This window comes from Euphorbia lathyris, chromosome 3 (genome assembly GCF_963576675.1).
Source record: "Euphorbia lathyris chromosome 3, ddEupLath1.1, whole genome shotgun sequence".
NCBI classification, from domain to species: Eukaryota; Viridiplantae; Streptophyta; class Magnoliopsida; order Malpighiales; family Euphorbiaceae; genus Euphorbia; species Euphorbia lathyris.
This window is the reverse complement of record NC_088912.1, coordinates 15,366,910-15,438,998: the sequence shown is the minus strand read 5'-3', so window position 1 is coordinate 15,438,998 and position 72,089 is coordinate 15,366,910. Positions and strand designations below refer to the sequence as shown.

The window sequence follows — 72,089 nt, the reverse complement described above, 5'->3', positions numbered from 1 at the left end:
TTTTTTAGAAAAATATTTTTTTCTCAAAAATTCCAAATTTCCTAAGTTCAATTTTTACTAAATTTTTATTAAAATCGGGAGCTCGCGGTTCGTGGAATCAATCGGCTTCGACTGTCAGATACCGAATCAAAGGTATTATCCGAGGACTAGACTCTTTATTTTATTTAATTTATTCTCTCATTCTATTTATTTTTTTTATGCTATAGTTTTTATTCCTTTAGTTATTTATTTATTTTGTCACGTTTTATTTAATTAACGTATTTATTTAATTTTCGTTTCGTGTTAAATAATATTCGGTTTTGTTTTAAAATAAAAACCTCATTTTGGATATCCCAATACGAACCATGATCCGATTAAAAGGTAGTTCGGGTACCGAAAATGTTGTAATTATAATTTTTTCTGAAAAGAGGTTTCCAAATAACGTTTTAAAATAAAAACTTCGTTTTAGGAACTTCCGTGTTCGGCTATGATCCATCTTTGGTAGTTCGGAAGTCCAAAACGATTGAATTAGATTTAATTTAAAGCTTTTGAATAAATCTGGAAAATATTGGAGTGCTGCTGTAATTTGCCAATTCTGTCACTAAATAGTGTTTACCGACGGATTTTCCGTCGGTAAATCTGCCAAAATGTAAAAAATGCCATTTCGGTCCCTTTTTCTTAACTTTTAGACTTTTAATCCTTAGTATATATATATATCATTAGGTAATATATTCTTTTCAAATTGTTTTAAAATTTTAACATATATAATTATTTTAGGAGATTGGTATTCCATTTTTATTCTAATTTTTTATATATGTACATATTACTTTCTTTTTATTATTATTCATTTAAATTACATTAAATTCTATTTTAAATGTTATTTACTTGGGCATTTTGGGAGATAATTAGTAGATATTGGGGGATGAACATATAGTCTTTTTGACATTAGGATTATATTAGTTATGTATATATATAATTTTGGGGTATATTTGGGTCGTCTTAATTATTGTTAAATAAAATTATTTTGAGTAATAAATGCTATTTTCTTATTTATGAATTTCATTCACTATTTTCTTATGTTTAAAGTATAAATATATTATTTTCATTATTCTTTCTTATATATGTATTAGATAGTATATTTTCTTTTACTCTTATTTTATGTCTTTTGGGCTAAAATGTGTAAATATATATCTATATTATTTTCTTTATTTCTTTTGGTCATTTATAAGTCCATGTTTCAAATAGGCTTCACTTGGAAAAATTAATTTTTGGGCCTAAATGTGTTTATTGATGTAATTATAATAGTTAGAGAGTCCATTAAATAAGTGGGAAAATAAATCACAAAAAAGAGAGTTTTCAATTAAATTATTTAAGCTAATGAGCTTTCTTAGATTTCTAATGTAGATAAATAGAGTCATTTTTGTTGATATTTTAAATCGTCTTCAAAACACCACGCTTTAAAACCTTGGTCCGTTCCAACGACGGATTAAGCGAACATTGTAATTAAAGTCGTTTTCGTTGTAAATAAGGAGTTTTGAATCGTTTTCTTAAAGAATTTGTACAAAGTAAAATTGACTTGTATGTTTAACCATGTTTTCTCATTAAAAGGTTTTCATCTCAAACGTTTTCAAATACTCGAGTCGTTCCAACGGCGATTCGGGTAAGCATCATCAAACGGGGTTTTAAAACGCGCCCTAATCGTTCCAACGGCGATTAAGGTGCGAACCATGTAAATAAATCCGTTTTGGGGAAATAAGTTAATGTAGAATAAGCACACGACATAACATTTAACACGGTTGTAAATAAACCACTTCTTTCTTCCCCCTCTCTGTGTATGTATAAACATAAATGGGTGATTCTTTACTGGTGTGGCTTTTCAATATCATATGCTCAAACGGTTTCTAAAAAGAGAAAAAAAAGGGTTTCAAATGAATTTTAAACTTAAAGAAGTATACGATTAGTCCGTTATCGCCTACCATGCTGAGTAGGAGGCCGGTGGTTCATAACCGGGCGATGTCGGGGTGCCTAGTAGCCTTTCTCCGGAAAGGAGCTAGCCTTCTCGGCTCGTACCTAAGTTTCCCGAACCCACACCGGTCTCCCGCAAGGGATCGGTGTTCATTTTCCCATTCGTGGGTGGCGACTCTTCCATATCTCCGAGCTCCGGTCCTGCCGAGCAGCTTGATTCCGTGATTGGTTGCTTTCGGCGCCAATCACCGCTTACGCCGCCAATCACCGCCGCGGCACCTCGTCTAACACCCGCGTATGGTGGTATACGCCCTGCGTATATGCCCATTCCGTCAGAAATCTCCTGCATGTGGACCAATTCCAGATTCTGTTGTCTCAAACACACCCTGCGTGGAATGGTATGCACCTTGCGTGTTTGAGACTCTGACTTTTTATTGCTTGATTTGGTCCTTTTACGCCGTGCGTCGCTTGAGGCACGCCCAGCGTAAACGAGTATCTGAACTTTTATGTTGAAGAATTCCCTTATACGCCCCTCGTGTAAGGTAATACGCCCTGTGTAGAGATGGTTGACTCAGGGAGACCATGCAGTCTTACTTTCAGGATTAGGCTAATCATTTCTGACATGTGTCATACGCCTCGCGTAGGTTGGCATACGCCTCGCGTATGCTGACTAGATTCTGCGTGGTGCCTATGGATAGGGCAATCATTTCTGACTTTATGTTTCACGCCCCGTGTATGGGATGATGCGCCTCGCGTATTTGAGTGGATTTTCAATCCTTGCTCATACCTGAAATACAAATCTCGGGGTCGAGTTAGCTTGATGTTTTTATTTCCTAAATTACTCAAAAACAAGGGAAATTAACTGAAAGCATGGAATTTATTTTTATTTCGTTATTTTATCAAAACACTCTATTTTTGTAATTAAACTTATTTATTTCTTCTAAAATTAACCCATAAATCACGCTAAAAGATAGGGGTAAAATACCCCTACCAAACCTCCTCGGACTTTAAAGTTTTACTTGTCCTTAAGTAAAAGAAATCGAAAGACAAGGGATTGAGATTATTAAGAAAAAAACCGACGGTTGGTTTTACCAAGTGCATGATTTCAAAGTTAAAGTGTTATGCAAAGTTTTCGGCGAGTACCTACGCAAACAATCGAGCGACCAAAAACCTGTTTGAAACCTCCATAATTAAAATTAATAGGCAATAATAACGGGGGTTGATTATCTTTTGAGAACCCGATAATACCTCACCAAGGGATTTCACTCTAACGCTCAAACTTTGGTGGGTCGGTGTTTTAGCACTCTTCTTTGCACTTACCCGATATCACTTTTGAGTTTGCATTTTCATCCGGGTTTTTCCTCCTATGTCATGGTTTAGACAATATTAAAAATGAACCTGGAGGGGGTTGTAATGTGGGTGGCTTTTTAGTGGTTAATTTTTGAAAACTCGAGTTCAAATACCATTTTGATGACTGCACCATGTTTTATTTAGGCATTGGTAGGTTTGTAAAATAATACTCGAAATTGCTCGGGTGGAGCTTGAGAATGCCTTTTTGCTCTTTCTTACGTTTTTCTTTTTCTTTTTGTTTTGGGAGCGGCACAAAAACGATCTCGAGAACTTATGGTGCTCACTTATTAAGGCCTTGACTTATTTCGGGTGCAAATTGATTTCGTTGGTATTTAAACAAGAGGAAAAAGAGGGTTAATTGTTAAAAGGGTGTTGACAAGAAAAGTCGGTTAGTAGGCTCAAGGGGGTTTCCTAGAGGTTGATAAAAACGAGAAAAATAAATTAAGAAAAGAATTAGACTAAGTGGGCTCGTTTTATCATCTATTGCCATTTTAACCAAAATAGGTGTACTTAACCCGGTATTAGGTGCAAACTCTATGAGTCGAGTGAAGTCAAAGCTCTCGAAGAATTGTGAAAGAAATAGAGTTCTCGTACGAACTCCTTTAGGCTCAAAATTACCTCACAAAATTTTGGGTTTAAATTGTGTACTATCGAATCTTCGCTAAACTTTCAAACATCCCGTTTTTATTGCCTTTTGAAATTTCGTTATGGAGATGACTTATGGGTTACGACTCAATGCTTTTGTTTAGTATCACCTAGCCTTTACATAAATTCTATAACTTAAAAATTAAGACTAAAATTTCTCAATAGAATCGATCCTTTGTGGTCCGATAGTATTTACATTTAAGGACAAACAACGGAACATTTAATTAATTCCGAGGGAGGTTAGTGTGTCGGGAAAAATCTTAAGAATCAACAAATTGGTTTAATTATTTTGTTGTTTATTTGATTTTTATTTATTTTTGTTTTTGTTTTTTGTTAGTGCAAGACAAACTGAAAGTGCGGGGTTGCACGACCCTCCGCGTTATTAAAATGACGTCTATTCCAAGGGCGTCGCAAAAGAAAAGAAAAACAAAAACAAAAAACAAATGGTGAATTAAAAGGGAGACCCTTGGGGGTCAGATCCTACGCGAGGCGTGCCGAGGGGGCGCCTCGCGTGGACAGTGCGTTTTATGTTGTTTTTGGGCAGAGACTCAAATACGCGGGGCGCAAAAGGGGGGCGCTCCGCGTGTTTGAGTTTCTGATTATTTTGTGCAAGAAAATAAAGGGCACGCGGGGCGTACAAGGGGGTATGCCCTATGTGGGTTTTATTGAAGTTGCAAAAATAAACAACCATGAAAATAAACCGACTAAACACGAAACATAAGGAAAGTTAAAAAATATATTAAAAGAAAAGGAAATTACAAGAAAAAAAGAAGATAATGAAAACAACTTAACAACACAAACTAAAACAAACACGAAGAAAGAAAATACAAAATAAAGAAAAAGGGGACTATGGTTGTGGTGGAGGAGGGTTTCCGTGGATGTTGAAGTGGGTGTAGAAGGCGTTGGTGAATGCGTCAAAGCTAGCCCTATCTGCTTGCCTTTGGGCCTCGGAGGCATCGAGGCGAGCATCTAGGGAGTCGAAGCGGGAGTCAAAATGGGCCTGATCACGACGTTGGTTATCCTCCAAGATATCCAACCGAGCATAAAGAGAGTTGAAGTCATGGAGGGCTGAAGTTGAGGACCATGCTCGAGTCCGAGTCTCCTTCCTCATTGGAGTGGGCCGCCCCCGAAGTCTCACTCGGGCCGGAAGTTAGACGCTTAAGAGATTTAAATGCGTTCTTGTCCAAGGGCCGAGGTAAGAGGCTTGGGAGGCGATCAAGGGCAGCGTCTCCGAGAGTGGCGAGGGCGTAGACAGTGATGAGGTGTCCAAACCCAAGCTTGGCCCGCTTCCTGATGGGAGTGGAGTGGAGGTGGATGGCCACATGGTAGGAGAGGTCATAAGTGAGCCCGTTGGCACAACAGTAGAGGGCCAACAGTTCATGCTTGTTGACCTTGGTAGACTCGGACTTCCCCGAGAAGTAGAATGAGATGAAGCGGTGGAGAAGTTGGAGGATGGGGTCGCGGATGCAAGCCGGACGGAGGTTGGAGATATCGTAGTCTTCGAACCCGATGATGGAGGTCCAAAACTCTCGGGCGGAGACACCGTCGGGCCAATGGGCGGTGCCCGCCCCCGCTTGGTGAGTGAAGTGGTTGCGGAGCCATTGAGTGTCAATGGAGAAGGGACGGTTGTGAAGGCGGAAGTTGAAGAGGGTGGCTCCGGGGACCCCATTGGAGGTGAGGGTGGTGTAGAACTCCATCGCGAGGGAAGGGTAGACGTGTGTGCAGGTACAAAAATTCTCGTACCACCCGAGGGCACGGAGGCGAGCCTCAAAGGAGCTGCCGAGATCATAGTGGTCAAGTGTGCTGTGCTGGATATAGGGAAGCTCCTTGATAGTGGCAGCACAAAGTGTTTGATAGTTTTCGGCCTCCTCCTCGGTTAGGAGATGAAAAGGAGCCCGGTGTTGGCGGGTGAGTGGTGGAGTCTCTTCCCGTTCGGGAGGTGGAGGTGATTGGTTATGGGCGGAATGGGAAGAACGGGCCCGAGTGGACCGTGGGGGACGCATGTCGGCGGTTTGCTTTCGCCTAACCATGGTGTGATTTGAGGGGTTGAGAGAGTGTGGAGGAAGGTTGTGAGAAGGGTGAGGGAGTGGTGAGGAAGAAGGAGGAGAAAAGGAGGGGTTTATATAGGGGAAAAGTGGGGAATCCAAGCAAAGTTTGGATTCCCAGAGGGGTACGCGGGGTGTGAAGGGGCCACGCCACGCGTATCCCTCCCCTTGAATTTATTTTGTGCAAGAATGGTGTGATACGCGGGGCGTGAAAGGGGGCACGCCTCGCGTATCACATCTCCTGCCCCTTTTTGATGAAAAAAAGGGCGAGGACACGGGGCGTATATGGGGTTACGCCCCGCGTAGAAGACAGAAGATGAAGAAGTTTTTCGGTTTTAGCAGTTTTCTGATTTTTTTGATTTATGAGTTTTTAATTGATTTTATGATTTTTATGTTTATTTATTAACTCTTTTTAATATTTATGTGTTATTAAATTGTAATTAAGGGGGTAGTTAATGCAAAATTTATGGTGGAGGGAAGTTGAAAATTTGAATTTGAAAAGATGGAGGTTGATTGGATGGAAGAGGAGGTGGAGTGTGGAAGTGGGACAGGTGTATAGGGAAGAGGAGTGATGGGAAGTTTGAGAGAAGGAGAGTTGCCATGGGGAGTTGTGATTCACAACTCCCCGAACGTACACGAGGCGTGCCCTGGGGCACGTCCCGCGTGTCCTCCCACGTGGCGTTTATTTAAGAGTGTCAAAAATTAAAGTGTACGCGGGGCGTGGTAGGAGGGGCGTCCCGCGTACCGTGTCTTTTTATTAGGAATTAGGATCAGACACGTAGATACACGGGACGTATAGGTGTGTACGCTCCGCGTGTCGTAAAAATTTTTTGGATTTACATGGGATCTATTTTTCTTTTGATTTTATAAAGATAATAGAAAGTACGATACAAATAAAATAAAATAAAAATGAAGAGCAGAAAGATGAGAAATAAAGCAAAAATAGAAATGAAAATAAAATTTAACACAACACCAATTCAAAAAGGGGAAAAATAAATAAATAAAAGAGAAAGAAAGAAAAAATAAGTTTATAATACATATAAACAAAGGGTTTGAGAAATTCAAACCGATGCTACGTTTAAAGTCGAAGTAGCTCGACTTTCTCGCGTGGTGGCTCAATGTAAGTTGCCCGAGTTGGAACTTGACGGGTCCGAACCTCCATTATTCATGAGCGTTATCGCCTGTCCGGATTCCCGATTTTTGCCCCGCGGATTTTGTTCGGTGTTCGTCGGTAGGGTTCCTAGTGGCCTTTCTTGTTGCTGACGGTTCAGATGGGCTACTTGGCGGCTAAGATCCCTGCAAAACACCTCGCTATCGGAAAGACGGGTTAATATATCCTTCAACAGAGACGTGACCGATTGGTCGTGTACATTGTCGGGAGGTGGAGCGTTCCGATTACCGGTTATGGCTTGTGATTGCCCGAGCCCGTTTTCCCGATATTCTTGCTCAAAGCCAGATGGGGGCCTCAACACGTTATTATTATTGCCATATGACAAGTTCGGGTGTTGGTATCAAGGCCGCCAACCGTTGTTATTATTATTGTGGTGGTGATAGGAGTTCGGATTAGGATTATACCTTGGATTTCCTCCTACGTAACTTACACTCTCGATGTCGCCGGCGAAAGGGCTACCGGCTTGGCAATTGAGTCCGTTGTGGTCTCCACCACAGTGATTGCACATCAGGACCTGTGCACTTTTGTTGAGGCTTAGCTGGGCAATTAACGAGTCATGTTTCTTATGCATCTCTGCTATGGAGCTTTCTAGAGCCTCTTTCTCCATAGCGAACATTTGGTGTCGCGACGGGCTGGGTAGCCGATCCTCTTTCCATTGCATGCTTTTTCTCGCGAGCTCATGAATGAGCTCGTAGGCCTCACTAGCTGACTTCTGAAATAGATCCCCACCGGTTAGTGGGGGTTAACCCGTGGTAAAAAGTTCTTACCAAGTCGTGCTTCGGGATGTCATGGTGGGGGCAGTTTCGGAGGAACTTCCGGAACCTAGCCCAAGCTGCATGAAGGGCCTCGTATTCCATCTGCCTAAAGGACGTGATATCGGTTCATAACTTGACTGTTTTGGACGGCGGAAAATAGTAGGAAAGGAACTCCTTCTCGAGCTCCTCCCATGACGTGATGGATCCCGCCTCCAAAGAGTGTAACCACTCCAACGCTTGCCCTGTCAAATAAAAAGGAAACAACTTTAGTCTAACAGCCTGAACGGGAACACCATTTTACCGAGAGGTGTTGGCACACATAAGGAATTTATCGAGATGTTCGTTAGGGTTCTCGTGGAGTTCCCCTCCGAATTGACCGCATTGTTGTATCAGCTGGATCATGCATGTCTTCATCTCGTACGTGTTGGTCGGTATCGTGGGGGAGACAATTCCGTTACGGTTTTGGGGACGGTGCATACCAAGGATCTCCATCATGGAACGTGTGTCATTGCCCCCGCGAATGTTGTTCACGTGTGGCCTTTGGTTTCCTTCGGGTTGGTTGACCTCAGCGTTGGGGTTTGCCATTTTCTCTTTTCGAATCCTACAAAGAGTACGTTCAATTTCGAGATCAATAGGAATAAGAGAATCACTCCGAGATCGGGTATGCATAAAATAAGTGAAATAAAATATAGTATCGATAAGAAAGAATGACGTTAGTAAAAGTATATATAAACAATTTATACAAAAAGAATGCTTAAACTAACAATAAAACATTTTTGTCTAATATTGCAAGAAATTATAAATCCCCGACAACGGCGCCAAAAACTTGATACGCGTTTCTAGTAGTGTTCTTTTTAATGACGAAATATATATGTATGATAAGTGCGCTATGACTATGGATATGATCTTTATAAATGCTTTAACTCTACTAGACGCCACTACTTAGGGGCAAGTGTACCCCATCGTATCAAGTAATAATCCGGTTAAGACCGGGTATCGAATCCACGGGATTTATAACTACAAGTATTAGACGACTCGGTTTTATACGTTATCTAAGCGGTGAATACTTTGGGGTTGATGTGGTAACCAATTACAAACTACTCCTAACTACGGGTGAGGCGAATTTATATAACAAACTCTATGAAGTGATATGGATACAATAAGTTATAACTATGACAAATAACGACTTATAATGGTTATACGGTTGATGGTTTGCTCTTGCAAAGACGACTATGTGTAGTGTAACCGACCCGTGAAGTACTTAGACTACGTGGTTCCTAGTCAAGGCGTGTCTAATGCTTGGGACCAGAAATTAGGGCCCGTAAGTTCTGTGGCTTGTCAATTCCTACGGTTTCCGGAGCGTCACTTCTGGTAAGGCAACACCTATGTGAATCCTTAAAGATAGCCCAAATGGAGTCGGAAATCGCGTTCTTCCTACACAATAATCAATTACAAATATCAAAACAAGTAGCAAACATCAACACATATATATATAAGAAGATTATGAATCATAAATTATAAATATGGAGAATGTAAATATGAATTACAACCAAGCCTAATACATAGGATGAGTTCAAGCTAATTAGCAAGTAAAAAGGGAAGAATCCACCCTCGGAACTAGCTAAGCGGACTCAAAAGCCGTCTTTTAGGACTTGGATGGTGGAGCTTTCGAGCTTGGTGCATGGAAGTGGAGCGGGACTTTGATGGAATGCCGGAATCAACGAACAAGCTCTCAAGATGGAAGAGTTTGGCTATACAAAGCCTAAAAACAAAATCTAAACTACAAATAGCAAGAACTACAAGATGTAAGGTGTATGGTCTAAGGTCTAAGTGTCTAGGGATATCTAAATGAGTGCTAGTCACTCTTATTTATAGATCAAGCTAGGGGCAAGATTGTAATTCCACAAGGTGCAAGCATGGAGGAACATAATTTTGTGCAGAAATCCCATAATACCCCCCGTGTATGGTGGTATACGCCCTGCGTGTATGCCCATTCCGTTAGAAATCTCCTGTATGTGGACCAATTCCAGATTCTGTTGTCTCAAACACGCCTTGCATGGAATGGCATGCGCCTTGCGTGTTTGAGACTCTGACTTTTATTGCTTGATTTGGTCCTTTTACGCCATGCGTAGCTTGAGGCACGCCCTGCGTAAACGAGTCTCTAAACTTTTATGTTGAAGAATTCCCTTATACGCCCCGCGTGTAAGGTAATACGCCCTGCGTAGAGATGGTTGACTCAGGGAGATCATGCAGTCTGACTTTCAGGATTAGGCTAATCATTTCTGACATATGTCATACGCCTCGCGTAGGTTGGCATACGCCTCGCGTATGCTGACTAGATTCCGCGTGGTGCCTGTGGATAGGGCAATCATTTCTGACTTTATGTTTCACGCCCCGTGTATGGGATGATGCGCCTCGCGTATTTGAGTGGATTTTCACTCATTGCTCGTACCTGAAATACAAATCTCGGGGTCGAGTTAGCTTGATGTTTTTATTTCCTAAATTACTCAAAAACAAGGGAAATTAACTGAAAGCATGTAATTTATTTTTATTCCGTTATTTTATTAAAACACTCTATTTTTGTAATTAAACTTATTTATTTCTTCTAAAATTAACCCATAAATCATGCTAAAAGATAGGGGTAAAATACCCCTATCAGTAATGAAATAATTAGGACAAAAGTAGGGGTTACATCAATTGAGAATAAAATGAGGGAAAACCGATTAAGGTGGTTTGGCCATGTAAGACAAAGAGCGCTTGATGTGCCGGTTAGGAGGACTAAAGAGTGGTAAAGGGATGTAGTGGTGAGGGGTAGGGGAAGACCTAAGAAAACTTGGAGGAGGGTGATCGAGAGTGATATGAGTTTATTGGTGTCGTAATGCCTTGAATCAGTATATCTCGTTTCCTATTCGGAGTATGATTGGGTTTCGGATTCCTAGTTGGATTAGGATCATGGGTTCCTAGTTGGATTGGGGATTATGGGTTCCTAGTTGGATTGGGATTGGGATCATGGGTTCCTAGTGGGATTAGGATCATGGGTTCCTAGTGGGATTAGGTTAGATTGGGTATTATAAATACCCCATTATGTAACCTAATCATCGTAATCTGATTTTTCGCCTCCTAATAATACTATTCTCCTTCTGCCCGTGGACTAGCGAGCACAACGTTGGTGAACCACGTAAATCTGTGTTTTTCGATTGCTTGTTTATTTATCTTTCATTAATTCCGCATAACAAACTGGTATTAGAGCTTTCGATTTCCGATCGGGGATTTGTTTTCTAGAGAGAAAGATGTCTGCGATGAACGTGAAAATCAAAAAGTTTACTGGGAGAAATAGTTTCAGTCTATGGCAGATCAAGATGCGAGCTTTGTTAAAACACCAAGGTCTGTGGACGCCGTTGAAGAAGGCAACGGGAGAAGTCACTGCTGAGATGACGATTCTGGAAGAAAAGGCACATTCAACAATTATGTTGTGCCTCGCAGATGACGTCATCACTGAAGTCTCAGACAAATAGACTGCTGCTGGTCTGTGGATGAAGTTAGAGAGCTTATACATGACGAAATCTCTAACGAACAAACTTCTTCTGAAACAATGTATGTTTGGTCTGCGAATGCAGGAAGGTATGCAACTCAGGGATCATTTAGATCAATTGAACACATTATTATTAGAATTACGTAATATTGATGTGAAAATTGAAGATGAAGATGCTGCTTTGATTCTGTTGGTGTCTTTACCGCTTTCATATGAGAATTTTGTTCAATCATTTATTGTTGGTAAAGATTCTGTGACTCTGGAAGAAGTTAGGTCATCTCTTCATAGCAGGGAGTTGCATCATAAGGCGAGCAATATAGGTGCAGATAATCAGGCCTCTGGATTGGTTGCCAGTGGCAGTAAGGGAAAAGGAAACAGTGGAAAGAAGAAGTCTAAGAAGCCGTTCTCAAAGGATCCCAAGCCAGACGACACCTGTAATTACTGTAAGGAGAAAGGACATTGGAAAACTGATTGTCCAAAGAAGAAGAAATCAGAAAATCAATCAGGTTCTGCTGCTGTAGCAGATGGCAACAGCAGCTCTAAAAATGATATTGCTCTAGTTGCTAATGGACACACTCATCACTCTGATGTGTGGGTTCTTGATTCTGGAGCATCTTACCATATTTGTCCAAGGAGAGAGTGGTTTTCAACTTATAAGCAGGTAGATGGAGGTAGCATTTCAATGGCTAATAGTCATGTCTGCAAAGCAGTTGGAATAGGCTCGATCAAGTTGAGGACACATGATGGTAAGTTCTGCATGTTGAACGAAGTCAGGCATGTTCCATTGATGATGAAGAATCTAATATCTCTGAGTCTGTTAGACAGCAGGGGTCTCAGCTGGTCAGGAAAAGATGGAGTTCTACATGTCTATAAAGGTTCGGATGTGATTCTGAAAGGTGTGAAGCATGGTACTTTGTATTTCTTGCAAGGTTCCACTGTTACAGGTTCAGCTAATGCTGCATCGTCAGAGATTGACCAGGAGGATATGACAAAGATATGGCATATGAGACTTGGTCATATGGGCGAAAGAGGGATGGTCATAAGGTCAAGAGTCTGGAGCTTTGTGAACACTGTGTCTTTGGGAAACTACATCGCAACAAGTTTCCCAAACCTATTCACATAATAAAAGACACACTTGATTACATCCACTCTGATTGTTGGGGTCCATCTCGAGTTGAGTCTTTGGGAGGTCACATATATTTTATGTCTCTGATTGATGATTATTCAAGGATGACTTGGGTCATCATGATGAAGCATAAAAGTGAAGCTTTCAAGAATTTCAAGCAGTGGAAAGCATTGGTGGAAAACCAAACAGGAAAGAAGATAAAGAGGCTGCGAACTGATAATGGTCTGGAATTCTGTTCGTTTGAGTTTCAATATCCGTAGATCGGGTTCTTCGCGGAATCCGCATCAAGTTTTTGGCGCCGTTGCCGGGGATTTATTTCTTCTGCAATATCGAACCAAAGGTCGATTTGTTAGTTTAGGCATTCCTTGTTATTATCCTTTGCTTATAATCGTTTATACTTGTTTATATATAATCCGTTATACTTTTCTTTTTGTGAATATTTGTTTTTAATTTTTATTGTTATTTCTAACGATTCTTCTTTTTTGAGAAAATGGCTAGAAACAATGGAAATAAGGAGTCTATTATGCATTTGCTTAACTTTCTATCTACTCACGGAGATCAAACTGACGATTTGTATGCCTCAATTAAAAATTTATGCATACAAAAAGGGATCCTAGTTGATTCAACCGCGGACGAATCAAATAAAGAACCCAATTTGGTAGGTCAGGTTGATAAGGTAATATCTCCTCTCATTAATAATGAAGAACTGATCCCTAATTATGAGAAACCTAAAGTTTCAATATTAATTGAGGAATCAGTTGAAATTGAGCCTCTAGAGAAGAATCCAAAGATAGAAGAGTTCAGTTTTGCTCCAAGTCCAAAAACTTTCATTTCCTTTGATCTACCTAGAGAATCAAAAAGGGAGCAAACTAAACGTTTTCATAATTTATTTAAATTTGATCATTTGTTTTAAATAAAAATCTTTGAAACTGATAATCCGTTTTGCAGGTACGGATTATTTAATCAGGAATTTGAATTCCTAACCCGAGTAGAAGCATACACCTAGGCGGGAATTCTATGTCGAGCTCACCGACTATAACGTAGCGCTTCTTGGGAGGCAACCCAAGTTTTAATAAAACTTTTCAGGTTTATTTTATTTATACATTGATCTTTTAGTTTAGTCTTTTTAGTTTTCTTTTACGTTTTTTTAAAGTGTTCGTTTAAAAAAAATAATAATAAATATACAAATAAATATTTTTTTAGTTGTTTAGTTTTCATTTATATTATTTTATTTTATTTTTATTTTTTTTAGTTTTCAGGTTTAAAATAAAATTTAAAAAAAATATAATATTTTTTGGCCCAGGAGGCCCAGCTCGCCGAGCTGGGCACTGCCGCCCAGCTTGGCGAGCAGGGCCCTGCTTGCCGCGAGCTGGGCGCTGCGCCCAGCCCGCCGCTGGGCGCTGGCGCCCAGCACGCCGCTGGGCACTGCGCCCAGCCCGCCGCTCGGCCAAGATAAGCAACGGTTCGGGATTTTTTCCCGAACGAAGCTGAAATAAATAAATAAATAATAATAATAATAATAAAAAATTGCCACCGCAAATCGTCAAGCTTTTGGCGATTGTGCTAAAATCAGTAATTTGTCTTCTCCATCCTAACTTTTTGCACTTGTACTTTATGGTTTGTGATGCAATGTTGGAACTTATTGCATATTTTTAGTGTGAGGAGGAGGGGTAGACAAACTTACAAAAATTGTATAAATTTTTAAATTTTGGTTGCGTCGTGTCTAGTTTAGTTTAGCGTTTTCGGTTTTTGTTTATGTTTTTGCATGTTTAGGACGTAAAACCGTGAACCTCCTTCGAATCTAAACTTCGTTATCTGTCTTTAAGGGCTGAGAACCGAATCTAAAATTGCATGACAACTAGTTTAGGCGTAGGACACAACTCTTGTATCTGTAAAAGCATGAGCTACAGTTTGCATTTAGACCCTACTTTTGAAGAAATGCTAAAATCATTACTTAGGTAGATAACTTAAGAATTGAAGGCATGTGATATTAAACTTGAGTTTGGGGAAAACTAGTAAACACAAAATTGAAACCCAAAGAATTGTGAGCTGAATTTGAGCCTAAGAGCGAACATCAAAAAGCTCTTTTTCTTGACATTTTTGTGTGAATGCTTTGACTTGTGGAAGATTACAGATTTTGCACCTAATACTGTGTTGAACCTACATGCAATGATTTGAGATGATAAACGATGAATCAGCCTCATTAGAATTAACCCTTTTCTTTACCTTATTTTCTCTTTTTCATCCACTCTAGGAAGCCCCTTTGAGCCTACATTTTTTGTAGTTTATAGTTTTTCTTTCATTCTAACCTGTTTTTGCAAACCACAACTTGGTTTGCTATTTAACCCAATTTCTTTTTGCAAAGCTCAATTAGAGCCTTTATTTTCTTCTAGCGCTTTACCTTTGTTTATGGCATTTCAGTAGCAAGCCAAAAGGCTAAAAAGTGAATGAGCATCACTATCCCAAAAAGAAAAAAAAAGGGGGGAAAAGAAAGAGAAAAACAGAAAAAGAAAAAAGAAAAGAAAAGAGACGAACAAAAGGGAAGAACTCCATTCTCCAGTTCTTAGAAAAATCAAAAAACCGTCTCAAAGAAAACATCCCAAAAAGAAAATGATAAGGGATGAATAAAAAGCTCAGTCACTTCATATTTGCTAAAGCCATTTAAACTTTGTTTTTGTAGCGCTAGAACTAATAACCCTTGTTGTACCTTTAACCCTCTAACCACATTACAACCCCAATTAGAGGCTGTTTTTTATATCATCGGAGTCATATAGCATAGTAGAGGAACTCGGATGAACGTGCAAAATCAACGTAATCCTAAGCAAGAACATAAGCCGAGAGTAAACACTTTAGCCACCAAAATTGTGTGAATGAGTGAACTACCTATGGTGGGGTGTTTTACTTAGCGATCCCCTTAAACTCGTTTAATTGAACATGTGTCCATTTGCTTAAAACTATGACCCATGATAATTGAAATGCGGCTTTCGGATATCGTGTCTCTACTTTGTAGTTCCGAATGCATGTAATTACAGATGCTCGAAATTGTGTCAAGCACCTAGTCAAACCGGGAGGTTTTCTAGCTTGCTTGTAATGGCGGGTTTAGTTTTTTAGTTTACTTGGGGACAAGTAAAGTTTTAAGTGCGGGGAGGTTTGATAGGGGTCAAAAACCCCTATCTTTGGGTACGGTTTTAGGACGGGTTTTAGAGTTATTTAGTTAATAAGCGAGCAATTCTCGCATTTAAATGCTTTTATGTGAGTTAGTTAGGAATTGGAAACATGCTATTTACTTTTCGTCGTTTAGGCTCATTTTGTGATCAATTTAGGCAAATACGGCCGAAATAGCACGCATAGTAGAATTCCGTTATCTTTTGAAGCTAATTGGTCCGTCAAAAGTCGCACCAAACGAAGCGTTTGCTCAAAATAAGCGTTTGGCGGATCAATTTAGCTTTTGGACTAATGTTATCTGGAGTTTTTGTACGTGTGCAGGTGTAAGTTCGGGCGAAAAAAGGACTTAGAGGCCTGCTCGGCGAGCAGGCCACCAGGCGCCTGCTCGGCGAGCAGCCCTGCGGGAATTGGTCAAAAAAACCAATTCCGCCCCCACGAAGCCACGTTCGGCCCCACGTCTTCCTACACGAACAAGGACACGAAATTAGGTCAAAACGAGGCCCGAGACGCGTCTATAAATAGGAATTTTTCCATTGTAATTAGATATCTTTCGTTTTTGTAAATTATCTTAGCTTTCCCCTTGTAATTCCTCTCCATCTCCTCCATCTTCTTCGACTTCCATTGAAGCTCCTTCAAAGCTTTTTCTCGAGGAATTATCAAGGTCCGTCCTTAAGATTAAGTCGCCGGCTGCAGAGTAAACAGGTTCCCTGAAAGGGATTTTTATATCTCCTTTTATCTTTCCTTGTTTGTACTCTTTGATACAGTTGCCGAACTTAGCTTATTGTATCCTGTGACAATTATCTTCGCCTTTAATAATAATTTAGCTCTTGTTTTGTCATATGATTATTTGTCTAATCTTTGTCTTACGCTTTATTCAATTGGTTTAACTCATTCAAAAGCCCCAAAATCTAGTAGGCACATATTGCGAGCTGAATCTGACCTAGTCAGAGCCTAGGAGATTGACGACCTCTTAGTTGATTAAGCGCCAATTTACTGAGCCTTAGACCTAGTTTCGGCCTTAGGGAATCACGCGCTAGGAACCTCAGGAGGGTAAGTAGGGTTAATCGCCTTGAATACAAGTGACTCATATTAGGTTTTTATTCAATAGACTTGATAATCTATCTTCATTATTATCGTTCATACCATGTTCCTTCGAATAGTTTCATTAATGAAAGATCAATTAGGGGTAGAGTAACTTAGTTAGGCATAGAATTAGATAACTTAGCTAGGATTAGCATAAATCAACCTAGGAGTAGATTAATTAAACAAACCAAACTCAAAACCCCCTAAGCCTAGATAACATCCGAGACCGAGTAGCTTGATACTTGCAGAAATAAATCCTGTGGACGATAACCTGGACTTAACCAGAAATTTATTACTTGATAACGACGGGGTAAACTTATCCCTTAGTGAGGATTCCTCGGAATCCGCATCAAGTTTTTGGGTTTGATAGGGGTCAAAAACCCCTATCTTTAGGTACGGTTTTTGGACGGGTTTTAGAGTTATTTAGTTAATAAGCGAGCAATTCTCGCATTTAAATGCTTTTGTGTGAGTTAGTTAGGAATTGGAAACATTCTATTTACTTTTCGTCGTTTAGGCTCGTTTTGTGATCAATTTAGGCAAATACGGCCGAAATAGCATGCATAGTAGAATTCCGTTATCTTTTGAAGCTAATTGGTCCGTCAAAAGTCGCACCAAAAGAAGCGTTTGCTCAAAATAAGCGTTTGGAGGATCAATTTAGCTTTTGTACTAATGTTATATGGAGTTTTTGTACGTGTGCATGTGTAAGTTCGGGCGAAAAAGGGACTTAGAGGCCTGCTTGGCGAGCAGGAGCCTGCTCGCCGAGCAGGCCACCAGGCGCCTGCTCGGCGAGCAGGGGGCTGCTCGTCGCGAGCAGCCTGCCCTGCTCGGCGAGCAGCCTTGCGGGAATTGGTCAAAAAGACCAATTCCGCCCCCACGAAGCCACGTTCGGCCCCACGTCTTCCTACACCAACAAGGACACGAAAATAGGTCAAAACGAGGCCCAAGACGCGTCTATAAATAGGATTTTTTCCATTGTAACTAGATATCTTTCGTTTTTGTAAATTATCTTAGCTTTCCCCTTGTAATTCCTCTCCATCTCCTCCATCTTCTTCGACTTCCATTGAAAGTCCTTCAAAGCTTTTTCTCGAGGAATTATCAAGGTCCGTAATTAAGATTAAGTCGCCGGCTGCATAGTAACCAGGTTCCCTGAAAGGGATTTTTATATCTCCTTTTATCTTTCCTTGTTTGTACTCTTTGATACAGTTGCCGAACTTAGCTTATTGTATCATGTGACAATTATCTTTGCCTTTAATAATAATTTAGCTCTTGTTTTGTTCTATGATTATTTGTCTAATCTCTGTCTTACGCTTTATTCAATTGGTTTAACTCATTCAAAAGCCCCAAAATCTAGTAGGCACATATTGCGAGCTGAATTTGACCTAGTCAGAGCCTAGGAGATTGACGACCTCTTAGTTGATTAAGCGCCAATTTACTGAGCCTTAGACCTAGTTTCGACCTTAGGGAATCACGCGCTAGGAACCTCATGAGGGTAAGTAGGGTTAATCGCCTTGAATACAAGTGACTCAGATTAGGTTTTTATTCAATAGACTTGATAATCTATCTTCATTATTATCGTTCATACCATGTTCCTTCGAATAGTTTCATTAATGAAAGATCAATTAGGGGTAGAGTAACTTAGTTAGGCATAGAATTAGATAACTTAGCTAGGATTAGCATAAATCAACCTAGGAGTAGATTAATTAAACATACCAAACTCAAAACCCCCTAAGCCTAGATAACATCCGAGACCGAGTAGCTTGATACTTGCAGAAATAAATCTTGTGGACGATAACCTGGACTTAACCAGAAATTTATTACTTGATAACGACGGGGTACACTTATCCCTTCGTGAGGATTCCTCGGAATCTGCATCAAGTTTATGGCGCCGTTGTCGGGGATCAAACCCGGGTCACCCGCGTGACAGGCGGGAATACTTACCACTATTCGCGGAATCCGCATCAAGTTTTTGGCGCCGTTGCCGGGGATTTATTTCTTGTGCAATATCGAACCCAAGGTTGATTTGTTAGTTTAGGCATTCATTGTGAATATCTTTGTTTATATCGTTTATACTTGTTGATATATGATTTCTTTATACTTTTCTATACTTGTTCATATCTGTATACTGTTACTTATCAACTTTTGTGCTAGAACTTCACTTTTTCTCAGCATTCTCTGATCAATGAATTGGCAAGAAAAAGTCGAGTGGCAAGCTCAAAAGTTTACTATCCCATCAAGACAATACATTCATACCCTGGCGAATGAGGCTCCCAATCCCTCCATGGTCGACTTAAATAAGAAAATGGATATCTTGATGGCAAATCTGAGCCTCAACACCAATGAAAGTGTAAGTTTTGTGGGTAGTCACCAAAGGTATAATTCTAACCTCAATTCTTACAGCTTTTATGGTAGTGATTGGAGGAGACCTCAACACTCAAATCTGTCCTACAGGAACCCTAACATGTTGAGGCCTCCAAATAGGTTTGTTAATGAGCACAGGGACAACGAATTGGGAATGTTCCCTTACGAACAAACAAGCCAAATTCCTCCACAACCCTCTAGCTCACGAGATTAGGTGCTGTCCCTTTTGAAAGGAATATCAGCCCGACTTACAATCAACGAGGAGGTTTGCAAGGACTTGAGCAACCAATTGGCTCAAATAAACCATGAGATGCAAGAGCAATCCCGAGATGCTCTCCCAGGCATAAAGGAAAACATAGAAATCCCACAAAGGGAATCAGCTCAAGCCGTCTCCTTGAGGAATGACAAAAAGGTAGAACCAAGTCCACTATCACATGCATCACTCGAGGTAAGTGAGGAACCGGAAGCGGTAAGCAACCCCGGTTCAAAATATGAAATTCTAAATCATGTGATAGAGATAAAAGATCAAATCAAAACTTGTGTATCTCACTACCTTTTCCTCAAAAATTAGAAAAGTTTAGGTTTGCTTCATGCTCAGAAATTTTCATTCTCTTCGACCTACCACGAGAATCCAAAAGGGAGCAAACCAAACTTTTTCATAATATGTTTAAATTCGACCTCCTACTTTCATTAAACTTATTAGAGGCTCTTAATCCGTTTTGTAGGTATGGGTTATTTCTCAAGGAGTTCGAGTTCCTAACGCGAGTAGAAGCTTACACCTAGGAAGGAACTCCATGTCGAGCTAACCGACTATAAAGTAGCGCTTCTTGGGAGGGAAACCAAGTTTGGATTAAACTTTTTCTAGGTTTGTTTTTCTTTTTAATTCAATTATAGATTTCTTTCTTGAACTTTGGTTAGTAAGTTGTCTTCTTCACCCTAACTTTTTGCACATGCGCTTGATGGTTTTAGATGCAATGTTGGAACTTATTGCATATTTTAAGTGTGAGGAGGAGGGGTAGACAAACTTACAAAAATTTGTATAATTTTTAAATTTTTGTTGCGTCGTGTCTAGTTTAGTTTTGCGTTTTTCGGGTTTTATTTAGGTTTTGCATGTTTAGGACCTAAAACCGTGAACCTCCTTTGAATCTAAACTTCGTTATTTGTCCTTGAGGGCTGAGAACCGAATCTAAGATTACATGACAACTAGTTTAGGTGTAGGACACAATCCTTGTATCTGTAAAAGCATGAGCTAAAGTTTGCTTTTAGACCCTACTTTTGAAGAAATGCTAAAATCATTACTTAGGTAGTTAACTTAAGAATTGAAGGCATGTGATGTTAAACTTGAGTTTGGGGAGAACTAGTAAACACAAAATTGAAACCCAAAGAATTATGAGTTGAATTTGAGCCCAAGAGCGAACATCAAGAAGCTGTTTTTCTTGACATTTTTGTGTGAATGCTTTGACTTGTGGGAAGATTACAGATTTTGCACCTAATACTGTGTTGAACCTATATGCAATGATTTAAGATGATAGACGATGAATCAGCCTCATTAGAATTAACCCTTTTCTTTACCTTATTTTCTCTTTTTCATCCACTCTAGGAAGCCCCTTTGAGCCTACATTTTTGTAGTTTATAGATTTTTCTTTCGTTCTAACCTATTTTTGCAAGCCACAACTTGGCTTGCTACCTAACCCAAAGTTTTTGCAAAGCTCGCATCGAGTCTTTGTCATTTCTAGCACTTTATCTTTGTTTATGGCATCAAAGTAGCAAGCCAAAAGGCTAAGAAGTGAATGAGCACCAATATCCCAAAAAGAAAAAAAAAGAAAAACAGAAAAAGAAAAGAAAAGAAAAGAGACGAGCAAAAAGGGGAGAACTTCGTTCCCCAGTTCTTAAAATCAAAACGTCTCAAAGAAAAAAAAATTGAATAAAAAAGCTCAGTCACTTCATAATTGCTAAAGCCATTTGAACTTTGTTTTTCTAACGCTAGAACTATTAACCCTTGTTGTACCTTTAACCCTCTAACCATATTACAACCCAAATTCGAGGCTGTTTTTGATATCATCGGAGTCATATAGCATAGTAGAGGAACTCGGATGAACGTGCAAAATCAACGTAATCCTAAGCAAGAACATAAGCCGAGAGTAAACACATTAGCCACCAAAAATTGTGTGAAATGAGTGAACTACCTATGGTGAGGTGTTTTACTTAGCGATCCCCTCAAGCTCGTTTAATTGAACATGTGTCCATTTGCTTAAAACTATGACCCATGATAATTGAAATGCGGCTTTTGGATATCGTGTCTCTACTTTGTATTTCCGAATGCATGTAATTACAGATGCTCAAAATTGTGTCAAGCACCTAGTCAAACCAGGAGGTTTTCTAGCTTGCTTGTGATGGCGGGTTTAGTTTTTTAGTTTACTTGGGGACAAGTAAAGTTTTAAGTGCGAGGAGGTTCCAAAAACTTGATGCGCCCTCACCTAAGGTTAGATGAGGACTCACTAAGGGATAAGTGTACCCCGTCGTTATCAAGTAATAAATTTCTAGTTTAAGTCCAGGTTATCGTCCACAAGATTTATTTCTGCAAGTACCGAGCTACTCGATTTCAGGTGTTATCTAGGCTTAGGGGGTTTTGAGTTTGTTTTGCTAAGTTAATCTACTCCTAGGTTGAATTATACTAATCCTAGCTAAGCTATCTGATTCTAACTAAGTTATTCTATTCCTAATTAAGTTACTCTACCCCTAATTAAGTTAAACTACTCCTAATTGATATTTCACTAATGTAATTATCCGAAGGAACATGGTATGAACGATGATAATGAGATAGATTATTAGGTCTATTGAATAGAAACCTAATCTGAGTCACTTGTATTCAAGGCGATTAACCCTACTTACCCTCCTGAAGTTCCTAGCGCGTGATTCCGTAAGGCCGAAACTAGGTCTAAGGCTCAGTAAATTGGCGCTTAATCAACTAAGAGGTCGTCAATCTCCTAGGCTCTGACTAGGTCAGATTCAGCTCGCAATATGTGCCTACTAGATTTTGGGGCTTTTGAATGAGTTAAACCAATTGAATAAAGCGTAAGACATAGATTAGACAAATAATCATAGAACAAAACAAGAGCTAAATTATTATTAAAGGCGAAGATAATTGTCACAAGATACAATAAGCTAAGTTCGGCAACTGTATCAAAGAGTACAAACAAGGAAAGATAAAAGGAGATACAAAAATCCCTTTCAGGGAACCTGTTTACTCTGCAGGACGGACCTTGATAATTCCTCGAGAAAAAGCTTTGAAGGAGCTTCAATGGAGGTCGAAGAAGATGGAGGAGATGGAGAGGAATTACAAGGGGAAAGCTAAGATAATTTACAAAAATGAAAGATGATGAATTACAATGGAAAAATCCTATTTATAGACGCGGCTCAGACCTCGTTTTGACCTATTTTCGTGTCCTTGTTGGTGTAGGAAGACGTGGGGTCAATCGTGGCTTCGTGGGGGCGGAATTGGTCTTTTTGACCAATTCCCGCAGGGCTGCTCGCCGAGCAGGGCTGCTCGCGACGAGCAGCCCCCTGCTCGCCGAGCAGGCGCCTGGCGCCCTGCTCGGCGAGCAGGCCTCTAGCGGCCTGCTCGGCGAGCAGAAATGGCCCACGGGGCCCTGCTCGTCGAGCGTTTTCGCCCGGTATGCTCCCGAAGCGTGCCGAACAACCTCGATGTCCTTTTTCGCCTGAACTTACACCTGCGCACGTATAGAATATCCAGATAACATTAGTCCAAAAGCTAAATTGATTCGTCAATCGCTTATTTTGAGCAAACGCTTCGTTTGTTGCGACTTTTGGCGGACCAATTAGCTTCAAAAGATAACGGAATTATACTATGCATGCTATTTTGGCCGTAATTGCCTAAATTGGTCATAAAACGAGCCTAAACAATGAAAAATAAATAAAACGTTTCCAATTCCTAACTAACTCACACAAAAGCATTTAAATGCGAGAATTGCTCGCTTATTAACTAAATAACGCTAAAACCCGTCCTAAAACCGTACCCAAAGATAGGGTTTTTTTTACCCCTATCAGGGTCCATCTCGAGTTGAATCTTTGAGAGGTCACATATATTTTATGTCTCTGATTGATGATAATTCAAGGATGACTTGGGTCATCATGATGAAGCATAAAAGTGAAGCTTTCAAGAATTTCAAGCAGTGGAAAGCATTGGTGGAAAACCAAACAGGAAAGAAGATAAAGAGGCTGCGGACTGATAATGGTCTAGAATTCTGTTCGTTTGAGTTTGATTAGTTTTGTAAGGATGAAGGGATTGCTCGACATCACACAGTCAGGAATACACCGCAACAGAATGGTGTAGCTGAACGAATGAACCAGACATTACTAGAGAGGGTGAGGTGCATGCTCTCTAACGCTGGGTTAGAAAGACGATTCTGGGTTGAAGTGGTGAACACAACATGTTGTTTGATTAACCGCGGACCACACACCGGCACACAACTCAAGACGCCTACAGAAATGTGGTCAGGAAAGGTTGCTGATTACTCAAATTTGAAAGCTTTTGGGTGCACAGTTTACTATCATGTTAATGAGGGTAAGCTAGAGCCAAGAGCAAAGAAGGGAGTGTTCGTAGGCTATGGAGATGGAGTTAAAGGCTTCAGGATCTGGTCTCCATCAGAGAAAAGGGTCATTTTGAACAGAAATGTAGTCTTTGATGAAAAATCTGTGCTTAGACCTATTGTGAAGCCTACAACTACAATAGAAACTGATAACATTGATAAACAAGTGGAGTTTCAGGTCATACAGAGTGAGAGTGGCTTGAAGGAACAAGAGTTAGAAGCAGAAATAGAGCTACCAGAGTCTACACCATCAGTTTCTCAACCATCTGAAGCTAGACATTGTAGCTTAGCTCAAGATCGACCAAGGAGGGTTGGAGTTAGGCCACCTAAGAGGTATGAGGACATGGTGGGCTATGCACTACAGGTTGCTGAAGAGGTGGACAATCATGAACCATCAACTTACCAAGAAGCTGTTTCAGGCACCGATTCTGAAAAATGGCTTGCTGCTATGGGAGATGAGATGGAATCCCTTCATAAGAATCAAACATGGGATTTAGTCATACCACCTCCAGGGAGAAAGATTATTACTTGCAAGTGGGTTCTCAAGATGAAGGAAGGGATATCACCTGTAGAGGGAGTCAAGTATAAGGCTAGAGTTGTTGCTAGAGGTTTCAATCAAAGAGAGGGAGTGGATTATAATAAGATATTCTCACCAGTAATCAGACACACCTCTATTAGAGTGTTGCTAGCTATAGTTGCACATCAGGATTTGGAGCTTGAGCAACTTGATGTAAAGACAGCTTTTCTGCATGGAGATTTGGAGGAAGAGATCTACATGACCCAACCAGATGGTTTCCAGATTCCTGGGAAGGAAAATTATGTTCGCAAGTTGAAGAAGTCCTTGTATGGACTTAAGCAGTCTCCTAGGCAGTGGTATAAGAGGTTTGACAGCTACATGATGCAGCTGGGCTACACCAGGAGCCCATATGATTGTTGTGTCTATTATAATAAATTGGAAGATGATTCTTTTATCTATCTGGTGTTGTATGTAGATGACATGTTGATAGCTGCAAGGAAGAAGCACGACATTCAGAAGTTGAAGGGTCTTCTTGCGCAGAGTTCGAGATGAAGGATTTGGGTGCAGCTCGGAAAATTCTAGGAATAGAGATTTACAGGGACAGAAGCAAAAGGAAACTTTTTCTGTCACAGAAGGGCTATATTCAGAAGATCTTGTCAAGATTTGGCATGTCTACCACAAAGCCCATAATACTCCTCAAGTGCACATCTGTCTATTGCTTTTGCACCTAAGTCTGCTGAAGAGAAGGAGTACATGTCTCGAGTTCCCTATGCTAGTGCAGTAGGAAGCTTGATGTATGCAATGGTCTGCACTAGACCTGATCTTGCATAGTCTATTAGTGTTGTTAGCAGGTTTATGGGTGAACCTAGCAAGGAGCATTGGCAAGCTGTGAAGAGGATCTTTCGGTACCTAAAAGGTACATCTGACGTTGGTCTCATTTATGGAGGTGATACAGAGTGTTTGGTGACAGGTTTTTCAGACTCTGATTATGCTGGAGATGTTGACAGTAGAAGATCTATGACTGGTTATGTTTTCACTCTTGGCGGTTCAGTTGTCAGTTAGAAAGCTACTTTGCAGCCTATAGTGACTTTGTCTACTACGGAAGCAGAGTATATGGCACTGACCGAAGCTGCTAAGGAGGGGATTTGGCTTAAAGGACTGGTTAGTGATCTTGGTCTACATCATGATCAGGCTACAGTGTATTGTGACAGCTTGAGTGCAATCTGTTTAGCCAAAGATCAAGTTCATCATGAGAGGACCAACCATATAGATGTGAGGTATCATTTTTTGAGAAGTGAAAAGAGGGTCAAGGTGAAGAAGGTAGGCACTGCTGACAATCCGGCTGACATGTTTACCAAGCCTGTTCCACAGAGCAAGTTTCAACATTGTTTGGACTTGCTAAACGTCAGAGATTATTAGTTGCCCTGTGGGGGCGAGTCTGAGGCAGATGGAGAAGTCTGTTCATCTAGCACTGTCATGGGTGCATCTGTTATGTTTTCAGGAGGATTCAAGTCAATGTGGAGATTTTACGTAATGCCTTGAATCAGTATATCCCGTTTCCTATTCGGAGTAGGATTGGGTTTCAGATTCCTAGTTGGATTAGGATCACGAGTTCCTAGTTGGATTGGGATCATGAGTTCCTAGTTGGATTGGGATTGGGATCATGGGTTCCTAGTGAGATTAGGATCATGGGTTCCTAGTGGGATTAGGTTAGATTGGGTATTATAAATACCCCATTATGTAACCTAATCATTGTAATCTGATTTTTCGCCTCCTAATAATACTATTCTCCTTCTGCCCGTGGACTAGCCAACACAACTTTGGTGAATCACGTAAATCTGTGTTTTTCGATTGCTTGTTTATTTATCTTTCATTAATTCCGCACAACAATTGGGGATTGCGGAAAATATGGTAGTGGATAGGAAAGAGCGGAGAGAGAGAATTTGTATCGTTGACACGACTTGATTTCACGGTTTTATATGATGGTTCGTGTTAGCCGACCCCGAATCATTTCGGGACTAAGGCTTTGTTGTTGTTGTTGAGACCTATCTAAGAGGTGCGTAACGGTAAACGTTGTTATCGTGTGATCAAAAGGTCACGGGTTTGACCAAATAAATTGGCAGGGGAAGGCGGCTTGCCTCTAGTACACCTTGTGGTGGGATCTCTCTCCGAACTCGTAGTATACCGGACCGCCCTTTTTAGAGACCTATCTAAATTTTCATCATGAAAATTTAACTTGATAACGATTTAAAATTTTGACAAATCATTAATTTAGTGATAGTAGCATATATCTGTTAGCCTTTATTTTAATCTATGAGCCTGTTTAAATTTTTATCATGAATAATTAACTTGATAACGATTTAAATTTTGACAAATCATTAATTTAATGATACTAGCATATATGTGTTAGCCTTTATTTTAATCTACAAGCCTATCTAATTTGGGAAAATTATAAAATTGAGTAAAATTGGATACCCATGTACATATTTAGTCCATTTACTCAACCTATTACCTATATAAAATTTCTTAGTCTTTTTCTTTCTCCTTCCGTCTGACTTCGCATATATGACTTTTACTTCGCAAATTCGCAATATGCTAATTAGCAGAAAGACTTTTACTTCGCAAATTCGTAAGATGCTAATTCGCATACTTCGCATATTGCATAATATGCGAAGTGAGATGTAACAATCTACCTTCCGGTTAAACTTCCAAAATATCCTTCCTCCTACACCTTCCTCCGTCGCCTCTCTCACACTCATACTCCCAACTTATTAGTTAACTCTTTCTCTCTACTTTTGTTTGCCTCCTTGAATCGCTCTCTCATGTCTTCATTCCCCCTCTTCCTTAATCCTCACATTTACGCGAGGAGCAGCGGTGGCTACGGGAAGAACAGCGATGACTCCGCGAGTGAGACTCATTAATTAGCGAGATTCAATAGTTAAAACTCCAAATTCAATCCTTAGAGAATTGAATTTGGTGTGGGAAAAGAGGAAGATGGGAAGGGGAAGGGAAATGGTGCATTTGGAAAGGAAAGGGGAAGGGAAACATGAAAGATTGAGATATTTTAGAAAAGTCACAAAAATAAAGTCTATATATGTAATAGATTGAATAAATGGGTTAAATATGTAAATGAGCCTCCCATTTGATCCAATTTTGTAATTTTTCCATCTAAATTTTCATCATAAATAATTAACTTGTTAACGATTTAAAATTTTGACAAATCATTAATTTAGTGATACTAGCATATATGTGTTAGCCTTTATTTTAATCTATGTGCCTATTAAATTTTCATCATGAATAATTAACTTGATAACGATTTAAAATTTTGACAAATCATTATTTAGTGATACTAACATATCTATGTTAGCCTTTATTTTAATTTATGAGATTGTTTAACATATATTCCAACATATATTTATTTATATTTTGGATAACTATTTAAATTTGAATCATAAAAATTTAACTTGTCGACATTGTTTAGCTTGTTGAGACATCTTTAAATTTAATGACATTAGAAGATATGTCTTAACATTTAATTAGGGACACTAATAAATGTTTTATTCTAAGGGCTAATTACAAATCTAGCCCAATTAAGAGGGGCCATTTACATATCTAACCCACTTTGCTTTCATCTTACCAAATTAGATCATTTCATCCACTCCTCCTCCTCCTCCTACTACTACTACTACTACTACTACTACTACTACTACTTCTTCTTCTTCTTCTTCTTTTGAGATTTTTGAAGTATTATGTTCAATTTCCCGTAGAAATTGTATGTATTTAGTTTATACGCCTGGTTTTCTCACTGGTCTTGCCTCTTTCTTCATCTGTAATGTTATCGTTTCAATTTTCTATATTTTCCTCCATTTTTCTCCATTGTTGTCGTATTTGTGACGAAATTTGTCGCAATTCGTCACAAATGCGACAACACTTGTCGCAGTTGCGGCAACAATTGTAGCATTTGTGACGAAATGCGATAAATTTCGTCACAAATGCGACAACAATGGAGAAAAATGGTGGAAAATTAAGAAAATTAAAACGATACCATTATAGATGAAGAAAGAGGCAAGACCAACGAGAAAAGCAAACGTATAAGTTAAAAACATATCATTTCTACGAGAAATTGAACATAATACTTCAAAAATCGCTAACGAGTGATATCAGAAATCAATCCATCGATCAATAGTACTAAGGGTAATTTTATCTAAAGTGGATGAAAAGGTCCAATTTGGTAAAATGGAAGCAAAGTGGGTTAGATATGTAAATGACCCCTTTCAATTGGTCTAAATTTGTAGTTAGCCCTTATTTTAATTGATGCCCTGGGAGTTTTAATACAGACACTCTTTTATGTGTCTGATTAAGATCGGGTAACGGGCGATAGTTTTCAATCGTAAACTACCAAAGATATTCTCAAGCTAAACTTGAAGGAGCCGTGAAACCCCCAGATTTACAAGCTAAACTTGAAGGAATTAGAATTCCACATTGTTAAGAGGGATGAACCCTAAAAACACTCTCAAAGAGAAGATATAATTTTGATTGATAAAAAAAGTTGTATATCCTTACAAATATGGGGTTTAAATACCTCCCCTAAAGAAAACTAAAGACGTAATTACCCCTACTAGGGTTACAACTAAAGAAAGAAAATAAAGGGTAAAATAGGTAAGTGTATATTCTTCCTTGTGAAGGAAAGAAAACTTAAATAGGCAGAATGTATATCCTTCCTTGTTTAAGGAAGGAAAGCTTGCAACTATCCTTCCTTAAACAAGGAAGGAAAGTTCACTCCTTGTAAAGGAAGTAATCTCTAGGACCCGCCTCAGTTATTCATCTGGTATATGTCATTAGGTGCGCATGTTGTTCGTATTGCCCATATCTGAATATGATCTGCCAGGATTCAATGTAGAGTGAGATCCGCCAATCTGGATCGAAGTAGATACAATAGGTAGATCCATCGGAGTAGATATACATCGACAGAAATACAAGGAATAGATAGGCCAAGGTAGATCCACTCAGGTAGATAATGGAAGTAGATACGTCGATGAGTAGATACGCCAATGTAGATATGTCGAAGTAGGTCCGCTCAACTAGATACCTAAAGGGGATACATCAACATAGACACATCGAAGTAGATCCGCCCAAGTAGACACCTGGAGGAGATACATCAACGTAGACACATCGAAGTAGATCCGTCTAAGTAGATACTTGAAAGAGATACATCAACATAGACACATCGAAGTAGATCCATCCAAGTAGATACCTGAAGGAGATAGGTTGAAGTAGATCTGCCTAAGGAGATACTTGAGGAGGATACGTCGAAGTAGATCAGCCTAGGTGGATACTTAAAGGAGATACGTTGTAGATACACTGAAGTAGATACGTTGAGTAGATCCATCGAAGAGATCCGTAGAGTAGATCCGTCAAAGAGATCCGTTGATGAGATCCGTCAAAGGAGATCCGTCAAAGGAGATCCATCGGAGAGATCCATCAAAGGAGATCCGTCGAAGAGATCCATCGAAGAGATCCTTCAAAGGAGACCCGCCGAAGAGATCTATCAAAGGGGATCCGTCAAAGGAGATCCGTTAAAGGAGATCCGTCTAAGAGATCCGCCCAGGTAGATACAGTTAAAAGAAAAAGATATACTAGAACTTTAAGTGTGTCTTCCTCCTCTTCTGAATCACTTTCCCCCACATACCTGACGAAATTTGTTACCTTGCTACTTCCCTAACCTGGACTTGGAATTTGTTGAAAAGATGTCCGCATCATACTCTCTTTCTTAAAAAAAAAAAGAAATAGGATCACACTTGCGTTTAAACACCAGCAGACCATATGCTCTTTATCACTCGAACTGCCCATCCCATTCGTCAGGTGTTCCATGAAGCTCTTGGTCGTCGTCATCATAGGTGTACTCATTTTGGCTACATCCAACGTCCTCCAGCTCATCATCACAATAGAACCTATCTTCATTATCTTCATAATTAGGAGTTTCGCTTTGGTTCCACTCAATGTTCATTGACTCATCTTCATAAAACCTATCTTCATCAGCTTCATAAGTATATTCATTTTGGTTCCACTCACCATGCTCCAACTTATCATCACAATGAAATTTGTTCTCCTCATCTTCATATGTGGCCTCACTTTGGTTCCACTCAGTGATTTGATGTTCACCATCAAAATCACTCTCTTCCCCTTCAGTCACATTCCGAGACCCATTATCATCATACTCAAGCTCATTGTTGCTATCCAACTCGCTTTCATAATGGTCCTCCTCTTTATAAATCTTCCACTCGAGTTCATCTCCTTCACGATTATTTTCAAATTTGTACAGCTCCTCTTCCTCCACCCAATCTTTCCCACGACCTCTCGCTTCCATCCGCTCCTTCTTATAGTTCAAGCCGACCACTCCATTTATCGAGTCGTCCGACGTAAACGACATTCTACATGTGAGCATCGTTGATCCACCAACATCTCTCCCATCACCATAGCCATCAACCTCCACACATAAAATGAATTCATCATCCGTCTTAAAGAGATTCGCCAGCCCAAAGTGACCATCCACTTCTTTAGGATTAAGGTTACCACCCTCATTAAGCATACAAGTGAAGTTTTTCCTATGGGGCATTTCATCAAACACATAGTACTCACCCTTTTCTATTTGAACTTCTTCAAAGTTCCTACATATTATCCCCTCTTCCTCCTCATTTACAGATACATTTAAGTCCTCATTCACAAAGTCATTATCAACAACTCCACAATGAGAAATTAAATCTCTCACAACATCACAAACAACCAAATCCTCACTAGTAATAGGCGTACCCATAACTTCCACATCAAGAACTGAAAGTTTTGGATTTACCTCTCCCTTGCGCAACAGAGGACATAGTTGGTATGAATCTTTAGGAGGTGAGATGGTGTTTTCTCCTTCTTGCTTTTGTTGGGCTCGACGTTGTCGTCTCCAGCTATTTCGGCTGCTTCTGGTTCCTCTTTGCAGGTTCTCCATCCTTTCTTGCTCCATATTTTCTATTGTCTTTCTCCTTGCTTCCGCAAGCTTGAAATCTATCTCTTCAACCTCGGTTTGCCATTCTTCAAAACTCTTATCAGTGGCTACCATTGTCGAAAGAAGTTTCGGATCAGGAAACGATCGGCTCTGATACCAACTGATACAGATCGGGTAACGAGCGATAGTTTTCAATCGTAAACTACCAAAGATATTCTCAAGCTAAACTTGAAGGAGCCGTGAAACCCTCAGATTTACAAGCTAAACTTGAAGGAATTAGAAATCCACATTGTTAAGAGGGATGAACCCTAAAAACACTCTCAAAGAGAAGATATAATTTTGATTGATAAAAAAAGTTGTATATCCTTACAAATATGGGGTTTAAATACCTCCCCTAAAGAAAACTAAAGACGTAATTACCCCTACTAGGGTTACAACTAAAGAAAGAAAATAAAGGGTAAAATAGGTAAGTGTATATTCTTCCTTGTGAAGGAAAGAAAACTTAAATAGGCAGAATGTATATCCTTCCTTGTTTAAGGAAGGAAAGCTTGCAACTATCCTTCCTTAAACAAGGAAGGAAAGTTCACTCCTTGTAAAGGAAGTAATCTCTAGGACCCACCTCAGTTATTCATCTGGTATACGCCATTAGGTGCGCACACTAGTACAGAAATGGCTTATAGCCACGCCTCATATCTGAGTATGATCTGTCAGGATTCAATGTAGAATGAGATCCGTCAATCTGGGTCGAAGTAGATACAATAGGTAGATCCGTCGGAGTAGATATACATCGACAGAAATACTATGAATAGATAGGCCAAGGTAGATCCACTCAGGTAGATAATGAAAGTAGATACGCCGATGAGTAGATACGTCAATGTAGATATGTCGAAGTAGGTCCGCTCAACTAGATACCTGAAGGGGATACATCAACGTAGACACATCGAAGTAGATCCGTCCAAGTAGACACCTGGAGGAGATACATCAACGTACACACATCGAAGTAGATCCGTCTAAGTAGATACCTGAAAGAGATACATCAACGTAGACACATCGAAGTAGATCCATCCAAGTAGATACCTGAAGGAGATAGTTTGAAGTAGACACATCGTTTGTTGAATTTTATTGACTTAATTGACTAAATTATTAAATTTGTATTGTTCATTATCACAATTTTAATTTAATTTAATTTATTTATGAATATAAATATATTACTTCATTCATTCTTTTTTTATAAGTTATTATAGCCAGTTATTTTTTTCCTAAATATAAGTCATTTTAGTTTTTTGAAAATGACTTAGTTTAGTTTTTTGTTCCAAGTAATAAATTTTTGTTTTAGTCTATGTGTTTTTTAATATTCCAAGACTTATTATCCAACCATTACATGAGAGAATTTTTGTTAGTTAACCAATATAAATTATTAATTTGACACTATATTAATTGCATTTCTTAATTTGTATTAAATAACCTAAATGACTTATATAATGGAATGGACGAGTAATTGAGAGGGTTGGATTGTGATGGAGGCATCTAGTCGACTAGACGAGAGGACACGAGTGGTGGAAGAAAAAAGATCAAAGGGGCAACACACCGAAGCCAAAAATGAGGCATTTGGATGAGAAATAGATCACACTCGGCGTGGGGCTATTCCCACTCATTGTGTGGATAATTAAAATGGGATCTGAACTTTTAGCATGCATCTCACTCGTCATGTGGAATTTCGAAATGAATCCCACTCACCGAGTGGGCTCTTTAAAAAAACCTTATAATTCAACCTTGCCCCTCACTTGAGCTTCACTATAATTACAACTTTAACACCCTTTATTTACAAATCACATTACCCTTTATTTACAATTCATGCCACCACTTTACCTCTACCACATATTACTTCTTTAAGCTTTAATTATTTAATTGCATGCATTTTCCCTTAATTGTAATTTGTTCTTTTAGATTTTTTGGTAATATAAATTCAATCTTTTTTTTTTTTTTGTAATCAATTAACTTTTGATGAATTAAAAATATTGTAGTCTTCTTGAAACTTGTTAGAGTTTTCATACTTTCAACAATGAGGATCCTTCATTTCCTACGGATTTAGTTTCTTGAAATCCGGATTAACTCTTTCTAGTCTAAGTAGAGAAAAACCCATTATTAATTTAAAATTAAAATCAACTCATTCAACACCAAACCGTATCAAATTCGGATAGGCTGGTTAATTAGTTACCTTAATTATTCTGACATAACTCGGCTTGCAGGCATTGAGAAAATGGTGACGGTCGGATGAGATTTAGGACCTGTTTAGTTCAGATGTTAACTAATAGCTGTTGCTGTTAGCTGTTTGCAGTTGCAGAAAGCTGCTTGCTGTTGTTGTTAGTTGTTTATTCTTAGCTGTTTAATTATTAGTGTTTTGTAAAATTATATTAAAATATCGTTGTGAGTATTTAAAATGTCCAATATGGGCATGTTTTAAAAATATTTTATCGAAATAAGAAGGATAATTTTGTTAATAACAAATAATTACAAAAAGTTCAAAAAACGAAAAACTCCAAAACGCTGCAGTTTGCAGAGAAAATGCTAAACGATGCGGTTATATAAAACGTAACCAAATGCTATATTTCTTACGGTTTAAAGTGAAATGCTAAACGCTCATCCGAAAAGCTAAAACAAACACCCACTTAAACAATATGCGTTAAGCCTAGTAAGTAACCAACCTGACTCTTCCCATCAATAGATATAGTTTTCCACACAAACACAGCCACACAAAATAAAAAATAAAAAAAATAATATCTTATCAACAAGAGATTTTCCTCTATAAAAGGAGAAGATATCGAAATGCTGAAAACCATCACTTTGGTGTCTTGCTTATTCCCTCCTTATTCTGTAAGTAAATAAAGATCTCTCTCTCAAAATTAATAATCTTTGTATTTTGGAAGTAAATTAATTTATTACTTCATATGCATAATATATACATAACTGATTCTTATTTTCTCAGTAGTACATATAATTATTTTCTTATTATTTAAAACTTCTGTTTGGCTACGATCCCATATTTTTTTTAATTTGGTTCATAAGCTATCTATATTTATAAAAAGTCCAAAAAATAACATGTTGTTAAATCAAATCAATTTAGTCAAATTTTATATAATTTGGAAACAAATAGTCCATAAGTATTTAATATAGTATTTGTTGAAAATATCCATATCGTATTGTAGTATGGCTCAAATAACTTCATATGATATATTCCCCCAACTCTATTATGTCAAACTCTGCACATCTTACTGATTAATAACTAAGTTGCTGAAATGTGGCACCAATGTACTCCAACTGGTTTTGGTAGATAAGTACCGACGGAATATCATTCGGTGGCTAACTCAGGAAAAGAGTTGGCGACTGGTTTAGCATAATTACGCCGAATACCATTGTTATGCTACATTCGGTCGCTAATTACGACATTTCTTGTCGTGATGTTAGCTCTTTCCGTCGCTAAATGTTGTTGCTAAAATTACTCCATGTTTACAGGGTTTGGATATTTTGAACTTCTAACAGGTGCAAGTTGGAAAGATGACGAAGATGTTGATGCTTTTGGCAACATGGTTAAGCTGCAACATTGCAATCGGGTCATGTCAGTATGCAGCAATTAAGTACCCAAGTGTGACATTTACTACCCATCTTGCAAGTGATGGAAGCTACCGAAGCTTAATGTCCTCTTTACGAAAAGAGTTAGACAGTAGCTCTAAAAGCCATGATATCCCAATACTGCGAAAGCCATCAGAAATCACAACAGATAATAAGTATCTTCTGGTAACTCTGATAAATCACGAATCCAAATTCAATGTTACATTAGCAATAACTGTTGTTAATGTATATGTGATTGGTTTTAAATCGGGCGGTAATTCCTTCTTCTTAAGCGATGCTCCTTCTGATGCAACAAATCTCCTCTTTGATGGAACAAGCAAAAAAAAACTATCAGTGAGTACCAATTATGTCAATTTGGGAGATAGAACGAAAGTTGGATTAGGAATTGGACCATTAAAGAGAGCAATCGATACACTTTATACCTTCAATGGTGTATCGGTTACCACTGATTTTAAAAACAGTCTTCTTGTTGTTATACAAATGGTTGCAGAAGCTGCAAGATTCAAATACATTCAAGAGAAGATAGAGAATGATTTATCAGGGGAGTATAGGCCGAAAAGCGACACTATTAGTCTCGAAAACTCATGGGATGCTCTTTCTAAACAAATCCAACAATGTGGTAGCAGCGGAAAATTTACAACCCCAGTGATATTGCAAAATGCTGACGGTAGTAACAAAATTATATCCAGTGTTGCGGAAGTTAAACCAGATATTTCAATCTTGCTTTACTACAAAGGATCTGGAAAAACCGTTGAAGAAGAAAGATCTGGGGAAATTCTTGCTGAAGAAGTTGTGGAAAAGTGGCTCTCATTGCTCTAAAAATGCTTCAGTTCTAGTTCAATGGTTGAGATGTAATTTGTAGTAATAAATAAGGTCTCAGCATTTTCTGTATGTTTTCTGAGAGTTTGTGTGCTTCCTTTCTAGTTTTATGTTCAGTAATAATAATAATAATTCTGTTTAACTACTCGGTTTTGGACAGTTTTATTCTAACCAATTCAGATAGAAAAAATCTATAGATAGGGATGTGATAATCACATTAAAAAAAACTTATTTTTACGTATAACATGACAGCTATGTGGTAATAAAATAAAATAAAATACATTAGCGTCACGTTATAGTTACAAACAATTCAAACAATTGAATAAGTAAGAATTTATTGTTTTTTTATGTGGCATGTCATAAATAAGAGTCCGTTATTGCAACATTATTGTTGTGTCACTATTCTAATGATTTTTTTTGTGTTGAAAAGGTGGAGAGGACTTTATTGAAACAAAATAAAATTCAACGATCTTTTTTGAAACTGATCCCAAATTTCAGTGATAATTGCTGGAATTTACCCTTCTATTTGTCTATTTTCTCTATCTCTATAATTTCCACCTATCTGTAATTAGTGGCGGAGAAGACAACTAAAAGGGATTCGCACGCCGTGCCAAATGGTCCACACAGCGTGCGAGCCAAGTGTTGGATCTTCCACGTTCTTCGCCATTCAATCACACGTCGAGCTCCCTGGCACGTCGGGTGGCACGCCGTGTGAGATATGACACGACGTGTCAGGGTGCTTCTAGACTTTACTCTTGTTGGCTTCTTTTGTGGCATGTGGCTCGGCATGCCACATGAATTCTACCCCTTTCTCTCTTTAGCTCCCTTGGTGACTATAGTAGTGGAGATGTCCTCATCAGTATTTTGAGATACTAATTTTTTAATAAATTTAATATGACAAAATTAAAAGTTTATTAGAATTTAATAATTTACAAAATTATACCTATAATTGAAGAGGAAAAATAGTTATTATTGTTATAATATATTATTAACATATATAAATATAATAAAATAATTTAGATTTTTAAATTTTAATATTATATATTTAAAGTTTAAATATAAATCAAATCTTATTATATTAAAAAGATAAAATATTTTTTTATGATACATATGCAAATATAAAACAAAATAATAAAATTAATACAAAATAATATTTAAATTATCTAAATTATAACATAACTATACATTTTAAATTGTTAAAATTTAATAATTATAAGTAAAAAGATGGTGCAATAAGTCTCACTAGCTCATTAAGGTGCAAGTGAAAATTTATGGTTCACAACTAAAGAATTGAAAGTTCAAATCTTACCTTTGTATAAAATTTAACATTTTATTTTTAAATAAATACAGGAGAAATATAACTGGAACAAACCTTTCAATCGGAACCGGATCACTCGGTTTATCATTAATTCGGTTGGTTCGAACGGTTCTATCCAATTTTTAAAGATGGAAAAACTAAATCACGCCTAATCCAAAAAAATGTAATTGTAATCGGTTCTGGTGAATCAGATTGATTCGACCGGTTGGGTCCAACTCTAATAACTATGCTTTCCTCTAATTATTATTTTTAATAATATGCTAAACAATATATATCTAAATCAAGCAACTGCATGAGAAATTTTAGTATATACCAGGCATACCACGTAGGAACAGTGATGTGGTATGCTTAACTAATTAAAATATGACATGTGTAACACATGCGTTAAAAACAATGGCAGAGCCAAATTCAATCTCCTTCGCATCCCTCATGCATCCAATGTATCCAGAAACTAAGAACATTTAACTCATCTCTCTATAACTAATTAAAAAAAATCATTATTTTAAAATTAATATTTAACCCTAAAATCAAGTCTTGCCCTTCTCCTACTTCTTCTTTTTTTTTCTCATCTGGAGAATCAGAACAAATATTTTCTCTCATCTAGCATGGACTCCATTGCCCATATTTTTTTTTGAAACAAAAACCATAGATATCATAAAAAAAACATGCCTCCTTTACAAATATAGCAATTAATTATCAATCTAGGCACCCTATTACACTATTGGTTACTGCCAATCAACAAATTACGAAACAATCCCTTATAATATGAGTCTGTGATATGCACGCTGCAAGCCCAAAAGGCATTTGCGTGTAAGGGTGTGTCAGAGATTAATATAAGATCTATGACGCAAATGCCTATTGGGCGTGCAACGTGCACAACAGATGTCCATCCCGCCATGTGTTTTTAATTCCACAAATTAATGACGTTGTCAGGGCTCGTACCCTCAACCGTTTGATCCTAGAGGCTCTGATACCATATCATGGAACCGATTAAACTAAAAGCTTGAACAAATAGTTAATGTCCAATCATATATCTTATATTAATCTTTGACAGATTTAAATAAAAAAAAAAGAAAGGCAACCCTCAAGCATGAGCAATGTGAAAAGAAGATTACTCTAACAGCGATAGAACCACGTATAGATGTGTTGGCTCCGAGATGACTTTTGATAGAAATTAGGGAAAAAAGGAAAATGAAAGGCAGAGAGTTAGTAAATTGTTGCCCTGAAATTATTTTAAATAAATTAGATAAATTTTTAATGAGATATAATATTTTATTGCATGTGGCATACCACTTAATATTTTCTAGGTGGTTTTTCCGACATAGTCTAAAATATCTATAATTGCAGAATGTATAATTAAAGCACGTGCACAAAAAAGATATAGGATTTGAACATACATAATTAAGCAACTAATTACAAGTAATTGATTGATGAGTATCTCGAAATTGTATAAAGGGAAGGTGAAAAAAATGAAAGTGATGGCGAATTCCATTTTCCAATAAAGTTTGTGTGGCATTATTGGGAAAAATATTTGAACCAACCATTGACTATGATTTATCCTCAGCATAAGCATTTCTGTTTTAGGAAAAATCCAAAATATGATATGTTAAAAGTAGATTTTTTGTCTTTCAATTATTCATATAAGACAGGTGGGAAATAATTTGATAGATGCCAATCATATATTGCATTAATTAAAATGAAGTGACATTATATAAGTATTTATTATTTATTAGTGGCCAAAAATTACAGAAGACCTCATCAGACTAATAGGAAACTTGGTGTAATTAACATGCAAATTATTTAATTTACACATGTTTGCAGAGCTACAACAAAGATCAATCACCATCTGTGTTTGTAATTCAACCCATTCATAAAATTGTTAATATTTGAACCTGACCACTTAGTCTGAAAGAAAATGCAACCATTTAAATTAAAAGATTAAATTGATAATTAAAGATTCCATTTATATCAATATTTAACAATCAGGGCATCTTATATCAAACGGTTGAATTTTTAAATCTGATAACCGTTGTAATTAGCTATTATTATTATGTACAGCTAGAATATCTCCTAGAATAGGTAATTATATTATTCATAGTCTAGGATTACACTAACTGATATCTCAAACAACATTTAAAGTTTCATCATGTCCATATCTCCTCATGTTAGAATGAAAAAATCAATAATTCAACTAACAAAACATCTTACATATTTTATAGACATGTTTAATAGTCACTTTAATCACACACATCATAAGTCCAAAATCATCAGAGCATCAGCAGTGCAGTGTATCACTTGTAGAAAGTGATGCAAAAAAGTGAGTTTCTGCATTGGAGTTGAGTGAGTTATGTGAAGAGAGAGAAAAGGTGAATCACATTTGTGATGCGGACGAAAAAGTAATGTGTGTTGCTGTTCTGAATTTTTTTTTAAATCGACAAAGTAATAGTTAAGAGAATAGTATATACATATATATCCATATCAAAATAATTTTTTATATTCTATGCATATTTATCCGTTGGCAATTGTCTCGTAATTGTGTTAGTTTGAATCTTGTATTTTTTTTCGTTTTGTATTCTCGTGTTTTATTTCAATAAAAAATATCGTTTGTGATATATGTTATTTTTACGATTAATTATATTTTTTTTATTAAATATTTCAGTGAAAAGTAATTATAGATATAATTGATATTTATTTTTTTAACTAATTTATAGATTAATTGAATTATTTAAATTGAATGATGAAATAATTAGATTAATCGTTTGGTGGATAGAAATAATAGTTTATTTCAAGTGTGTAAGAGTTTTGTGACAAGTGTGGTCTATATAGAAAAGTGATGCAAAATGGGTGTAATGGAGATGTGATTAAGTGTATTAGATTTTTTTTTAAAAAGATGGTATTTTAGTGAAGTGAGACGAAAAAAGTGATAAGAGGACTGTGGATGCTCTTATAATCATATCCGTATATATATGCACATATATGATAGTAATCTACTGAATGTATTTACTTCCAAGAGTGGGCTTGAGACCCGTATGGGGCACCCCTATGAGAGTCCGTCAAATGTTGTCTTTTAGGTTAAATTTCCATCTTCAGTCCCAATAATGATATACTGACACATGTCTAGAAAAGAACTGAAGAACGGTCGTATCTGCTAGATGTTGTCGTAGCAAAGAAAGACCTTTACATGTAATGACTTGCTATTAGAAGGTGTAGATGCTCCAATAGAAGTCTGACATGCAAAAAGGTACTAATAGAAGTCCGACAGCTATCATCTTATGCAAATTCAATCAAACAAGGTGGGGTTCCAACCATGGCCTCTCCATTTACATTCCACATTGCTTACCACTAAGCCAATTGTTCTTGTATATTATGTTGCGTGCTCTTAATATACCAATGCCCTTTTAGCTTCTATTGTTTAATATTTTATGCATGCACTTATTAATATCGATTAAATGTGCATAATAATGAATTATTAATAGAAAAAAAATCCAAGAACATGCTCCAATTTCTTATTTATTTAATTCCTCTATATTTTTGTAATTTATGTTTTAAAATGTTAAGAACGATGTTCTAAATATTGTTACATATTTTCTAAACTTTATAATTTGTGTTCTAAAAATTAAGATAATGTTTTAACAAAATAGTAAATATATGGACCATTTTTTTTTGTTCAAAAAAAAAAAAAACCACATTCTAAATAACATAACGCATGTTCTAAAAAAATAACGTATGTTCTAAAGTTTATAGTTTGTGTTTCAAAAATTAAGTATAATTTTTTAAACAAATCAGTAGATATCTGGATCGTTTTTTCATTTGTTCTATAATATAATTTGTAACTCATGTTCGAAAAAGCATAACACATGTTATAAAAAATATAACGTATGTTCTAAAAAATATGTCGTACGTTCTAAACTTCATAGTTCGTGTTTTAAAAGTTAAAATATATGTTCTAACGTATGTTTTAAAAAATATATAGTTTGTGTTCCAAAAGTTAAGTATAATATTCTAAAAATATCAGTAGATATCTGGATCGTTTTTTCATTTGTTCTAATTTATAACTCATGTTCGAAAAAACATAACACATGTTCTAAAAAACATAACGTATGTTCTAAAAAATATGTCGTACGTTCTAAACTTCATAGTTCGTGTTTTAAAAGTTAAAATATATGTTCTAACATATGTTTTAAAAAATATATTTTTTTATATAACATAAATTATAAAAATATAAAGGAATTAAATAAATAAGAAATTGGAGCATGTTGTTGGATTTTTTTCTATTAATAATTCATTATTATGCACATTTCTTTTTTTTTTTATTAATAATTCATTATTATGCACATTTCTTTTTTTTTATATTAATAATTCATTATTATGCATATTTTTTTAGACAATTATGCATATTTAATCGATATTAATAAGTGAATGCGTCAAATATTAAACAATAGAAGCTACTAGCACATGGTATATTATTCAGCGCGTGATATAATGCACAAGAAAAATAATTGTCTCAGTGGTTAGTATGGTGGAGTGTAGATGAAGAATGCCAAGTTCGACCCCCCCACTAGCACCATTTAGTGGTTTTTGGTTTTTATTGATTTCTATACTCAAAACGACGTAGTTTTGAGTGTTCTAAAGTTTATAGTTTGTGTTCTAAAAATTAAGTATAATGTTCTAAAAAAATCAGTAGATATCTGAATCATTTATGTATTTCTTCTATAATATAATTTATAACTCATGTTCGAAAAAACATAACGCATGTTCTAAAAAATATAACGTATTTTCTAAAAAATATGTCGTATGTTCTAAACTTCATAGTTCATGTTTTAAAAGTTAAAATATATGTTCTAACGTATGTTTAAAAAAATATATTTTCTTATATAAATAAAATATTAACATGAAATTTTATTAAAATATATAATATATTTTTGCTTAAAAAATATTATATGGACCATTTTTGCATTTGTTCTATAATATAATTTATAACTCATATTCTAAATAACATAGCGTATGTTCCAAAGTTTATAGTTTGTGTTCTAAAAATTAAGTATAATGTTTTAAAAAAATCAGTAGATATCTGGATCATTTTTGCATTTGTTCTATAATATAATTTATAACTCATGTTCGAAAAAACATAACGCATTTTCTAAAAAACATAACGTATGTTCTAAAAAATATGTCGTATGTTCTAAACTTCATAGTTCGTGTTTTAAAAGTTAAAATATATGTTCTAACGTATGTTTTAAAAAATATATTTTCTTATATAAATAAAATATTAATATTAAATTTTATTAAAATATATAATATATTTTTATTTAAAAAATATAGTATTAGATTTTTTAGCATCAGATGCACTTAATAATATATAAATAAGAATTGTATAACGAACAAACTAAATTAAACGTATTTTTATTTAAAAATTATAGTATTAGATTTTTTTAGCATAAAAAACACTTAATAATATATAAATAAAAAAATTGTATAATGAACAAACTAAAGCAAGTGTATTTTTATTTAACAAATATAGTATTTGATTTTTTTTTAGTATCAGAACCACTTAATAATATATAAATAAAGGAATTATATGATAAACAAATTAAATAAGTGGCCCAGCGGTAGATGGTGTGCGTGTGTCTCTCTTTCTATGCCCCAGTCTCAGGTTCGAATCCCTCCACCACTCTAAGTGAGAGTTCTCACTTGACCCTCCCCTATATATTTACTTATACATACTAAAAGTAGAGATAATATTTATGACATATATGTTTTTGTTTAGTGTAATTCGAACGTAAATAACATGACAAAATATATATTAAATTTTGTCAAAGTATTTATGTTCAGATGACAATATATCTAAACTATTCTGTAAGTTAATATAGGTCACATAACCTTATTTGTACAAAATCTGGTACATTACGTAGCTATTATATTGATGTCATGACAATTTTGGTTTATATATTGGCCTAATATATCATCAGCTCCTAGATTTGTCCATAATAGTAGATTGGCTCCCCTCACTTTGTAAGTGTCTCACCAGCTCCCTAAATTTACTTATTTTGTATCATCAGCTCCCTAAACTTGTTCATAAAAATTTATTAGCTCCCTGAACTTTGCAAATGTATCACCAGCTCCCTAAATTTGCTTATTCCGTAACAACAAAACACAAAAACTTACTAAACCTAAATTCTAAAAATACATCTTCATCTATCCATGATGTAATTTTTTCTCCTCCCATACCTTTCAACATATTATAAGAGTTAGTGTTGCAGGATTGAGAGATCGAAATGACGAGGATCGAGATTTAGTAAGGTTAAGGTGTAAAAATACCCCTAATGTTTTGGGTAAGGAGTAATTTCACCCATAATATATAAAATGGTGGAATTTTACCCCTGACGTTAGTAGCCAATAGCAAATTTACCCCCAATGTTGATAATTTGAGTCAATTTCAGAAATTATTATAAAACACAAATATTTTTGTTCCTTATTTTGCATATCGATTCGTTATAAAAAAAATTCATGTTTTTTATAATTTAATAATAGAATTGGAGATTGATATTTATAAATTTTGTGAATTTTGTGAATTTTTTTATCCAATTCGTACAAAAGACAGTATATTATTTTTTATTTTATTCATAGATCAATATATGTTTGTGATTTGTTACAGATAAAATGATGTACGTGCGAAGTGTAGATGACAAGATTAATGACCGAGAAGACAGATTGATGAATTATTTCTCAAGTTAACCCAATTTTTCAATGTTATGGGTAAAATTGCTTTTGGCTTCCAATGTTAGGGGTAAATTGCACCATTTTAGCCGTTAGGGATAAAATTACTCCTAACGTAAAACGTTAGGGGTATATTTACACCTTATCCCGAGTAAGTGTTATGGTTTTTGTATTTAGTTGTTACAGAATAAGCAAATTGGAGAGCTGGTGAGACACTTGCAAAGTTGAAGGAGCTAATAAATTTTTATGGACAAGTTTAGGGAGCTGGTGATATACTTGCAAAGTTCAGGGAGCCAATCTACTATTATGGACAAATTCAGGAAGCTGATAATATATTAGGCCTTATATATTTGTTGTTGGAATGTAATTGATATGATAGTTGGCATAACATAATTGATATCAAGAATATTCAGCGAAAGTCTTCTAAAAATGCTTGATCTATGACGGGAGCGATCCTTTGTGTGCACGTCGGCAATCAAATTAGATGTCCCTCTCACAAAAAGTGGCCCATTTTAATCATGTGAGTCCCTTGCTCATAAAATATATTATTTTAATTAAAAGGGACCACTTTTTGTGAGAGGACATGAAAGGGAACATCGAAATGGGGACAACAGATTTTCTCCCAGTTAAATGGTAGTAATTATAAACTTTGTGCTTCGGTAAAAGGACCAAAATAACCCTCGACATTTTGCACTTAAATCTAGTTCAAACGACTACAAATATTTTTCAAGCAAATCATTAATTGGTTAAGGAGAAGGGAATTTCCATTATAACACATCTGACCAATTATAAGAAATACATATTATTTTATGAGATAAGATTGGTATTAAGAAATAAATATTTACAATTGACATCAATGCATTAATAGGATGTAGTACTCAGATAGTATTATATATTTACTCTAAATAGAATTAGAATTTTTAATAAGGGCTAACATCCAAATTTACCCTATAAACAAATCTTAAGACCATAATGTTTAGTTTTAGCAATACTTAACATAAAATTTTAAAAGGTTGTTGATTGGTTATTTGACTTTCATATTGGATAAATGTCTTAATAAATTAAAGTCCGTAGTGCTTTTTATTAAGTTGTTTGTAACTATGGTACATACCAAACATTGTAGATACTTTTACATTTTTTTTATTAACTTGTATATAGCAAAGTTTGTTGTTGGTTTTTTTTAGGTTGTTTGTAAATTGTTTATTAGTAAATATGCATTTTTTAAAAAACAATGAGGCAAATTTAAACCTTATCCCTTTTAATAATGAACATAAAGCAAATAAAACCAAGCACAAACAGTGCTCATACTTTTATTTATTGCTGATGAACAGTAGCATTAAATTGACAATCTGCTAGCAATTAATTATTCTCAATGACTACTTAATTATTTCAACGAAGAACATAAACATTTTCAAAGAACATGTAGCCCTTCTTCATCAGAAATTGCTTCACCAAGTGTTTCTCCAGTTCCTTTATAGAGCAACATTGCAATATCTGGTTTTACCTCTGCAACACTAGACACATATTTGATTGAATAGTCTTCATTTTGCACTTTAACTTTCGTTTTAAATTTTCCATCTGTACCAGATTTCTGAATTTGTTCCGAAAGAGAATTCCATTGGTTTTCGTAGCTAATAGTATCCCCTTTTGGAGTATACCCAAATTCCAAATTATTCTTAATATATTCCTCGATGAATTTGAATAGCAACATCAACTAGACTATGACGAAATGCATCATTAACATTTCTACCATCGAAGTTATGGAGTGTATCAATGGCCGTCTCTAAAGCTCCAATTCCTAACGGAATTTTCGATCTGTCGCCTAACTTAGCATAAGTTGAATCCAATTGCAGTCTAACTTTCTCTGTTCCATCAAAAAAGAGCTTTTCTGATCCTTCTGGAGCATCCTTTAGAAAGAATGAATTACCTTCAGATTTATACCCAATAACATACACATCAACAACATATAATGCTAATGTGATTGAGTGTTTGGAATCATAATTAATGAGTTCCACCAGAAGAAATTTATTCTGAGAGGTTACTTCGGATGGTTTTCGAAGAACTGGTATTCCGTGGCTTTCAGTTACACTACGTAAATTGTTTCTTAAAGAGGTAATGAAATTTTGGTAGCTTCCAGTGGTGTAGAGATGGGTTGTGAATCTGACCGTTGGGTAATTCTGAGACGAAGCAATTGCGAAACTGAAGCATAACCATGTTGCTAACATAAACCACTGCTTCATCTTCAACGTCTCGAATTTCACAATATAATTTTTCTTCACCTGCTGAAAATTTCAACAGTCAAAAATTGGATAAAAATAAGCTTAGTACATACATAAAGAGAGAAGGAGAAAATCTACAATATCACATAAGCAATATTATATACGTTCGAGAGAGTGAGCGAAGAGAACAAGATGAATTTTAGCAATTCATTATCTTCTCCTTTTATAGGAGAAATCCTCGGTTTCTCTTTTTGACTATTTTTTCTTGGTAACTGTATTTTTTATTTTATTTCTTGCTTTAAGTTAGTGAAAGACAACGTGTGATAATTATCTATTGAGGTGCTTCTATATATTTTGAATAACAATATAACAAAAATAAAGAAATCCTGCTGATGAGATTTAATTGTGATTAAATCATTCAACTCAAAAGTTTAAAACCAAATTTTACTAATAGTATTTTATTATTTATATTATTTTCCATGGGTATAAAGCTTTTTGCACTTGAATTATTACCTAGTACTCAAAAAAGTTATTAGTTTTCAGGAAAATCTAGTTTTACTGCATAAGAGATACGAATTTTCAGTAACCCTTCAATATAAACGTTATTAGATTAGCTGAGTGAGCTATTCGGTTAAGCAAATTTCACTTAAGGTATCAATCTGATAATGCAGAACACGTAAAAGTTCTTTCTAAAAAATAAACCAAACATCTTTAGCTGTGAAAGTAAGCTTTTTAATATGTCTTTTTAAACATATGAGACCATTATACATTTGAAGTGAGATACATTTGAAGTGAGTTAGACCTTAATCTCATGATATTCAATGTTAATTACAATACACACTTACTTCAATAAATATCAACTTATTATTTATTATGTACGAAAATGTACATAATAAATATATATGCACCTTGAACAATGCAAGAGTATATGCATGTGGAACACACATTTTTATATATTTAGTGTATGCATGTGGAACACACATTTTTATACAAATATATATGCACAACTATATGATTTATATTAGCTTACCTATGTGTAGATCTTATCAGCATGGTTTTTATTTTATTTGGCATACATGATAATTAACACATGTATTTCACTTAAACAAAAAGTTAATTTCCAATTACCAAGGAAGAAAAGTCCAAAATAATAACCACGATTTTGGTCTCTAAGAGAAGGAGATTTGAAACCATATATATAGATACGGCATAATGTGCAAAAGTACCTGATGTTAAGAATTAGGAAAAATTTTACTCTTAACGTCTAAATTTGGGTAATTTTATTCGTAGCTTTTGTTGTAAATAGCACATTTATCCCTAACATTGATAAGTTGGGTTAACTGGAGAAATAATTCATCAAACTATTTTCTTACTCATTAATTGTATCATCTCCACTTCATATTTATGTAATTTTATCAATAATTAGTAACAGATTACAACCATATGAATAGATGTGAAAATATAAAAATAAAATAAAAATTTATAATGTATTTTGTATGAGTTTGAGAAAAAAATCCAAGTATTTGATCGAACTTTAAAATATTAATATCAAATTCTATTATTAACTCCTAAAAAATGTGATTTTTTTTAAAAAAAAAATCCATAGATAACTGGTGCAGAACAAGAAACAAAATATCTTCGTTTTATAATGATGTCTGATTTTGATCCAACTTGCCAACATTATGAGTTAAATTGTTTTCGACTGTCAACATTAGAGATAAAATTGCATCATTTTAAATGTTAGGGGTAAAATTGTTCCATGCGGGAATCCAGTCGACTAGACGAGAGGTGACGAGTGGTGGAAGAAGTTGGGTCTAAAGAGCAACACACCAAGGCAAAGGAAATGCCATATATATGAAAATAGATCTCACACATCGTATGGCTAATCCCACACGCTCTGTGGATTACTAAATGACATCAAAGAGTTCAGGACCAATCCCACAGGTCATGTGGAGTACTAAAACAACAACTACATTTCGACTTAAAAAGCTTACATGTGGTGTGACTTTTAAAGAGTCTGACAAGATCAATCTTGCCACGTACTCCATCTTTCTACTTATTACAACTTTGCCACCTCTTATTTATAACTCATGCCACCACCTATATACAAGAATAACATAGCACTCGTTTACCCTTACCTCAGTTTACCCTTTTAACTTTACCCTTTTAATTATTTATGTAATTTTGGCCTATGTGATTTGTCGATTAGGTTTAGAGATGATATAAATTTATCTTTTTCTTTGTAAGAAGCAACTTTTTATCAATCAAATTATATTTTCTCTTTGAGAGCTTGTGTTAGGGTTCATCCTTTCTACAATGGAAATTTTACAAGTCCTACAAGTTTAGCTCGTGAAATAGTGGGATTAACTCCTTCTAGTTTAGCTAGAGAAGAAACTTTTTGTTGATTTATGATTCAAATCAACTCGTTCGTTACTGATCCGTATCAGTTGGTATCAAAGCTGATTGTTTTTCTAACCTAAAACTTCTCCAACAATGGTTCAACAAAGTTTATCACAAGCATTAATTTGAATTTGCAGCCAAGAGCCTTGAAGAATGGCAAATCGAAATCACAGAGATGGAGTTTGAGCTTGCCCAGACAATGGGAAAGACAAGAGAAAACATGGAACAAGAAAACATGAAAATGTTAGGGAACCCAAAGAAGCAGAAGACAACACCTTAGAGCTCAACCTAGAAAAAATAAAGAAGACCAATCTTACCTCCTAATGAGTTCTCACAAATCTTTTCTACCTTGCACATTCAAGAGGTAAGCCCTACACTCTCAATTTCTCATTTTGAAGTTATGAGTAATCACATTACTAGTGAGAAGTTATATGTTTCTGGCGTTGATGGTGATTTAGATTCTCATTGTGAGTTCGTTGATTGAGGATTTAAATTCATGTATAAATAAGGAGCGAAAATCGTGACTTTGGAAAATAAAAATTTCGGTTCCATAGTAAATGTAATACTAAAAAAATCTTAATTCTTGAAATTTTCAAGTTTGAGATGGTTAACGGTCATAGTGTCAAATTAAAATATCATCGTTTTTATAGCAAAATAAAAATCTCAATCCTGGTGTGGACCAAAAAACTCCAAAGTTACCTAAATTTGACAAACCTAAAAAGCATATGGTTTTTTTTTTTTTTTACTTTATCCTATATTTTTTATGTTCAAAGACGTGTATAAATATATAAGTTGAAGTAAAATATTGTTAGAAAAGTGATTAATCAAACACTTCAATGTTTTTCCTCTTTGAATTTAGACATGACAAAGATATATATCACTCGAGCGATTTAGTACGCAATAAATTGGCCGAAAATTCTCCCATTTCATAAAACCCAATTGAAGAAGAACAAATTTACAAATGCACAACCCAAATGAACAAATGAATTCTCTTTCATATGACAATACCCAATTCAATCCCACTAAACAACAATAATAAACCCAACACCCAATTTGAAATTCAATCAAAATCCTCGTAAATGAATCGTGGAACACAAATCCAAATCAATTACTCAGAAAATTCAATATCTTGCAAAATGAATATTTGATTTGAGAGTTAAGATAGTGTTTTAGGAAACGGTATAAATGACCCTATGTTTACAATCAATGGTAAACTTGGGGTCATGGGAAGAAGAACGACGATGAACAATTTTTCCACTATTATTTGTCTTTGTTGAAATAATAAACTTATAATTAATAGAGTCTTTAATGTGGTTCAGTGTGTTATCCAAGAGTCATTTCTGTATCTGTATTTATAGAGTGTCCAAGAATCATTTTTGTATCTGTGTCTGTATCTGTATTTATAGAGAGTTAATGTTGTTTACTAAGAGTCATGTTTGTAATCTATAAATACCTATCAATACAAGTAGTAAGATAAGAGAATTTCTTCCAACAATTATATTCTTCCTCTGTTACCTGTGAAAGTTTATTTATTTGATCCAACAAATTGGTATCATAGCCAGCAAAAATTCTCTACAATGATGAATGGAATGATCCCATACTAATATCCACAATTATCAAAGGAAAACTATGATAATTGGTGCATTAGAATGAAGGCTTTGTTGGGTTCCCAAGATGTATGGGAAATGATAGAAACTGGATATGAGCAGCCAGAGAATGAGGAGGAATTGACGAATGCTCAAAAAGTGAAAAGCAAGAAAGACCAACAAGCACTCTCGCTAATCCACATGTGTCTAGATGAGAATATGTTCGTAAAAATTTCGACTGCAACAATAGCAAAGGAGGCATGGGAGATTCTCGAAAATTCCTTTAAGGGGAAAGATAAAGTAGTCAAGGTGCGTTTGCAAACCTTGAGAAGTGAGTATGAGAAACTCAAGATGAAAGAGTCAGAGAAAATTGATGAGTTCTTTAATAGAACTTTGGTAATTGTCAATCAGTTGAAGAGATATGGAGAAAAAATGGAGGATATTCTTGTGATAGAAAAAATCCTTCGTTCTTTGACTCAGAAATTTGATTACGTGGTGACTGCCATTGAAGAATCAAAAGATCTGGAGACTATGTTTGTAGATCAACTCTTGGGTTTGTTACAAGCCCATGAGGAGAGATTAAAAAATAGAGAAGAACCTGTCGCTCAGGTGTTGCAGGCGAAACTAGATTTGAATGATAAAGAAGAAAAGAAGCAATTTGAAAGTGGATATGGCAGGGGAAGAGGAAGAGGAAGATCAAGAGGTAGAGGCCGTGGCCGTGGCTGGAATCGTGGATATAATGGAAGAGGTAGAGGTGGCAGAAATTTCCACAATAATGAAGCCACAAATAATCAGCAATGGAATGCAAGAGGACGTGGTAGAGGAAACAATTTCTAAGGTCGTGGAAATAATTGGCATGCTCGTGATAAATTTCGTGTGCAATGTTACAATTGTCAAGAATTTGGGCATTATGCTGCTGAGTGCAAATCTGAACCTTTTAAAGACGAACATGCCAATTTTGTCGAGGCGGATGATGAAGAATCAACTTTGTTACTGACATGTAGCGAAGATGAAGTAAGGAGCAAAGAGTCTTGGTATCTAGACTCGGGAGCAAGCAATCATATGACGGGAAATAAAGAACCTTTTTATAAGCTTGATGAATCTAAGAAAGGAAGTATTTCTTTCAGTGACAAAACAAAAGTTCCAGTTGTGGGAAGCGGTGACATTCTTATCAAATTGAAGAATGGAGATCATCAATTTATTTCTCATGTTTATTATGTTCCAGCTTTGAAATCCAATATTTTGAGTATTGGACAACTTTTGGAGAAAGGTTATGAGGTGGAGATGAACAGGAATGGGCTGGTTATAAAAGATGGAAAGAAAAAAATGATTGCAAAAGTTCCTATGTCTGCAAACAAGATGTTCAAATTAAAAATCAACAGTGATCGTCCTATGTGTTTGAAAGCCTCATCAGATTCTGCATGGTTGTGGCATCTCAGAATGGGTCATTTGAATTTTGGTGGACTGGAGCAAATGTGCAAGCAACAAATGGTGCATGGATTACCTTCTATAAATCATCCCAATCAGATTTGTGAAGGATGTATGTACGGGAAGCAATCCAGAAGGAGTTTTCCAAAGGAGTCTTTGTCAAGCACATCAAAGCCACTTGAATTGGTGCATGCAGATATTTGTGGTCCCATTAATCCGAGTTCACATGGAGGAAGCTGGTATTTCTTATTATTTATTGATGATTGTACACGGAAAACATGAGTTTATTTTTTGAAGGCAAAATCTGAAGCATTTGAAGTGTTTAAAAAATTTAAAGCACTAGTTGAGAATGAAAGCGGCTTGAAGATTCAATCATTGCGAACTGATCGAGGAGGAGAATTCACATCTGAGAAATTCAATCAGTTCTGTGATTATAATGATTTTCGTCGATTGCTTACTATTCCAAGATCTCTTCAACAAAATGGTATCGTGGAACAGAAAAATAGAACCATTCTTAACATGACCCGAAGCATGATGAAGTGCAAAGGTATGCCAAAAGAATTTTGGGCAGAAGAAGTAACATGTGCAGTCTATTTAAATAATAGAAGTCCTTCAAAGAAGCTTTTGCGAAAGACCCCTAATGAAGCATGGTGTGGACAGAAACCAAATATTTCTCATGTAAAAGTATTTGGTTGTCTTGGTTATGTTCATGTTGCTGACGATTGAGAAGCAAATTGGACAATAAAAGTGAGAAAATGGTGTTTATTGGCTGTGCAAAAAATTCCAAAGGTTATAAATTTTATAATCCTCGGAATGGAAAAGTTGTGATAAGCAGAGATGCAGAATTTCAAGAAGAAAGCTCTTGGAATTGGGAGATTCCAGAAGATGAAAATTATGATTTTCTTCCTGTATATGATGATGATTTTGCAGGTCAAAATGAAGATGTAATTATCACGCCACCGAATTCACCTTCCACATCTCAGAAAAATGTGACAGACTCATCCCTAGAAAGTTCATCAGAAAGGCAGCCTCGAATGAGAAGTTTGAGTGATATTTATACAGAACTGAAGAAGTAGATAACGCTACTTTATTCTGTTTGTTTGCTGATACAGAACCTGTACAATTTGAAGAAACTGTTCAGGAAAAGAAATGGAGACAAGCAATGGATGAAGAAATAAATTCCATAAAGAACAATGACACTTGGGAATTGACAACATTGCCAAAGGGAAAAAAAGCAGTAGCAGTGAAGTGGATTTTCAAAATAAAGAAAAATGCCAAAGGAAAAGTGGAGAAGTATAAAGCTCGCCTTGTTGCAAAAGGTTTTTCTCAAAAGGCCGGAATTGATTATGAAGAAGTTTTTGCTCCGGTGGCTCAAATCGAGATAATTCGATTAGTTATTTCTTTGGCAGCTCAACAAGGATGGAAAATTCACCAAATGGATGTCAAATCAGCATTCTTAAATGGAACTCTTGAAGAAGAAGTTTATGTCAATCAACCATTGGGTTATACGGGCAAGAAGATAAGGTGTTGAAGTTAAAAAAGGCTTTGTATGGCCTTAAGCAAGCTCCAAGGGCTTGGTATTCTTGCATCGATGATTATTTCCAGAAGAATGGCTTCACAAGATGTCCATATGAGCATGCTTTGTATATCAAGGAGAATGAGGATGGAAAAATAATGTATGTATGCTTGTATGTTGATGATTTAATTTTCACAGGGATCTGATCAAAAGATGATTGAAGAATTTAAGAAGTTGATGACAAATAATTATGAGATGACGGATTTGGGGCTGATGTCATATTATTTGGGCATTGAAGTTAAGCAAAGTGATGAAGGTGTCTTTTTGTCTCAGAAGTCATATGCAGAAGCTATTTTATAAGAATTCAAGATGGATAAATGCAATTCAGCTTCTACGCCAGTCGATTGTCGAAATAAGTTGTCAAAGCATGATGATGAAGAAAAGGTGAATCCAACTTTGTTTAGAAGGTTGGTTGGAAGGCTGAGATTTTTGACATGTACAAGGTCAGATATCTTATATGGAGTTGGACTCATTAGTCGTTACATGGAGGTTCCAACTTTAACTCATATGGAGGCAGCAAAACGAATACTTAGATACATCAAAGGTACACTGGATTATGGTTTATTTTACTCTTCCCAAAACAATTTCAGATTGTATGGATTCAGTGATAGTGATTGGGGAGGAGATGTTGATGATAGAAAAAGCACAACTGGTTTTGTGTTTTTTATTGGAACTGCTGTTTTTGCGTGGAGTTCTAAGAAACAAGCAATTGTTACACTTTCAACATGTGAAGCAGAGTATGTTGCAGCAGCTTCTTGTGTTTGTCATGCAATATTGTTGAGACGGATGTTAAGAAGTTTGAAGTTTGCTCTAGATGGAGCAACTGATGTGTTTGTTGATAATAAGTCAGCTATTGCGTTGGCTAAAAATCTGATCTTTCATGATAGAAGCAAACACATTGACACCAAGTATCACTTTATTAGAGAACATTGGAAGGAAACAAATTCAACTCAAGCATGTACCATCCAAAGATCAAGTTGCTGATATTTTTACTAAAGCTTTGAAGTTGGAAGATTTCAGCAGATTGAGAGCTGTTCTTGGTGTAACTAAGGGATAAAAAAATTATAAGTTTAAGGGGGTGAGTTGAAATAATAAACTTATAATTAATAGAGTCTTTAATGTGGTTCAGTGTGTTATCCAAGAGTGATTTCTGTATCTGTATTTATAGAGTGTTCAAGAGTCATTTTTGATAGTAACGTTTGGTCGCTTACCGCACCAAATGATGAAGTATCGAGAATATTCACCAAAACTCGTCTGAAAATGCTTGACTTATTATGGGACCAATTTTGCGTGTCGCTCCGATGATAAAGTTAGAGTGATCTAAAAAAGTAAAAAGAGAGATAAAATAGAAAGAGAGAGAATATGACCTGTTATATTGATGCTAATTCACTACATGAAAAATAAGATGTAATGATAGGAAAAAAACCATCACTAAAAGTCTAATTCCACTCATTAAATGTTTTTAATAAGCGGAATTTTTCTCTTGAGTTAGTCATTCATACTAAAAGTATTAATAAACGGCATATATTTTTTTTGTCATTATAAATATTTATAATGATAAAAAAATATATGCTAATTAAAGTATTTATAATGATTATAAATACACTAATTAGAAGTATTTATAATGATTAAACATACTTTCATTAAAAATATTTATAATGATTAAAAATACGTTCATCAAAAAGTATTTATAATGATTAAAAATGTGTTCATTAGAAGTATTTGTATCCATTAAAAAGTCACTCATTATAAAAAAAAAATTATAATGATTAGAAATTAGCATTAACAATGGAACATACTGTCATTGCATCTTTGAAGCCCAACATTAAAAATTTGTATTAATAATGAAAAAGATCATATATTTTCACAAATTACCCACTCAAAGATAGCAAATATATATTTTGCATTTCCAACTATTCAATAATTATAATATATGCAATTGTAACATGTTTGACAAGATTCTTTGTAGAGTTTGATATATAGACAATATTTCCCTATTACCTAACGAAATATATGTTGATTACGATGATTTGTCCAAATTTTTTTACATGGATTGATAATCACGGGCGAAGTTATAACCTATAGGTCGAGAGGGCTAGACCGTGGACAAAAAAAATTTAAATGTCACTTCAACCTATTCATAAAAATAAAATGAACAATATAATAGACAAATTATATCATAAAATGAGAGTAAAAAGTATTTGTGTACTTACAGTAAGAAAATTAATGTCTAACAGGTGGAAATTTACCCCCCTGAGTTGTCATGTTGCGCAAACATTCTGTGAGAAAGTCATCACCCATCTTGTTGTGCAAATCAATCTGAATTAATTTCATTGCAGAGAAAGATCTTTCAACAAAAGCTGTTGCAACGGGTAAGATCAAAATCATCTCAATAAGTTGATATGTTAAAGGAAATAGAGAGTGATAATGTATTTGAATCGTCTTCTTTGCAAGGACTCCAATATGTGTCAAACTAGAAAATGCGATCTCATTTCAGAAATAAAGAGTTTGAGTTCCTTTTTTAAGCTGAATTATATCACAATAAGAAAAATCTTCTCTATGATCAAAATTCTCAAAAGCATTTCATGACATACAAACAGTAATTATGTATTTGACTCAGGAAAATGATTATCAATTTCTGCAGCAAGACAATCAACAACCTAGTATTTTTTTAAATACAAAAAAGTCAAACATTTTGATTATATACTCGTTATATCATTATATGAAAAGTAAAAACAAATAAAGTACCTCGACAAAAATCTCGACATAAAAGTGATGATGATGAGTCCTTGGAAAACCATCAAGAAGCCTTTTAACTGGATCTCTAATAATATCAATTTCATTTTTTGAACAAAAAATCAATGACTTCCTTGCATAACTCTTCGCATCCACTCTCCTTGAATGTTGTCAACTCTGTTTCGTCAATCTAATCATTCGTACATCATTAGCAATGTTTGGTTGCTTCACTTGTAGAGACTGTGATAACACATTCGTCATTCCCAAATATGTATTTCATTAAATGAACAATGAAACAAAATTCATAAGTTTTCATTTTGCTTATCAAACCATGTATACTGCTTAAAGCCTTATGATCACTTGCATCAACATATACAACATGAAGCACCTCTATCACTGAACTCCACATATTAAGAAGACATGAAATTGTAGTATAGTGAGAACCCCATCTGGTATCTCCCGGCCGAACTAAACTTGTTTCTTGATATTTCCCTTTTCCTGTAGAAATGTCTCTATTTTCTAAAGACTACACTACTTTATCGTGCTGTGATTAACGAAGAGATCTTTCTTTTTACATGAAGCTCCAACAGTGTTCACAATTATAGACAAATAAGTAAAAAAATCACATATCAACATGTTATGATCTGCAACAGCAACAACCACTAATTGAAGTTGGTGAGTAAAATAATGAACATAGTGCATGCTTATTTTTCATTAAAAATGAGTGTTTTTAGTCCATGAAACTTGTCTCTCATATTAGAAGCTCCGTCGTAGAGTTGACCTCTAAGTCTACAGAGAGATAAACCGTTCAAGAACCTCACAACCTAAATTCACAAATCTTATAACAATTTGCTCTTTCACAGAACTATCACGAAACTCATCAATCTAAAGAGACAACAACTTCCCACCAAGCTTATTCAAAATAACTTTTATCGTTTCTCATGCACAAACCTTAATTACGTCTTTCTGGATATGATGAGAAGTCATTTGATTATTTTTAGGAGCATTGAAGTTCATCGCCTTATTCACTTCTTCACATTCATTGCAATAAAACATGAGAAGCTCAAGAAAGTTACCTCGTTCCAATGATTCTTCCGATTCATCATGTCCACGAAAAGTATAACGATACAAGTCAAATTAGTCCACTCAAATTTTTATCATTTAATATATTAGAGCTAAATATGCATTTCTCGAAAACAAAAAAGAGTAGAGGCAAATTTGTATCTTATTTTCATAGTAAATATAAAGCAGATAAACCAAAGAACATATAGTGCTCATACTTTTATTCATAGCTGATAAACAGTAGCATTAAATTGAGAATCTGCTAGTAATTAATTATTGTCAATGACTACTTAATTATTTGAAATAAGAACATAAACATTTTCAAAGAACTTGTAGCCCTTCTTCATCAGAAATTGCTTCTCCAAGTGTTTCTCCAGTTCCTTTATAGAGCAACATTGCAATATCTGGTTTTACCTCTGCAACACTAGACACATATTTGATTGAATAGTCTTCATTTTGCACTCGAACTTTCGTTTTGAATTTTCCATCTGAACCAGATTTCTGAATTTGTTCCGAAAGAGAATTCCATTGGTTTTCGTAGCTAATAGTATCTCCTTTTGGAGTATACCCATATTCCAAATTATTCTTAATATATTCCTCGATGAATTTGAATCGCGTCGCCTCTGCAACCATTTCCGCTACAACAACTAGGCTATGACGAAAAGCATCATTAACATTTCTACCATCAAAATTATGGAGTGTATCAATGGCCGTCGCTAATGCTCCAATTCCTAACGGAATTTTCGATCTATCGCCTAACTTAGCATAAGTTGAATCGAGTTGCAGTCTAACTTTCTCTTTTCCAGCAAAAAGGAGATCTTCTGATCCTTTTGGAGAATCTTTTAGAAAGAATGAATTACCTTCAGATTTATACCCAATAACATACACATCAACAACATATAATGCTAATGTGATTGAACGTTTGGAATCATAATTAATGAGTTCCACCAGAAGAAATTTATTCTGAGAGGTTACTTGGGATGGTTTTCGAAGAACTGGTATTCCGTGGCTCTGAGTTACACTACGTAAATTGTTTCGTAAAGAGGTAATGAAATTTTGGTAGCTTCCAGTGGTGTAGAGATGGGTTGTGAATCTGACCGTTGGGTAATTCTGAGACGAAGCAATTACCAAAGTGAAGAATAACCATGTTGCCAGCACAAACCACTGCTTCATCTTCAACTTCTACAACTTCGAAATATAATGTTTCTTCACCTGTTGAAAATTTCAAATGAGTTACAAATAAGCTTAGTGTATGTATATAAAGAGGGAAGGAGAAATTCTACAATACCAGAAGCAATATGTCCCTTAAATCAATTGATACCATTTATGCATATAAGTTCGAGAGAGAGAAAGAGAGATTTGATTTACTTACAGAATAGAATAATGATGGAGAGAGCAAATAGAATAAGATGAATTTTAGCATTTCATTATCTTCTCCTTTTATAGGAGAAATCCTGGGTTCCTCTTTTTGACTATTTGTTCTAAGGGAACTGTATTTTTTAGTTTATTTTTTTGCTTCAAATTAGGGAAAGACCACGTGTGATAATTATCTATTAGTATTTTGAATAACAATATAACAAAAATAGAAGAAACCTGCTGCTGCTGATGACATTTAATTGCCATTAAATCATTCAACTCAAAAGTTTAAACTCAAACTTTCTAATAGTATTTTATTATTTATATTATTTTCAATATGCATGTTTTTTTTTTATTAAAGACTGGTTAACGAGAAAGCGTAAAAATCAGACATCCCAGCTTTTATATACATATAAAGCTTATTGCATTTGAATTATTGCCACGTAGTTGTTGACTACGTTAATGATTTTCGAGCAAATCTAGTTTACATTATAAGAGATACAAATTTTCAGTAACCCTTAAATATAAAATATATCAGATTAACCGAGTGAGCTATTTGCCTAAGAAAATTTCAAATGAGTTAAAAATATCGTTCTGTCTTTAAAGCCTAAGTTATAGGTTGTTTAGTTTGTTGTCACAGATGAACATGATTTCCCTCCATTCCCCTTTTTGCAGTTTATGTATTTGAAGAATTTGTCTAACTATATATTGTAGAACATTTAAGGTGCTTATCTAGCTGAATTAATGACGATTGTTCTGCGGTTGAAACTATTTGGGGAAGAGATTGGCATAATCTTTGGATTGAATCTGATTCCACTTATGCAGTCACGATGCTTAACAATAAATCAAGAGAAGTACCTTGGAAAATTCGACAATACTGGCTAAGGTACTTATTGTTGGGCTTTTGGAGACTAATATATATAGGCCCAACTGAAGCGATGAGCCCAACTGCAGCGATCAGGGTTTCAGACGGTTAGAGTTTCTTGAGCAGTATAAATGTAACCTCTTTCTTTGTAATCCGCATCTCTTTCATTATAGTGAAATATCCTGGCTTGGTAGTGCCCCTAGACGTAGTCATTCATATTGAGTGGCGAACTGGGTAAACAATTCTTGTGTGATTGCTTTTGTTTTTCGTTTATCGTAATCGTATTTTATTCCTAACAATTCTCGATGCTCGGCTATGAATTGTCCGATCACTCATATATTCAGAGAGAGCAACACTACAAAAAAAAGGACTTTCGGGGACGACAAAAATCGTCCCCAAAACCATAAAAATTCGTCCCCTATATTTTAAGGGACAAGTTTTTCGTCCTCATTTTTTGTCCTTGTTTCCTCCGTCCTTGATTCTATAGGGGACGAAAAAAATGATGTCGTCCCCATTTAAAGGGACGACTGTCGTCCCCATTCTTAGGGACGACTGTCGTCCCCATTGAGAGGGACGATTGTCGTCCCCATTCATAGGGACGACATGTTATCCCTATTCTTAGAGACGACTTCATCTGTTGTCCCTATTCTTAGGGACGACTGTCGTCCCTATTCGTAGGGACGACATCTCATCCCTGTTTATAAGAACGACTGTCGTCCACGTTTTACGTTTTTAAGGACGACTGTCGTCCACGTTCTTAAGGACGACTGTCGTCCCCACATAATAGTATCATATTTTTGTCCCTCAATAAGGGACGACACTTGCCCCAAAAAAAATATCTGAAACCTAATCATTAATTAAAACCATTAAATTACTAATTTTCAACTAGTAATCAACTAGTTGATTCTTCAACAGCAAACCATAACCTCACATGTAGACATAAACCAAACAAAAAATCAACACAAAATTATCTATTATGTAACAATAATATTTACACAAAATGATTAGAAAAATGGAACAGAAAAGTTTGATTAAATTACTTGTAGTAGTCTTAATTTGGTAAACCTCAATTAGCGATTGTCTGCAGTATGATTATGTGTCGTAAACTGCTGATATGCCAAGTTGATCCAGGTACTTGTCCAACATCACTAAACTTCAATCAGGAACAGAAACCTGAAGATTTTTTCAAAAGAAAGAACTAAGTGCAAAGGAAAAAAAAGAAATAAGCATTTTCTTCAAAACTAATGACAAAAAAGTTGAAATGACTATACATTAGTAACAAGTATGAAGACATAGAAGAAACGAATACCAATAATATTAAGATGACGAAACCAAAGAAGAAGAATGCTTATAAAATATAAATGTGGCTGATTCAACTTATTACCCTGATTTCTATGCCAATGAAAATGGAAGCTAATAGAATAAATGAATTTGAGGCAACCCACCTTATCAACAAAAATGATTAAGGAATAAACAATCATACGATAGAATTAATCTATATACTACAAGCAATTGCCTTGTTTGATTCATTTTCCATGGGAACAAATCAGTCTTTTTATACTTTCACATTTCCAATCTGTTACCTGACAAAATTTTCATGCAAGGCTACAACTGATGCAGCAAAAACTGTTCTAACCACACTTGAACCTCTTAGACTGATTCCTGCAAGGTGAAAAATGAAATGTCAAGAGACCACAAAATAGTCAATTCATGCTCAAACATCAACAAAAATAAATTTCTTAGGCATATTAGATTTATGAAATTACTTCTCTAAGGATGATAATAACCAACTATATATAACATTATGAGGCAATAGCAAAGGAACCCCAGACATTTATGTACACTTCCTGACAGAGATACCATGAGTTTAGATTCTCTGGACCAAGATTTCAAATTCATGCATTGTCAAGATAAATAAACTAATATGGTAGTCCGGGCTCCAAAAGAGACCTAAATGTTTTTAGAAATTACCATGACAAAATGTTCTCTTTCCAAGAAAAAAAAAGAACAGAGAAATTGAAAACCTTGGGAAACTTACAACAAAAGCAAAATAGCTATCCTCATTATCTCTTAAAAGCTAAACTATTTGCCATTAATCAAAAGCAACTTAATAAAAAATGCCATTAAAAGTTGAACTTATCAAATTTCTTCATATTCTTGCTTTGTGAACTGAAACCATTACTATTACTAAAACAAACCATTACTATCCTCAGGGTGTTGAAGGCCCCCAGGCCCCATGTTAAACCTGATTTGAGAGAATTGCATGACCATTTTTCAAATTCTAAAGCAAAAAGGAGTAAGAAGTCAGTGAAAAATCAATTTAGCAAAACGAGAGCAGAAGTCTTCTTGGATTTATGGTAGAAGGACAAGTACTTCAATTGAACCATTCTACTTAAACATCCAATACACTAAGAAAATGAATTTGCTTGCTGCCCCTATTTTGTACAACAACCAAATTGAGAAAGTTTAAAATGAACAGAACAATAATGTTCAATACAGAACCCAAAAGGAAAGCTTTATAGTCTACTTACTCTGAGGAAAAGACAAAACTGAACTGAGATTAAGAGAATGAGAGCATAAAATCAAAAAAAGTATATTAGTCCAATATATGAAGGAAGAAACTAAGCTTGTAAAAGAGTGTCTCCAATTTCTTTAAATCATTAAGAGGAATCTCAGACCCACTATTTCCAAAGAGCCCCACAGGCTTCTAAAGAGTACCACCAGAGACCACTTCATATATAAGGAATTGCAAATATTAAAAGGAAGAATATTGGCAAGGAGGCAGATTGTGTCTTCAATAGCTAATTAAGAAACGTGAACACGATTTTAGACACACTATACACAAAGAGTATTAGAAAATGTGTTATTACTACCTTAAGAAAAAAAGTATTATGCATTTTCTTGCATCCAAGCATGTAGCATCCACACATTGCTCCAATGTATAATACAAGATGCCACATATTCCTATTATTCTTCAAAATTCAACACAATTATAGGACACCTTTTCTTGCATTGAGTCTGGCAAGCCCAAAATTAGCTACCTAAAAAAGGAACTGATTCTCAATTTAAAATGCAAGAAATATGTAAGCTGTCTGCATGCGTGCATTGTTCTAACTCAACTCTGCAATTCAGCACTCAAATGGATGATACAAATAAACAGGATGATGGACATAGCAATTTTGGAGCTACATATATAAAGAATAGAATGGTAACCTTGTTGTTTTCCTTTTTTAGCTCTTGCCCCGTGTTTCAAAATCTACACCAAAATCTTGACAAATCACCTATAATTGGAATTTGATCAATGTTTCAAATTAGGTGCCATATATTAACAAACAAATGAACTTCTAAATCTGAGTACATAGTATAGAAGGGCCAAAAATTAGCAGATAATGCATCTTCAGTGACAGCCCGGCCATCCAACATAGTCAAACTACCAATACCAGCCAACAAAATGTTCTTGCAAAACTACACACATAAAAATGTGAAAAGTTTTAACATATATAAAGTAGCAAGAATAAAACAAACTCCAATAAAATCATGTTAATACGAAAAATAGACCAAATTGCATAAGAGGTACACTGGAAATTTGAAAAAGTTAAGAAATCCAATAAAATCATTGAAACATGTTAGCCGTAATTTTTTTTTATGTCTCGCAAATTTTATAAATTGACTTGCAATTGGTTTTGCACTATGTTGCACGGTTACAGACTCAAAAATTGCCACGGAAAACATTATTTCTAAAACATAACCCTCTTACAATAGCCTTCAAATGTTAACCCTCATAAAATAGCCTTCAAATGAAAATAAACACGGACATGACATGCGAAAATGCAATTAAAGAGTGTCCATGTAATATAGGTTTTGCAAGCCAATAGAGATATTGTTGAGTGCTTTATATATATATATATATATATATATATATATATATATATATAAACATAAAAATGATTTGAATATCTTTTTCTAAAACAAAAAATAATAGATTTTGACCAAGATAAAACAAAAGTTTCTTTATATTCTAAATTGTTACAAGTGGTAAGGAACTAAGTGATGACAAAGGTAATCTTCAACCCATTTTTTATTCTTACAAAAACTAGAAAAGCTCCCATAATTTCCATTTTTTAATTTCCCATCCCTGAAAATAACCACTGTCCAAACAAGACTTTTCATTTTCAAATTGGAAAGATTATTATCCAACAAGGTAGCTTGCAAAAATAAGTTGCAACAGGGGCAGAGAGGTATTTTGTGCTAATTCATGGGGCCTTTTATTGAGCTTGGTGCTGATACAAGGCTTCACCTCTTCTAAAATCGGAGAGCCATAATGTTTGAACTCTAGATTTGGCTAGCTGCTCCATTATCTCTCATTGTAGTATCCAGAACATAAGGGCTATTTTTGAAGTTTTATATGAAACATTCACCAAATTACAACATTGTTCTCGCCAGCATTTAGGTGGGGGGAGGCAGCCCTATACCACACTACTCAGGGGAGGCACCAAGGCTGGGGACGTCAGGCCCCCGAGCTTCAGGATGCCTCCGCCACTTACTGAAAGTACTCTAAAACTAATTTATACATGGTTTGCTCTAAAAGATATGTACCTCATGTGCGTTTAGACCAACTACAATAATGTAGAAACTAAAGATAATGTGTAATTCTCAAGTCATGCATATCAAGCAATTTCACCCTGTCTCACCAAAAGCAAATTAACAAAAAAATAACAATAGTGCCAGTTCAGATCCCTCTGCTACTGTAGTAGGACAACTAGATAAGAGCTTTCAGACAAGATTGAAAATATAGGATAACCAGCAATTCAAATCCCTAGAAAGTAGAGTTGAGTCCATCACAAACTTCTCAATGACAAAGTAAAGATGAGTAAGAATTTCCTGATAATAACTATTAACTAATTAGTTTTTCAAAGTGGTCCAAGTAACCTAGATTAATTTAATAAACCAAAGAAAACCTTCAAATCTGTAAGTTCCTGTTACTTTGGGATAACTAAAGTACCAAACACAGGAATAACAATAAAGAACAGAGAATATGAGCCTTGATTCTTATTAAACCTACTACTACTACATGTTTACAATAGATGATTTAATTGCCGAATTTAGGGCTAACCTAAAGGAAGAAGAAGACTTATCTTATTGCCTTTCTCTAGTGTTTTTCTGTTGAAGGAACGCAACTATGACCCTCCATCCCTCTGTCTTCTGTTCGGCTGTTTGCTTCGATCCAATTGACAAACCCTCACTCTTAGTTGTGTTTCAATTCGCCAAATTGAATTCTCTATCCGATGCTTGAATTTCGATTCAGAAGATAAAGGAATTCGAGCTTGGGGGGTGGTGCACATCATTAGGGGGCGGAGCTTGGGGGCGGCAGCCATGGCGCCGATGGCTTGGATGCCTCCGCCTCTTGTACGGATAAACGACTACAACATTTGGGAGATAAAAAAGAAAGAAGCAAATACCCATATGCCAAATTTGTCCCCTCTAATTAATTAATTTTAAATCTAAAAATGTATTTAATGTTTATTAATTGAATTCGTCCCCTAATATAAATTAAAAAATAATTGGAGACAATAAATATGGTTGTCTCCTATATTAATTTTAAAACTATAATTAAGGACAAAAATTATAAATTGTCCCTAACCATTCATACCTGAAACTCATATTTTTTGTAGTGCAACAAGGCAGCTGACCGTTTGGCTTGTTTCGGCAAGTGTGCTTCATGTTTGATCTCGTGGCCCAAGTCCATCAATTTTGCCGATCTGTTGTGTTTGATGATCTTTGTAATGTTGTACATGTTCGTTTTCTTTAATTCCCTCTTTGTATTTTTTTCATTTTTATTAATAATATTTCGGGTTGTTTAAAGTGTGCTGAGGATGCCAACCTAGTTGAAATGTCTGGCCTCTTCATTCGCATCCTAATCTTGTATTAAAAAAAGTATTGTAGAAAATTAAAATTTCTTTTTATCTTTTTAAATATGTGAGACAATTTTGTTAATAAGTATAATTTGAGATGAATTAGACTATGAATTAGAATTTTATTTATCGGATCATAATATTAAATATTGGGTTACAATATACACTTACTTCAATAAATATCAACTTATTTTGTTTATTAAAATGTTCATAATAAATATATATGCACCTTGAACAATGCAAGAATATATGCATGTGGAACGCACTGATTTATATATAAATATATATGCACAACTATATATGATTTATATTAGCTTCCATATGTTTAGATCTTTTATTTTATTTGGCATACATGTAGGAACTCATCGGATAATTAACACATGTTGTATTTCACTTAAACAAAAAAATTAATTTACAATTAGCAAGGAAGAAAAGTCAAAATAGTAGCCCAAGGTTTTGGTCTCTAAGAGTAGGTGATTTGAAACCCTAAATGGAGATTTGAAATCCTATATATATATATAGATGAGAGATCAGGTGTGACACATCTCTTATGGTTATAGTGTGACAATACTTATTGTGTGACAAAGACCAATTTTATAATTAATCAGGGGAATGTGGCAAATTAGTAAATAAAAATAAATAGAAAATTGTTTTATTTCTTCTCTTTAAAATGCATTTTCCCAACTTTTCCAATCTTGTTTTTCAAAAAAATTTATACCGTTGGACTCGTCTTAATTAGACGGTCATTTTAAAATCCCAGAAACTCGGGTAAAAAAAATTCGATGAAAGGAATCCGGCGATCTGTTTTTCTATGAGAAAAAAATGTCCAGAAAATTCTCAAGAAATTTCAGAAAATGTAAAATATTATTCTGAGAAACTTTAATTCTTGACTCAAAATGAGATTCCTTACGGTTTAGTCCCAAATCAACGGAATCCGGCGGTTAAATGGGCGTTTTCCGATAAAAAAACCCGAAAGTACCCAGAAAATTCTCAAACAATTCCAGAAAATGTAAAACATTATTTTAAGAAACTTTAATTCTTGAGTCGAATTATGATTTCTTACGGTTTAGTCCCAATAAAATGTTTTCCTTAATTTTATCCATTTTACATCTTTCAACAATTTATTAGGTCAAAACCGTAAGAAATACCGCTTCAGACCAAGAATTAAAGTTTCTTAGAATAATATTTTACATTTTTTGGAATTTTTTGAGAATTTTATAAGCACTTTTTTTCTCGCCAGAAAACGCCCACCCGGATTCCGTTCACTGGAATTTTTTTTACTTGAGCTTCAGGGATCTTAAAATGACCGTCTAATTTAGACGAGTCTAATAGTATAAAAATTTTTTTAAAACGAGGTTAGAAATGTCGGGAAAATGTATTTTAAAGAAAAGAAATAAAATATTTTTCTGTTGGAACAATATAAGTATTATGTTAGAACAAATGGTACACTGATTTGGAACAAAATGGTACATTAATTTGGAAAAATGTAAATAGGACCAAAAACGTGTCCAGAAAATTATTAAAAAATTTCAAAACATGTAAAACATCATTTTAAGAAACTTTAATTCTTGGCTAAAAGCGAGATTCCTTATAGTTTTGACCCAATAAATTGTTGAATCATGTAAAATAGATAAAATTAAGGAACAAGTTTTATTGGGATTAAACCGTAAGAAATCCGACTTCGACCCAAGAATTAAAATTTCTTAGAATAATGTTTTACATTTTTTGAAATTTTTTGAGAATTTTCTGGAAACTTTGTTTCTCACCAGAAAACGCCCACCCGTATTCCGTTCACCGGAATTTTTTTTACTTAAACTTCAGGGATCTTAAAATAACCGTCTAATTTAGACGAGTCTAATAGTATAAAATTTTTCGAAAAACGATGTTAGAAATGTCGAAAAAATGTATTTTAAAGAAAGAAATAAAACAATTTTCTGTTGGAACAATATAAGTATTATGTTGGAAGAAATGGTACACTGATTTGAATATAGGACAAAAAACGTGCCCAGAAAATTATCAAAAAATTTCAAAACATTTAAAACATCATTTTAAGAAAGTTTAATTCTTGGCTCAAAGCGATATTCCTTACAATTTTGACCCAACAAATTGTTGAAGCATGTAAAATGGATAAAATTAAAGAAAAAATTTTATTGGGACTCAACCGTAAGAAATCACGCTTCGATCCAAGAATTAAAGTGTCTTAGAATAATGTTTTACATTTTTTGGATTTTTTTGAGAATTTTCTGGGCACTGTTTTTCTCAACGGAAAACGTCCACCCGGATTCCGTTCACCGGAAATTTTTTTACTTGAGCTTCATGGATCTTAAAATGACCGTCTAATTTAGACGAGTCTAATAGTATAAAAAATTTCGGAAAACGATGTTAGAGATGTCGGGAAAATTTATTTTAAAGAAAAGAAATAAAACAATTTTCTCTATCATCTCTTTCATTTTATTTACAATTTTGCCACCTTGCCCTTTTTTATTATCATCAAAACTACGTAGTTTTGTTATGTCACACAATAAGCTCATTGTCACACCCTAACCCATTGTCACACTGGATCTCACCCCTATATATATATATATGGAAAATTATAAAATGAATATTGTGATTTCACATATTGATAGTAGTTTAAAAATTTATAACCATAGAAATGATGTTTCCTCCGTTTGAAAAGAGTATTTTTCACTAAAATTCAATAAACAATAAAGATTTTAGTCATTTTATTATTACCATGTTCTTCTTTAAAATGTTATTATATACTCGAAGTGTCAAATGTCACGGAACCAACTCGTTGATACCGTGTGGCATTTACTTTTTTCTCCGAAAGTAAGTCATCGAAAGATTATAACTCACAATATATGCAATAGACACATACATGGGTTAGGAACATGCCATAAACCGCGCAAAATGTAGGCACGTATTCACATATATAGAATAAAGGCAATCCACAATAACCATATTTAACAACAAGCAACACAGAAAAAAGATAGTAAACGTGAATAATGCATTTTCTCTGTTTATTCATGAAAATCTACTCACTCATTTTGTGTCCCTCACTTCAAACACAAGCTCATCCTGCCATGTGTTTTTAATTCCATACAATAACGAGGTTGTCGGGACTCAAACCCTCGACCGTTTGGTCGTAGAGGCTCCGATACCATGTCATGGAACCGATTGAACTAAAAGCTCGAACTGATAGTTGAGACCCAATCATATATCTTATATTATTCACCAACAGATACAACAAGCTACCGATTAGACTTCTGTATTTCCTTTGATCAGTTGGAAGTGACCCATCTTCCTTAGCCAATTTTTCATTATTGACTAAAGGTGTAGTTACTGCCTTGAAATTTTCCATTTTGAATTTTTTTATATAGCTTTCGAGGAATATCCGCCCTATAGCCACCCTTAAATGCCTTCTATTTATAGGAAAAATGAGTTTAGTGAGCAAAAAAATCAACTTCCACTAACTCAAATCTCTCTAATAATTAGGAGGCGTTTGATTCGCATAAGGGTAACGGAATGGAATCAAGAAAGGGAAACAAGGAGAAAGGAATGGAATGACCCTGAATTCCCTTCTCTGTTTGTTTCAGTTCCACAAAGGGAATGACACCCATAATTCCCTTTGTGATTATTTTGTTCAAATAAGGTAATAAACTAGACTTGTATTTTTAAGAATAATTTCTATACAATAATATGTCTATATTAATCACATGTAAATATAAGAATGAAAATCAATTTATTCAACTATTAAAATCAAAAGACACCGAAATTGAAGAAACAGAAATCAAATAAATCGAAGAAAATGAATAAATATTTTATTTTAAAAAGAAAATAATTATTTTAAAATAATTAAAAATAAATACCAAAACCGAATAATATGATAAAAGAAAAATATTTTTCATGATAAAAAATAAAAACAAATAAGTATAAGGATCAAAAGTGAGATTAGTGTAAGGATAAAAAAATAAAAATAAATAAATATAAGGATCAAAATAAAAATAAAAAAGTAAAAATTAGTCAAAAAAAATTTTTTTGAGAATAAATAAATAAATAATATATAATTATAAGGATCAAAAGTGACATTAATGCAAGAATTAAAAAAATAAGTATAAATATATGGACCAAAATAAAATTAAACACAAAATAGAGACTAAAATAAAATTTTATAAGGAGAGTAGATGTTTAAATTAGTGAGAAAGAGGGGAAATGAAATGGAAAACCTTAGGGGGTTGGGGGAATGAGATTAGAGGAAATAATAAGGAAATGATCTATTTCCTAAAATTAAGCCTACAATGAATGAAATAATAGGGAAATAATCTATTTCCTAAACAATAGGATTTTCTTAAATAATATGATTATTTACATATCTAACGGGTAAACCCAAAACTAAAAGAGGGTAAAGGGAATAATTGAATTGATAAAACAAATACTAACAAAAGGAATGAAACCTCTCCATTCCTAAAATCCCAAAACAAACAGCCCCTTAGCTAACTTCACTCTACACTATAATTTGCATTATGATATGTTCACAGGAGAAAAACGTGGCCACAAAATATGGAGACCGGCTGCAAAAATCCCTTGGAAATTGCTGAACCCGTTATAAAATACTATATCTCTATTTCATTGTTTATATGTTCCATTTGTAGGTAATTTTTGTTTGTTTATCTGGTAAGTTTTATTAAATTTTGTGGTGCAGTACTTGAATATATGATTAATGAAGTACCCTAAAAAGATACTTTAATTTGAAAAGGATTAAGTATATAATTAAGTTAATTTCACTTAACTTTAGTTCTCTAATTAGTGATATTATAAGAATTATTTTTAAGAGAATTCCAACTCCTACAGTTCTTCCGATTTTATTACCTCCAATTATTATATATGATAATTTATTGTTTATCCTGTATTTATCATTATTCTTATTAAATCTGCCTTTGAATGTATAGTAACATTTCACTTGTGGAAGGGCCCACAACAAAAAAACAGAGCTTTTGGAATTCCTCTGTTATAGTACGGTTTTAACTATTGGTATAGTCAGTCTTGATCACATGCACCTTAATGAGCATGTAGAATTTGCTCATTCACCGTTAGATTTAAGCTTATTAGAATCGTAAGGTAAAGATTCAAAGCATCCTGAGGTTTAGATTTAATAAGTCTATATCTAACGGTGAATGAGCAAATTCACTTGCTCATTAAGATGCATACGAAAATTCCTGCGGTACAGATCCTACCAACGGTTTTCAAAACCGTCGAAAACCGTCTGCAACAGACGTTGCTACTATAACTACAGTTTTTAAAACGTCGGCGTAAGTTTCTATAGGGATGCTACGGTTATGGCTTTGCGACGATTTTATGACAATTTTATGACAGATTTTAAACGGGTTTAGAACAGTTTTGTGAAAGTTTTTAAACGGTTTTGTATGGTTTTCTGCAACGGTTCTATTCCTATAGTAGCGGTTTAAACTGCCTCTAGGTCGTTTTTTGTTAAAAAATTATTTTTTATTTTATATATAATAATTGAATATTTTTTATAATATATTTAATAATTCAAATCAACTAAATTTTTAATTCAAAGATTAAGAATGAAGTCAATTTTCATTTGTTACGAAACATATCCAATATTGTCAAATGAGAACTCAAACTAATAAAAGGTTTTAAGAATGCGAACTAAAACTAAAACTAATACACGTGGAGCGGTCTCTATTGTTGGAGCTAGCTGCCTACAAAACATGTAAAGGAAAAGTGATCAGATTAACAAAATTCGATATGAACTGAAAAATAATAATATGGAAGCATAAATTAAAAATTGAGCATACCTAAAAGTTACTCCTTTAGTAATCGATAAACGTGAGAATTTAGGAAAGGAAGTAAACAACAAGCCATCAACACATTTATTCAGTCGTCCATAGTTAGGACTGAAAGTGAGAGGTGAATTGAAACTCGTGGATCTATCCTAACATGCCACGTTCCCCCTTCTTATTCACTAACTAAACTTGTGCTCATTCCACTATTGATGAAGACTAGTGCCCACTCTAACCACGTAGTGTTCCCCCTTCATCTCTACAGCTCGATCCACAGATTAGGTTCTATTTCTAAGGTGGATTGATAGAGCATATTTCATCTCCATTGAAGAATATTTGGTGGAATCTATATGCTTGGTCAATTGAAAAAGCAAAGTGGAAGTCTGATTTATAGGGTTGATTGGATATATTTGGGCTTTTCTGTTAACATTCTGCAAATTATAGACTTTTTAGTTTTTTTGGCTGTAACACATGAAACACTTTAAAAAAATGTTACTAAAAACGTGTTGGCAAAGACCCATTTTTTTAAGTGTGTCTAATCGATTTTGAATGGATTAATATAATTAAAGGTGACAAAGTATACACGACATATGTAATTTTAGTATTTGGCTTTAACTTAGTAGACAGTATGTTATTTTTTGGTTGACACGAAATTGACAAATAAATTTTGTGGGTTAGGATTGACATATTAACTCGAAAATGAACGGAATGATACGAATATTTAAAATTATTGTTATATTCTCTAAAAAAATTCATATCACTTTTAATAATAAAGATAATAAATTATAATTATTACTTGCAAATACGATTCAAACATCCTAAATTTTAGGAATCATCCTTAATAGAGGTATTAAAATAAAATATAGTAACATGTTGATATTAGTGAACTTTTTTGTTGTTAATATTAATCCAAAAATGACCTTAAATATCTAAAAATAGGCTAAATATATCATTCGCATCCTGAACTTATCCAAAAAGGTTGATTGACTCCCTGAATTTCTAAAGTGTCTCATTAGCTCCCTGAACTTGTATAAAATGTTCAGTTAGCCCTTGAACTTGCGTAAAATGTAATAAATTGATCACTCGGATTAAAAAAAAAAGTAAGTTAAATTCAGAACACATGTCTTAGAATGTTATTACATAATTCAAGAATAGAGTAAAAATGAAGTTATTACTTGCTCAACTATAAACCTTGTATTCTCTAATATCATAACCTCAATACCCCGATCTTGATTGTTTTACTTTTTTTAAGACGCGTGCAATATATTTTCCGCATTTAATTTATTTTTTTGCAACCGAGTAATCAATTGAGTACATTTTAGGCAACTTCATGGAGGCTAACTGAACATTTTATGCAAGTTCAGGGACC

General features: G+C 35.0%; 2 protein-coding genes and 1 pseudogene across 10 annotated transcripts; 1 reads left to right on the top strand and 2 right to left on the bottom strand.

Annotated features, from left to right (window-relative positions):
- The first annotated feature begins 34,059 nt into the window (after positions 1 to 34,059).
- On the top strand, positions 34,060 to 35,886 carry LOC136224794 (ribosome-inactivating protein cucurmosin-like). Of its 2 annotated transcripts, none has more exons than XM_066013217.1 (2): positions 34,060 to 34,166; positions 34,806 to 35,886. In XM_066013217.1, the coding sequence occupies exon 2, from the start codon at positions 34,848 to 34,850 to the stop codon at positions 35,739 to 35,741; it is 894 nt and encodes a 297-aa protein (XP_065869289.1). In that variant the 5' UTR covers positions 34,060 to 34,166; positions 34,806 to 34,847; the 3' UTR covers positions 35,742 to 35,886. The 2 variants fall into 2 exon arrangements, with proteins under 2 accessions (XP_065869289.1, XP_065869288.1); XM_066013216.1 differs by having other exon boundaries at positions 34,062 to 34,166; positions 34,833 to 35,886.
- Positions 35,887 to 45,187: 9,301 nt separating this feature from the next.
- LOC136222543 (ribosome-inactivating protein gelonin-like) lies at positions 45,188 to 46,066 on the bottom strand (annotated as a pseudogene).
- A 10,909-nt stretch (positions 46,067 to 56,975) lies between these two features.
- Positions 56,976 to 64,473, bottom strand: LOC136223015 (ribosome-inactivating protein cucurmosin-like). Of its 8 annotated transcripts, none has more exons than XM_066010793.1 (6): positions 64,118 to 64,473; positions 62,218 to 62,285; positions 61,878 to 62,045; positions 60,588 to 60,666; positions 60,045 to 60,177; positions 56,976 to 57,995 (listed from the first exon to the last, which is right to left on the bottom strand). In XM_066010793.1, exon 6 carries the CDS (start codon positions 57,954 to 57,956, stop codon positions 57,105 to 57,107), a length of 852 nt encoding a protein of 283 aa, XP_065866865.1. In that variant the 5' UTR covers positions 57,957 to 57,995; positions 60,045 to 60,177; positions 60,588 to 60,666; positions 61,878 to 62,045; positions 62,218 to 62,285; positions 64,118 to 64,473; the 3' UTR covers positions 56,976 to 57,104. The 8 variants fall into 8 exon arrangements, with proteins under 8 accessions (XP_065866865.1, XP_065866864.1, XP_065866863.1 ...); XM_066010792.1 differs by having other exon boundaries at positions 62,363 to 64,471; XM_066010791.1 differs by lacking the exon at positions 61,878 to 62,045.
- Between the last annotated feature and the right edge of the window lie 7,616 nt (positions 64,474 to 72,089).

Coding starts and splice junctions, on each gene's coding strand:
- LOC136224794 (XM_066013216.1), top strand. CDS start 34,119: ATGCTGAAAACCATCACTTTGGTGTCTTGCTTATTCCCTCCTTATTCT. Junction 34,167..34,832: donor GCTTATTCCCTCCTTATTCT/GTAAGTAAATAA, acceptor AACTTCTAACAG/GTGCAAGTTGGAAAGATGAC.
- LOC136223015 (XM_066010793.1), bottom strand. CDS start 57,956: ATGAAGCAGTGGTTTGTGCTGGCAACATGGTTATTCTTCACTTTGGTA.